Raw genomic sequence first — 72089 nt, forward strand, 5'->3', positions numbered from 1 at the left:
CAATCCATCTTGAGTATCAGAGTCCCACATACAGAGTGCAGGAAGGCAGGTTAAATAAGCTTCCCGTCTTTCAAAGTAAGTCAATCGCTCTAACATAAGACAACTCATTCCAGCTTCAAAGACACTAATTTCCTGTGATGATAAATTGCTTGCACTAGTATCTCAAGTAGGATTTTCAGCCTTGTAGACAGTCAACGTCTTTCATAAACTATCATTTATGCCAATAGCGTCATCCATATGGCTTCAGTCTGGACAAATAATATTTATGCAGAAGACCCCACTAAAAGGTGCTGAGAGCCATCAGACGCCCTGAAATTCTTTCAAACACAAGCAAAGCGATTAAATGAGAGTTTCACCTACCATGTAAATTGATCAAGGAAGTCGAAGGCTGGCGACTTTTTTTTTTTTGGGTCTCAGCAATGCAGGGAAATGGTTTCCGGCATCACTCCCTCTGCTGGTCATTCAGTATAATCTGCAGATGGAAAAGTCAACTGTTAGTTCATTAACAGAACTTGAACATTTCCAAACTAATGCAACACAACAAATATATTTGTATACTGTGCCAATAATCAGTGCTATGGCGCCTGTTACAATGCGAAAATCCACAGCTCACTTAAAAATTCAAACCTCAATTTTATTTTCAACCTAGCATACTTCTCTCAATCCAAAGCCTTATTTGCTATGACTCTCTACACCACGCTAGAACTAATGTTAGGATGTAAATAAAAAGATGTAAATGCTAGCCATGTGACAGGGGATCCTTCTCACTGCAATTATGTTAGGTTATGGTACAGCAATAACTATGGAGTGACCTGATACCTTTTTGTAGGAAGGCTTATGCTATAGTTAGTGGTAATATTAAAAACTATGAACAACAGATTCTAACATCTTTGTTGTTGCACATCCCTGTCAGTTAACCAATAGAGAACTCGAGAATATTACTATCACCTTCAACTACAAACAAATGGTATACAACGTTTAGCACGCATTTTTTACCACCCACTACCATTACAACGCAGGCATTACCACGCATACCATTACAACGCATTGCGTTGGGGGGCGCTCTAGGATAGGGAATAAGTTTAATTTTATATCCAACACCTTCCCTAGTGTCCACGGGGACTGGAGTTTGAATATAAAATTATACTTACCACTATCCAGCACCTCAAAGCGCTATGCGTTGTAACGGTATTCGTTGTAAATACTGCGTTGTAAAGGTATGCGTGGTAATAGTATGCGTGCTAACGTCATACATACCAAACAAATGTATAAGTCTCTAATATTGCCCTAGTTTCTTTCATTTTAACATCTTTGTCTTCAGCTGGAAGTCCTGTCTAGCAGGCTACCTATTTCAATTCCATGAAAAATGTATCCATTTGCTTGATCTCACGTCAGATGCCATCATGCTGTAGCTTTATGACATCAGAGGAACTCATGACCAATCACCCTGGTGACTACAACACAGGACAATGAGACATTAGCAATTCCGCCCTAGTTAACTATCTGCTATTATGACTGCAAGCCAAGGTGGAAGTGTATTGGGAAAGTACTCTGCACCATTGAAAGAACTGGGCTCCCCTTTTGAAAGTGGGTTAGAGTGACAAGAACACAGAGTATCCGAAAGAGCAATCCATCTTGAGTATCAGAGTCCCACATACAGAGTGCAGGAAGGCAGGTTAAATAAGCTTCCCGTCTTTCAAAGTAAGTCAATCGCTCTAACATAAGACAACTCATTCCAGCTTCAAAGACACTAATTTCCTGTGATGATAAATTGCTTGCACTAGTATCTCAAGTAGGATTTTCAGCCTTGTAGACAGTCAACGTCTTTCATAAACTATCATTTATGCCAATAGCGTCATCCATATGGCTTCAGTCTGGACAAATAATATTTATGCAGAAGACCCCACTAAAAGGTGCTGAGAGCCATCAGACGCCCTGAAATTCTTTCAAACACAAGCAAATCGATTAAATGAGAGTTTCACCCACCATGTAAATTGATCAAGGAAGTCGAAGGTTGGCGACTTTTTTTTTTTGGGGTCTCAGCAATGCAGGGAAATGGTTTCCGGCATCACTCCCTCTGCTGGTCATTCAGTATAATCTGCAGATGGAAAAGTCAACTGTTAGTTCATTAACAGAACTTGAACATTTCCAAACTAATGCAACACAACAAATATATTTGTATACTGTGCCAATAATCAGTGCTAAGGCGCCTGTTACAATGCGAAAATCCACAGCTCACTTAAAAATTCAAACCTCAATTTTATTTTCAACCTAGCATACTTCTCTCAATCCAAAGCCTTATTTGCTATGACTCTACACCACGCTAGAACTAATGTTAGGATGTAAATAAAAAGATGTAAATGCTAGCCATGTGACAGGGGATCCTTCTCACTGCAATTCTGTTAGGTTTTGGTACAGCAATAACTATGGAGTGACCTGATACCTTTTTGTAGGAAGGCTTATGCTATAGTTAGTGGTAATATTAAAAACTATGAACAACAGATTCTAACATCTTTGTTGTTGCACATCCCTATCAGTTAACCAATAGCGAACTCGAGAATATTACTATCACCTTCAACTACAAACAAATGGTATACAACGTTTAGCACGCATTTTTTACCACCCACTACCATTACAACGCAGGCATTACCACGCATACCATTACAACGCATTGCGCTGGGGGGCGCTCTAGGATAGGGAATAAGTTTAATTTTATATCCAACACCTTCCCTAGTGTCCACGGGGACTGGAGTTGGAATATAAAATTATACTTACCACTATCCAGCACCTCAAAGCGCTATGCGTTGTAACGGTATTCGTTGTAAATACTGCGTTGTAAAGGTATGCGTGGTAATAGTATGCGTGCTAATGTCATACATACCAAACAAATGTATAAGTCTCTAATATTGCCCTAGTTTCTTTCATTTTAACATCTTTGTCTTCAGCTGGAAGTCCTGTCTAGCAGGCTACCTATTTCAATTCCATGAAAAATGTATCCATTTGCTTGATCTCACGTCAGATGCCATCATGCTGTAGCTTTATGACATCAGAGGAACTCATGACCAATCACCCTGGTGACTACAACACAGGACAATGAGACATTAGCAATTCCGCCCTAGTTAACTATCTGCTATTATGACTGCAAGCCAAGGTGGAAGTGTATTGGGAAAGTACTCTGCACCATTGAAAGAACTGGGCTCCCCTTTTGAAAGTGGGTTAGAGTGACAAGAACACAGAGTATCCGAAAGAGCAATCCATCTTGAGTATCAGAGTCCCACATACAGAGTGCAGGAAGGCAGGTTAAATAAGCTTCCCGTCTTTCAAAGTAAGTCAATCGCTCTAACATAAGACAACTCATTCCAGCTTCAAAGACACTAATTTCCTGTGATGATAAATTGCTTGCACTAGTATCTCAAGTAGGATTTTCAGCCTTGTAGACAGTCAACGTCTTTCATAAACTATCATTTATGCCAATAGCGTCATCCATATGGCTTCAGTCTGGACAAATAATATTTATGCAGAAGACCCCACTAAAAGGTGCTGAGAGCCATCAGACGCCCTGAAATTCTTTCAAACACAAGCAAAGCGATTAAATGAGAGTTTCACCTACCATGTAAATTGATCAAGGAAGTCGAAGGCTGGCGACTTTTTTTTTTTTGGGTCTCAGCAATGCAGGGAAATGGTTTCCGGCATCACTCCCTCTGCTGGTCATTCAGTATAATCTGCAGATGGAAAAGTCAACTGTTAGTTCATTAACAGAACTTGAACATTTCCAAACTAATGCAACACAACAAATATATTTGTATACTGTGCCAATAATCAGTGCTATGGCGCCTGTTACAATGCGAAAATCCACAGCTCACTTAAAAATTCAAACCTCAATTTTATTTTCAACCTAGCATACTTCTCTCAATCCAAAGCCTTATTTGCTATGACTCTCTACACCACGCTAGAACTAATGTTAGGATGTAAATAAAAAGATGTAAATGCTAGCCATGTGACAGGGGATCCTTCTCACTGCAATTATGTTAGGTTATGGTACAGCAATAACTATGGAGTGACCTGATACCTTTTTGTAGGAAGGCTTATGCTATAGTTAGTGGTAATATTAAAAACTATGAACAACAGATTCTAACATCTTTGTTGTTGCACATCCCTGTCAGTTAACCAATAGAGAACTCGAGAATATTACTATCACCTTCAACTACAAACAAATGGTATACAACGTTTAGCACGCATTTTTTACCACGCACTACCATTACAACGCAGGCATTACCACGCATACCATTACAACGCATTGCGTTGGGGGGCGCTCTAGGATAGGGAATAAGTTTAATTTTATATCCAACACCTTCCCTAGTGTCCATGGGGACTGGAGTTGGAATATAAAATTACACTTACCACTATCCAGCACCTCAAAACGCTATGTGTTGTAACGGTATTCCTTGTAAATACCGTGTTGTAAAGGTGTGAGTGGTAATAGTATGCGTGCGAACGTCATACATCCCAAACAAATGTATAAGTCTCGAATATTGCCCTAGTTTCTTTAATTTTAACATCTTTGTCTTCACCTGGATGTCCTGTCTAGCCAGCTACCTATTTCAATTCCATGAAAAATGTATCCTTTTGCTTGCTCTCACGTCAGATGCCATCATGCTGTAGCTTTATGACATCAGAGGAACTCATGACCAATCACCCTGGTGACTACAACACAGGACAATGAGACATTAGCAATTCCGCCCTAGTTAACTATCTGCTATTATGACTGCAAGCCAAGGTGGAAGTGTATTGGGAAAGTACTCTGCACCATTGAAAGAACTGGGCTCCCCTTTTGAAAGTGGGTTAGAGTGACAAGAACACAGAGTATCCGAAAGAGCAATCCATCTTGAGTATCAGAGTCCCACATACAGAGTGCAGGAAGGCAGGTTAAATAAGCTTCCCGTCTTTCAAAGTAAGTCAATCGCTCTAACATAAGACAACTCATTCCAGCTTGAAAGACACTAATTTCCTGTGATGATAAATTGCTTGCACTAGTATCTCAAGTAGGATTTTCAGCCTTGTAGACAGTCAACGTCTTTCATAAACTATCATTTATGCCAATAGCGTCATCCATATGGCTTCAGTCTGGACAAATAATATTTATGCAGAAGACCCCACTAAAAGGTGCTGAGAGCCATCAGACGCCCTGAAATTCTTTCAAACACAAGCAAAGCGATTAAATGAGAGTTTCACCTACCATGTAAATTGATCAAGGAAGTCGAAGGCTGGCGACTTTTTTTTTTTTTGGGTCTCAGCAATGCAGGGAAATGGTTTCCGGCATCACTCCCTCTGCTGGTCATTCAGTATAATCTGCAGATGGAAAAGTCAACTGTTAGTTCATTAACAGAACTTGAACATTTCCAAACTAATGCAACACAACAAATATATTTGTATACTGTGCCAATAATCAGTGCTATGGCGCCTGTTACAATGCGAAAATCCACAGCTCACTTAAAAATTCAAACATCAATTTTATTTTCAACCTAGCATACTTCTCCCAATCCAAAGCCTTATTTGCTATGACTCTCTACACCACGCTAGAACTAATGTTAGGATGTAAAAAAAAAGATATAAATGCTAGCCATGTGACAGGGGATCCTTCTCACTGCAATTCTGTTAGGTTATGGTACAGCAATAACTATGGAGTGACCAGATACCTTTTTGTAGGAAGGCTTATGCTATAGTTAGTGGTAATATTAAAAACTATGAACAACAGATTCTAACATCTTTGTTGTTGCACATCCCTGTCAGTTAACCAATAGAGAACTCGAGAATATTACTATCACCTTCAACTACAAACAAATGGTATACAACGTTTAGCACGCATTTTTTACCACCCACTACCATTACAACGCAGGCATTACCACGCATACCATTACAACGCATTGCGCTGGGGGGGCGCTCTAGGATAGGGAATAAGTTTAATTTTATATCCAATACCTTCCCTAGTGTCCACGGGGACTGGAGTTGGAATATAAAATTATACTTACCACTATCCAGCACCTCAAAGCGCTATGCGTTGTAACGGTATTCGTTGTAAATACTGCGTTGTAAAGGTATGCGTGGTAATAGTATGCGTGCTAACGTCATACATACCAAACAAATGTATAAGTCTCTAATATTGCCCTAGTTTCTTTCATTTTAACATCTTTGTCTTCAGCTGGAAGTCCTGTCTAGCAGGCTACCTATTTCAATTCCATGAAAAATGTATCCATTTGCTTGATCTCACGTCAGATGCCATCATGCTGTAGCTTTATGACATCAGAGGAACTCATGACCAATCACCCTGGTGACTACAACACAGGACAATGAGACATTAGCAATTCCGCCCTAGTTAACTATCTGCTATTATGACTGCAAGCCAAGGTGGAAGTGTATTGGGAAAGTACTCTGCACCATTGAAAGAACTGGGCTCCCCTTTTGAAAGTGGGTTAGAGTGACAAGAACACAGAGTATCCGAAAGAGCAATCCATCTTGAGTATCAGAGTCCCACATACAGAGTGCAGGAAGGCAGGTTAAATAAGCTTCCCGTCTTTCAAAGTAAGTCAATCGCTCTAACATAAGACAACTCATTCCAGCTTGAAAGACACTAATTTCCTGTGATGATAAATTGCTTGCACTAGTATCTCAAGTAGGATTTTCAGCCTTGTAGACAGTCAACGTCTTTCATAAACTATCATTTATGCCAATAGCGTCATCCATATGGCTTCAGTCTGGACAAATAATATTTATGCAGAAGACCCCACTAAAAGGTGCTGAGAGCCATCAGACGCCCTGAAATTCTTTCAAACACAAGCAAAGCGATTAAATGAGAGTTTCACCTACCATGTAAATTGATCAAGGAAGTCGAAGGCTGGCGACTTTTTTTTTTTTTGGGTCTCAGCAATGCAGGGAAATGGTTTCCGGCATCACTCCCTCTGCTGGTCATTCAGTATAATCTGCAGATGGAAAAGTCAACTGTTAGTTCATTAACAGAACTTGAACATTTCCAAACTAATGCAACACAACAAATATATTTGTATACTGTGCCAATAATCAGTGCTATGGCGCCTGTTACAATGCGAAAATCCACAGCTCACTTAAAAATTCAAACATCAATTTTATTTTCAACCTAGCATACTTCTCCCAATCCAAAGCCTTATTTGCTATGACTCTCTACACCACGCTAGAACTAATGTTAGGATGTAAAAAAAAAGATATAAATGCTAGCCATGTGACAGGGGATCCTTCTCACTGCAATTCTGTTAGGTTATGGTACAGCAATAACTATGGAGTGACCAGATACCTTTTTGTAGGAAGGCTTATGCTATAGTTAGTGGTAATATTAAAAACTATGAACAACAGATTCTAACATCTTTGTTGTTGCACATCCCCGTCAGTTAACCAATAGAGAACTCGAGAATATTACTATCACCTTCAACTACAAACAAATGGTATACAACGTTTAGCACGCATTTTTTACCACCCACTACCATCACAACGCAGGCATTACCACGCATACCATTACAACGCATTGCGCTGGGGGGCGCTCTAGGATAGGGAATAAGTTTAATTTTATATCCAATACCTTCCCTAGTGTCCACGGGGACTGGAGTTGGAATATAAAATTATACTTACCACTATCCAGCACCTCAAAGCGCTATGCGTTGTAACGGTATTCGTTGTAAATACTGCGTTGTAAAGGTATGCGTGGTAATAGTATGCGTGCTAACGTCATACATACCAAACAAATGTATAAGTCTCTAATATTGCCCTAGTTTCTTTCATTTTAACATCTTTGTCTTCAGCTGGAAGTCCTGTCTAGCAGGCTACCTATTTCAATTCCATGAAAAATGTATCCATTTGCTTGATCTCACGTCAGATGCCATCATGCTGTAGCTTTATGACATCAGAGGAACTCATGACCAATCACCCTGGTGACTACAACACAGGACAATGAGACATTAGCAATTCCGCCCTAGTTAACTATCTGCTATTATGACTGCAAGCCAAGGTGGAAGTGTATTGGGAAAGTACTCTGCACCATTGAAAGAACTGGGCTCCCCTTTTGAAAGTGGGTTAGAGTGACAAGAACACAGAGTATCCGAAAGAGCAATCCATCTTGAGTATCAGAGTCCCACATACAGAGTGCAGGAAGGCAGGTTAAATAAGCTTCCCGTCTTTCAAAGTAAGTCAATCGCTCTAACATAAGACAACTCATTCCAGCTTCAAAGACACTAATTTCCTGTGATGATAAATTGCTTGCACTAGTATCTCAAGTAGGATTTTCAGCCTTGTAGACAGTCAACGTCTTTCATAAACTATCATTTATGCCAATAGCGTCATCCATATGGCTTCAGTCTGGACAAATAATATTTATGCAGAAGACCCCACTAAAAGGTGCTGAGAGCCATCAGACGCCCTGAAATTCTTTCAAACACAAGCAAAGCGATTAAATGAGAGTTTCACCTACCATGTAAATTGATCAAGGAAGTCGAAGGCTGGCGACTTTTTTTTTTTTGGGTCTCAGCAATGCAGGGAAATGGTTTCCGGCATCACTCCCTCTGCTGGTCATTCAGTATAATCTGCAGATGGAAAAGTCAACTGTTAGTTCATTAACAGAACTTGAACATTTCCAAACTAATGCAACACAACAAATATATTTGTATACTGTGCCAATAATCAGTGCTAAGGCGCCTGTTACAATGCGAAAATCCACAGCTCACTTAAAAATTCAAACCTCAATTTTATTTTCAACCTAGCATACTTCTCTCAATCCAAAGCCTTATTTGCTATGACTCTACACCACGCTAGAACTAATGTTAGGATGTAAATAAAAAGATGTAAATGCTAGCCATGTGACAGGGGATCCTTCTCACTGCAATTCTGTTAGGTTTTGGTACAGCAATAACTATGGAGTGACCTGATACCTTTTTGTAGGAAGGCTTATGCTATAGTTAGTGGTAATATTAAAAACTATGAACAACAGATTCTAACATCTTTGTTGTTGCACATCCCTGTCAGTTAACCAATAGAGAACTCGAGAATATTACTATCACCTTCAACTACAAACAAATGGTATACAACGTTTAGCACGCATTTTTTACCACCCACTACCATTACAACGCAGGCATTACCACGCATACCATTACAACGCATTGCGCTGGGGGGCGCTCTAGGATAGGGAATAAGTTTAATTTTATATCCAACACCTTCCCTAGTGTCCACGGGGACTGGAGTTTGAATATAAAATTATACTTACCACTATCCAGCACCTCAAAGCGCTATGCGTTGTAACGGTATTCGTTGTAAATACTGCGTTGTAAAGGTATGCGTGGTAATAGTATGCGTGCTAACGTCATACATACCAAACAAATGTATAAGTCTCTAATATTGCCCTAGTTTCTTTCATTTTAACATCTTTGTCTTCAGCTGGAAGTCCTGTCTAGCAGGCTACCTATTTCAATTCCATGAAAAATGTATCCATTTGCTTGATCTCACGTCAGATGCCATCATGCTGTAGCTTTATGACATCAGAGGAACTCATGACCAATCACCCTGGTGACTACAACACAGGACAATGAGACATTAGCAATTCCGCCCTAGTTAACTATCTGCTATTATGACTGCAAGCCAAGGTGGAAGTGTATTGGGAAAGTACTCTGCACCATTGAAAGAACTGGGCTCCCCTTTTGAAAGTGGGTTAGAGTGACAAGAACACAGAGTATCCGAAAGAGCAATCCATCTTGAGTATCAGAGTCCCACATACAGAGTGCAGGAAGGCAGGTTAAATAAGCTTCCCGTCTTTCAAAGTAAGTCAATCGCTCTAACATAAGACAACTCATTCCAGCTTCAAAGACACTAATTTCCTGTGATGATAAATTGCTTGCACTAGTATCTCAAGTAGGATTTTCAGCCTTGTAGACAGTCAACGTCTTTCATAAACTATCATTTATGCCAATAGCGTCATCCATATGGCTTCAGTCTGGACAAATAATATTTATGCAGAAGACCCCACTAAAAGGTGCTGAGAGCCATCAGACGCCCTGAAATTCTTTCAAACACAAGCAAAGCGATTAAATGAGAGTTTCACCTACCATGTAAATTGATCAAGGAAGTCGAAGGCTGGCGACTTTTTTTTTTTTTGGGTCTCAGCAATGCAGGGAAATGGTTTCCGGCATCACTCCCTCTGCTGGTCATTCAGTATAATCTGCAGATGGAAAAGTCAACTGTTAGTTCATTAACAGAACTTGAACATTTCCAAACTAATGCAACACAACAAATATATTTGTATACTGTGCCAATAATCAGTGCTATGGCGCCTGTTACAATGCGAAAATCCACAGCTCACTTAAAAATTCAAACCTCAATTTTATTTTCAACCTAGCATACTTCTCTCAATCCAAAGCCTTATTTGCTATGACTCTCTACACCACGCTAGAACTAATGTTAGGATGTAAATAAAAAGATGTAAATGCTAGCCATGTGACAGGGGATCCTTCTCACTGCAATTATGTTAGGTTATGGTACAGCAATAACTATGGAGTGACCTGATACCTTTTTGTAGGAAGGCTTATGCTATAGTTAGTGGTAATATTAAAAACTATGAACAACAGATTCTAACATCTTTGTTGTTGCACATCCCTATCAGTTAACCAATAGCGAACTCGAGAATATTACTATCACCTTCAACTACAAACAAATGGTATACAACGTTTAGCACGCATTTTTTACCACCCACTACCATTACAACGCAGGCATTACCACGCATACCATTACAACGCATTGCGCTGGGGGGCGCTCTAGGATAGGGAATAAGTTTAATTTTATATCCAACACCTTCCCTAGTGTCCACGGGGACTGGAGTTGGAATATAAAATTATACTTACCACTATCCAGCACCTCAAAGCGCTATGCGTTGTAACTGTATTCGTTGTAAATACTGCGTTGTAAAGGTATGCGTGGTAATAGTATGCGTGCTAATGTCATACATACCAAACAAATGTATAAGTCTCTAATATTGCCCTAGTTTCTTTCATTTTAACATCTTTGTCTTCAGCTGGAAGTCCTGTCTAGCAGGCTACCTATTTCAATTCCATGAAAAATGTATCCATTTGCTTGATCTCACGTCAGATGCCATCATGCTGTAGCTTTATGACATCAGAGGAACTCATGACCAATCACCCTGGTGACTACAACACAGGACAATGAGACATTAGCAATTCCGTTCTAGTTAACTATCTGCTATTATGACTGCAAGCCAAGGTGGAAGTGTATTGGGAAAGTACTCTGCACCATTGAAAGAACTGGGCTCCCCTTTTGAAAGTGGGTTAGAGTGACAAGAACACAGAGTATCCGAAAGAGCAATCCATCTTGAGTATCAGAGTCCCACATACAGAGTGCAGGAAGGCAGGTTAAATAAGCTTCCCGTCTTTCAAAGTAAGTCAATCGCTCTAACATAAGACAACTCATTCCAGCTTCAAAGACACTAATTTCCTGTGATGATAAATTGCTTGCACTAGTATCTCAAGTAGGATTTTCAGCCTTGTAGACAGTCAACGTCTTTCATAAACTATCATTTATGCCAATAGCGTCATCCATATGGCTTCAGTCTGGACAAATAATATTTATGCAGAAGACCCCACTAAAAGGTGCTGAGAGCCATCAGATGCCCTGAAATTCTTTCAAACACAAGCAAAGCGATTAAATGAGAGTTTCACCTACCATGTAAATTGATCAAGGAAGTCGAAGGCTGGCGACTTTTTTTTTTTTTGGGTCTCAGCAATGCAGGGAAATGGTTTCCGGCATCACTCCCTCTGCTGGTCATTCAGTATAATCTGCAGATGGAAAAGTCAACTGTTAGTTCATTAACAGAACTTGAACATTTCCAAACTAATGCAACACAACAAATATATTTGTATACTGTGCCAATAATCAGTGCTATGGCGCCTGTTACAATGCGAAAATCCACAGCTCACTTAAAAATTCAAACCTCAATTTTATTTTCAACCTAGCATACTTCTCTCAATCCAAAGCCTTATTTGCTATGACTCTCTACACCACGCTAGAACTAATGTTAGGATGTAAATAAAAAGATGTAAATGCTAGCCATGTGACAGGGGATCCTTCTCACTGCAATTATGTTAGGTTATGGTACAGCAATAACTATGGAGTGACCTGATACCTTTTTGTAGGAAGGCTTATGCTATAGTTAGTGGTAATATTAAAAACTATGAACAACAGATTCTAACATCTTTGTTGTTGCACATCCCTATCAGTTAACCAATAGCGAACTCGAGAATATTACTATCACCTTCAACTACAAACAAATGGTATACAACGTTTAGCACGCATTTTTTACCACCCACTACCATTACAACGCAGGCATTACCACGCATACCATTACAACGCATTGCGCTGGGGGGCGCTCTAGGATAGGGAATAAGTTTAATTTTATATCCAACACCTTCCCTAGTGTCCACGGGGACTGGAGTTGGAATATAAAATTATACTTACCACTATCCAGCACCTCAAAGCGCTATGCGTTGTAACGGTATTCGTTGTAAATACTGCGTTGTAAAGGTATGCGTGGTAATAGTGTGCGTGCTAACGTCATACATACCAAACAAATGTATAAGTCTCTAATATTGCCCTAGTTTCTTTCATTTTAACATCTTTGTCTTCAGCTGGAAGTCCTGTCTAGCAGGCTACCTATTTCAATTCCATGAAAAATGTATCCATTTGCTTGATCTCACGTCAGATGCCATCATGCTGTAGCTTTATGACATCAGAGGAACTCATGACCAATCACCCTGGTGACTACAACACAGGACAATGAGACATTAGCAATTCCGCCCTAGTTAACTATCTGCTATTATGACTGCAAGCCAAGGTGGAAGTGTATTGGGAAAGTACTCTGCACCATTGAAAGAACTGGGCTCCCCTTTTGAAAGTGGGTTAGAGTGACAAGAACACAGAGTATCCGAAAGAGCAATCCATCTTGAGTATCAGAGTCCCACATACAGAGTGCAGGAAGGCAGGTTAAATAAGCTTCCCGTCTTTCAAAGTAAGTCAATCGCTCTAACATAAGACAACTCATTCCAGCTTCAAAGACACTAATTTCCTGTGATGATAAATTGCTTGCACTAGTATCTCAAGTAGGATTTTCAGCCTTGTAGACAGTCAACGTCTTTCATAAACTATCATTTATGCCAATAGCGTCATCCATATGGCTTCAGTCTGGACAAATAATATTTATGCAGAAGACCCCACTAAAAGGTGCTGAGAGCCATCAGACGCCCTGAAATTCTTTCAAACACAAGCAAAGCGATTAAATGAGAGTTTCACCTACCATGTAAATTGATCAAGGAAGTCGAAGGCTGGCGACTTTTTTTTTTTTTGGGTCTCAGCAATGCAGGGAAATGGTTTCCGGCATCACTCCCTCTGCTGGTCATTCAGTATAATCTGCAGATGGAAAAGTCAACTGTTAGTTCATTAACAGAACTTGAACATTTCCAAACTAATGCAACACAACAAATATATTTGTATACTGTGCCAATAATCAGTGCTATGGCGCCTGTTACAATGCGAAAATCCACAGCTCACTTAAAAATTCAAACCTCAATTTTATTTTCAACCTAGCATACTTCTCTCAATCCAAAGCCTTATTTGCTATGACTCTCTACACCACGCTAGAACTAATGTTAGGATGTAAAAAAAAAGATATAAATGCTAGCCATGTGACAGGGGATCCTTCTCACTGCAATTCTGTTAGGTTATGGTACAGCAATAACTATGGAGTGACCTGATACCTTTTTGTAGGAAGGCTTATGCTATAGTTAGTGGTAATATTAAAAACTATGAACAACAGATTCTAACATCTTTGTTGTTGCACATCCCTGTCAGTTAACCAATAGAGAACTCGAGAATATTACTATCACCTTCAACTACAAACAAATGGTATACAACGTTTAGCACGCATTTTTTACCACCCACTACCATCACAACGCAGGCATTACCACGCATACCATTACAACGCATTGCGCTGGGGGGCGCTCTAGGATAGGGAATAAGTTTAATTTTATATCCAATACCTTCCCTAGTGTCCACGGGGACTGGAGTTGGAATATAAAATTATACTTACCACTATCCAGCACCTCAAAGCGCTATGCGTTGTAACGGTATTCGTTGTAAATACTGCGTTGTAAAGGTATGCGTGGTAATAGTATGCGTGCTAACGTCATACATACCAAACAAATGTATAAGTCTCTAATATTGCCCTAGTTTCTTTCATTTTAACATCTTTGTCTTCAGCTGGAAGTCCTGTCTAGCAGGCTACCTATTTCAATTCCATGAAAAATGTATCCATTTGCTTGATCTCACGTCAGATGCCATCATGCTGTAGCTTTATGACATCAGAGGAACTCATGACCAATCACCCTGGTGACTACAACACAGGACAATGAGACATTAGCAATTCCGCCCTAGTTAACTATCTGCTATTATGACTGCAAGCCAAGGTGGAAGTGTATTGGGAAAGTACTCTGCACCATTGAAAGAACTGGGCTCCCCTTTTGAAAGTGGGTTAGAGTGACAAGAACACAGAGTATCCGAAAGAGCAATCCATCTTGAGTATCAGAGTCCCACATACAGAGTGCAGGAAGGCAGGTTAAATAAGCTTCCCGTCTTTCAAAGTAAGTCAATCGCTCTAACATAAGACAACTCATTCCAGCTTCAAAGACACTAATTTCCTGTGATGATAAATTGCTTGCACTAGTATCTCAAGTAGGATTTTCAGCCTTGTAGACAGTCAACGTCTTTCATAAACTATCATTTATGCCAATAGCGTCATCCATATGGCTTCAGTCTGGACAAATAATATTTATGCAGAAGACCCCACTAAAAGGTGCTGAGAGCCATCAGACGCCCTGAAATTCTTTCAAACACAAGCAAAGCGATTAAATGAGAGTTTCACCTACCATGTAAATTGATCAAGGAAGTCGAAGGCTGGCGACTTTTTTTTTTTTGGGTCTCAGCAATGCAGGGAAATGGTTTCCGGCATCACTCCCTCTGCTGGTCATTCAGTATAATCTGCAGATGGAAAAGTCAACTGTTAGTTCATTAACAGAACTTGAACATTTCCAAACTAATGCAACACAACAAATATATTTGTATACTGTGCCAATAATCAGTGCTAAGGCGCCTGTTACAATGCGAAAATCCACAGCTCACTTAAAAATTCAAACCTCAATTTTATTTTCAACCTAGCATACTTCTCTCAATCCAAAGCCTTATTTGCTATGACTCTACACCACGCTAGAACTAATGTTAGGATGTAAATAAAAAGATGTAAATGCTAGCCATGTGACAGGGGATCCTTCTCACTGCAATTCTGTTAGGTTTTGGTACAGCAATAACTATGGAGTGACCTGATACCTTTTTGTAGGAAGGCTTATGCTATAGTTAGTGGTAATATTAAAAACTATGAACAACAGATTCTAACATCTTTGTTGTTGCACATCCCTGTCAGTTAACCAATAGAGAACTCGAGAATATTACTATCACCTTCAACTACAAACAAATGGTATACAACGTTTAGCACGCATTTTTTACCACCCACTACCATTACAACGCAGGCATTACCACGCATACCATTACAACGCATTGCGCTGGGGGGCGCTCTAGGATAGGGAATAAGTTTAATTTTATATCCAACACCTTCCCTAGTGTCCACGGGGACTGGAGTTTGAATATAAAATTATACTTACCACTATCCAGCACCTCAAAGCGCTATGCGTTGTAACGGTATTCGTTGTAAATACTGCGTTGTAAAGGTATGCGTGGTAATAGTATGCGTGCTAACGTCATACATACCAAACAAATGTATAAGTCTCTAATATTGCCCTAGTTTCTTTCATTTTAACATCTTTGTCTTCAGCTGGAAGTCCTGTCTAGCAGGCTACCTATTTCAATTCCATGAAAAATGTATCCATTTGCTTGATCTCACGTCAGATGCCATCATGCTGTAGCTTTATGACATCAGAGGAACTCATGACCAATCACCCTGGTGACTACAACACAGGACAATGAGACATTAGCAATTCCGCCCTAGTTAACTATCTGCTATTATGACTGCAAGCCAAGGTGGAAGTGTATTGGGAAAGTACTCTGCACCATTGAAAGAACTGGGCTCCCCTTTTGAAAGTGGGTTAGAGTGACAAGAACACAGAGTATCCGAAAGAGCAATCCATCTTGAGTATCAGAGTCCCACATACAGAGTGCAGGAAGGCAGGTTAAATAAGCTTCCCGTCTTTCAAAGTAAGTCAATCGCTCTAACATAAGACAACTCATTCCAGCTTCAAAGACACTAATTTCCTGTGATGATAAATTGCTTGCACTAGTATCTCAAGTAGGATTTTCAGCCTTGTAGACAGTCAACGTCTTTCATAAACTATCATTTATGCCAATAGCGTCATCCATATGGCTTCAGTCTGGACAAATAATATTTATGCAGAAGACCCCACTAAAAGGTGCTGAGAGCCATCAGACGCCCTGAAATTCTTTCAAACACAAGCAAAGCGATTAAATGAGAGTTTCACCTACCATGTAAATTGATCAAGGAAGTCGAAGGCTGGCGACTTTTTTTTTTTTTGGGTCTCAGCAATGCAGGGAAATGGTTTCCGGCATCACTCCCTCTGCTGGTCATTCAGTATAATCTGCAGATGGAAAAGTCAACTGTTAGTTCATTAACAGAACTTGAACATTTCCAAACTAATGCAACACAACAAATATATTTGTATACTGTGCCAATAATCAGTGCTATGGCGCCTGTTACAATGCGAAAATCCACAGCTCACTTAAAAATTCAAACCTCAATTTTATTTTCAACCTAGCATACTTCTCTCAATCCAAAGCCTTATTTGCTATGACTCTCTACACCACGCTAGAACTAATGTTAGGATGTAAATAAAAAGATGTAAATGCTAGCCATGTGACAGGGGATCCTTCTCACTGCAATTATGTTAGGTTATGGTACAGCAATAACTATGGAGTGACCTGATACCTTTTTGTAGGAAGGCTTATGCTATAGTTAGTGGTAATATTAAAAACTATGAACAACAGATTCTAACATCTTTGTTGTTGCACATCCCTATCAGTTAACCAATAGCGAACTCGAGAATATTACTATCACCTTCAACTACAAACAAATGGTATACAACGTTTAGCACGCATTTTTTACCACCCACTACCATTACAACGCAGGCATTACCACGCATACCATTACAACGCATTGCGCTGGGGGGCGCTCTAGGATAGGGAATAAGTTTAATTTTATATCCAACACCTTCCCTAGTGTCCACGGGGACTGGAGTTGGAATATAAAATTATACTTACCACTATCCAGCACCTCAAAGCGCTATGCGTTGTAACTGTATTCGTTGTAAATACTGCGTTGTAAAGGTATGCGTGGTAATAGTATGCGTGCTAATGTCATACATACCAAACAAATGTATAAGTCTCTAATATTGCCCTAGTTTCTTTCATTTTAACATCTTTGTCTTCAGCTGGAAGTCCTGTCTAGCAGGCTACCTATTTCAATTCCATGAAAAATGTATCCATTTGCTTGATCTCACGTCAGATGCCATCATGCTGTAGCTTTATGACATCAGAGGAACTCATGACCAATCACCCTGGTGACTACAACACAGGACAATGAGACATTAGCAATTCCGTTCTAGTTAACTATCTGCTATTATGACTGCAAGCCAAGGTGGAAGTGTATTGGGAAAGTACTCTGCACCATTGAAAGAACTGGGCTCCCCTTTTGAAAGTGGGTTAGAGTGACAAGAACACAGAGTATCCGAAAGAGCAATCCATCTTGAGTATCAGAGTCCCACATACAGAGTGCAGGAAGGCAGGTTAAATAAGCTTCCCGTCTTTCAAAGTAAGTCAATCGCTCTAACATAAGACAACTCATTCCAGCTTCAAAGACACTAATTTCCTGTGATGATAAATTGCTTGCACTAGTATCTCAAGTAGGATTTTCAGCCTTGTAGACAGTCAACGTCTTTCATAAACTATCATTTATGCCAATAGCGTCATCCATATGGCTTCAGTCTGGACAAATAATATTTATGCAGAAGACCCCACTAAAAGGTGCTGAGAGCCATCAGATGCCCTGAAATTCTTTCAAACACAAGCAAAGCGATTAAATGAGAGTTTCACCTACCATGTAAATTGATCAAGGAAGTCGAAGGCTGGCGACTTTTTTTTTTTTTGGGTCTCAGCAATGCAGGGAAATGGTTTCCGGCATCACTCCCTCTGCTGGTCATTCAGTATAATCTGCAGATGGAAAAGTCAACTGTTAGTTCATTAACAGAACTTGAACATTTCCAAACTAATGCAACACAACAAATATATTTGTATACTGTGCCAATAATCAGTGCTATGGCGCCTGTTACAATGCGAAAATCCACAGCTCACTTAAAAATTCAAACCTCAATTTTATTTTCAACCTAGCATACTTCTCTCAATCCAAAGCCTTATTTGCTATGACTCTCTACACCACGCTAGAACTAATGTTAGGATGTAAATAAAAAGATGTAAATGCTAGCCATGTGACAGGGGATCCTTCTCACTGCAATTATGTTAGGTTATGGTACAGCAATAACTATGGAGTGACCTGATACCTTTTTGTAGGAAGGCTTATGCTATAGTTAGTGGTAATATTAAAAACTATGAACAACAGATTCTAACATCTTTGTTGTTGCACATCCCTATCAGTTAACCAATAGCGAACTCGAGAATATTACTATCACCTTCAACTACAAACAAATGGTATACAACGTTTAGCACGCATTTTTTACCACCCACTACCATTACAACGCAGGCATTACCACGCATACCATTACAACGCATTGCGCTGGGGGGCGCTCTAGGATAGGGAATAAGTTTAATTTTATATCCAACACCTTCCCTAGTGTCCACGGGGACTGGAGTTGGAATATAAAATTATACTTACCACTATCCAGCACCTCAAAGCGCTATGCGTTGTAACGGTATTCGTTGTAAATACTGCGTTGTAAAGGTATGCGTGGTAATAGTGTGCGTGCTAACGTCATACATACCAAACAAATGTATAAGTCTCTAATATTGCCCTAGTTTCTTTCATTTTAACATCTTTGTCTTCAGCTGGAAGTCCTGTCTAGCAGGCTACCTATTTCAATTCCATGAAAAATGTATCCATTTGCTTGATCTCACGTCAGATGCCATCATGCTGTAGCTTTATGACATCAGAGGAACTCATGACCAATCACCCTGGTGACTACAACACAGGACAATGAGACATTAGCAATTCCGCCCTAGTTAACTATCTGCTATTATGACGGCAAGCCAAGGTGGAAGTGTATTGGGAAAGTACTCTGCACCATTGAAAGAACTGGGCTCCCCTTTTGAAAGTGGGTTAGAGTGACAAGAACACAGAGTATCCGAAAGAGCAATCCATCTTGAGTATCAGAGTCCCACATACAGAGTGCAGGAAGGCAGGTTAAATAAGCTTCCCGTCTTTCAAAGTAAGTCAATCGCTCTAACATAAGACAACTCATTCCAGCTTCAAAGACACTAATTTCCTGTGATGATAAATTGCTTGCACTAGTATCTCAAGTAGGATTTTCAGCCTTGTAGACAGTCAACGTCTTTCATAAACTATCATTTATGCCAATAGCGTCATCCATATGGCTTCAGTCTGGACAAATAATATTTATGCAGAAGACCCCACTAAAAGGTGCTGAGAGCCATCAGACGCCCTGAAATTCTTTCAAACACAAGCAAAGCGATTAAATGAGAGTTTCACCTACCATGTAAATTGATCAAGGAAGTCGAAGGCTGGCGACTTTTTTTTTTTTTGGGTCTCAGCAATGCAGGGAAATGGTTTCCGGCATCACTCCCTCTGCTGGTCATTCAGTATAATCTGCAGATGGAAAAGTCAACTGTTAGTTCATTAACAGAACTTGAACATTTCCAAACTAATGCAACACAACAAATATATTTGTATACTGTGCCAATAATCAGTGCTATGGCGCCTGTTACAATGCGAAAATCCACAGCTCACTTAAAAATTCAAACCTCAATTTTATTTTCAACCTAGCATACTTCTCTCAATCCAAAGCCTTATTTGCTATGACTCTCTACACCACGCTAGAACTAATGTTAGGATGTAAAAAAAAAGATATAAATGCTAGCCATGTGACAGGGGATCCTTCTCACTGCAATTCTGTTAGGTTATGGTACAGCAATAACTATGGAGTGACCTGATACCTTTTTGTAGGAAGGCTTATGCTATAGTTAGTGGTAATATTAAAAACTATGAACAACAGATTCTAACATCTTTGTTGTTGCACATCCCTGTCAGTTAACCAATAGAGAACTCGAGAATATTACTATCACCTTCAACTACAAACAAATGGTATACAACGTTTAGCACGCATTTTTTACCACCCACTACCATCACAACGCAGGCATTACCACGCATACCATTACAACGCATTGCGCTGGGGGGCGCTCTAGGATAGGGAATAAGTTTAATTTTATATCCAATACCTTCCCTAGTGTCCACGGGGACTGGAGTTGGAATATAAAATTATACTTACCACTATCCAGCACCTCAAAGCGCTATGCGTTGTAACGGTATTCGTTGTAAATACTGCGTTGTAAAGGTATGCGTGGTAATAGTATGCGTGCTAACGTCATACATACCAAACAAATGTATAAGTCTCTAATATTGCCCTAGTTTCTTTCATTTTAACATCTTTGTCTTCAGCTGGAAGTCCTGTCTAGCAGGCTACCTATTTCAATTCCATGAAAAATGTATCCATTTGCTTGATCTCACGTCAGATGCCATCATGCTGTAGCTTTATGACATCAGAGGAACTCATGACCAATCACCCTGGTGACTACAACACAGGACAATGAGACATTAGCAATTCCGCCCTAGTTAACTATCTGCTATTATGACTGCAAGCCAAGGTGGAAGTGTATTGGGAAAGTACTCTGCACCATTGAAAGAACTGGGCTCCCCTTTTGAAAGTGGGTTAGAGTGACAAGAACACAGAGTATCCGAAAGAGCAATCCATCTTGAGTATCAGAGTCCCACATACAGAGTGCAGGAAGGCAGGTTAAATAAGCTTCCCGTCTTTCAAAGTAAGTCAATCGCTCTAACATAAGACAACTCATTCCAGCTTCAAAGACACTAATTTCCTGTGATGATAAATTGCTTGCACTAGTATCTCAAGTAGGATTTTCAGCCTTGTAGACAGTCAACGTCTTTCATAAACTATCATTTATGCCAATAGCGTCATCCATATGGCTTCAGTCTGGACAAATAATATTTATGCAGAAGACCCCACTAAAAGGTGCTGAGAGCCATCAGACGCCCTGAAATTCTTTCAAACACAAGCAAAGCGATTAAATGAGAGTTTCACCTACCATGTAAATTGATCAAGGAAGTCGAAGGCTGGCGACTTTTTTTTTTTTGGGTCTCAGCAATGCAGGGAAATGGTTTCCGGCATCACTCCCTCTGCTGGTCATTCAGTATAATCTGCAGATGGAAAAGTCAACTGTTAGTTCATTAACAGAACTTGAACATTTCCAAACTAATGCAACACAACAAATATATTTGTATACTGTGCCAATAATCAGTGCTAAGGCGCCTGTTACAATGCGAAAATCCACAGCTCACTTAAAAATTCAAACCTCAATTTTATTTTCAACCTAGCATACTTCTCTCAATCCAAAGCCTTATTTGCTATGACTCTACACCACGCTAGAACTAATGTTAGGATGTAAATAAAAAGATGTAAATGCTAGCCATGTGACAGGGGATCCTTCTCACTGCAATTCTGTTAGGTTTTGGTACAGCAATAACTATGGAGTGACCTGATACCTTTTTGTAGGAAGGCTTATGCTATAGTTAGTGGTAATATTAAAAACTATGAACAACAGATTCTAACATCTTTGTTGTTGCACATCCCTATCAGTTAACCAATAGCGAACTCGAGAATATTACTATCACCTTCAACTACAAACAAATGGTATACAACGTTTAGCACGCATTTTTTACCACCCACTACCATTACAACGCAGGCATTACCACGCATACCATTACAACGCATTGCGCTGGGGGGCGCTCTAGGATAGGGAATAAGTTTAATTTTATATCCAACACCTTCCCTAGTGTCCACGGGGACTGGAGTTGGAATATAAAATTATACTTACCACTATCCAGCACCTCAAAGCGCTATGCGTTGTAACGGTATTCGTTGTAAATACTGCGTTGTAAAGGTATGCGTGGTAATAGTATGCGTGCTAATGTCATACATACCAAACAAATGTATAAGTCTCTAATATTGCCCTAGTTTCTTTCATTTTAACATCTTTGTCTTCAGCTGGAAGTCCTGTCTAGCAGGCTACCTATTTCAATTCCATGAAAAATGTATCCATTTGCTTGATCTCACGTCAGATGCCATCATGCTGTAGCTTTATGACATCAGAGGAACTCATGACCAATCACCCTGGTGACTACAACACAGGACAATGAGACATTAGCAATTCCGTTCTAGTTAACTATCTGCTATTATGACTGCAAGCCAAGGTGGAAGTGTATTGGGAAAGTACTCTGCACCATTGAAAGAACTGGGCTCCCCTTTTGAAAGTGGGTTAGAGTGACAAGAACACAGAGTATCCGAAAGAGCAATCCATCTTGAGTATCAGAGTCCCACATACAGAGTGCAGGAAGGCAGGTTAAATAAGCTTCCCGTCTTTCAAAGTAAGTCAATCGCTCTAACATAAGACAACTCATTCCAGCTTCAAAGACACTAATTTCCTGTGATGATAAATTGCTTGCACTAGTATCTCAAGTAGGATTTTCAGCCTTGTAGACAGTCAACGTCTTTCATAAACTATCATTTATGCCAATAGCGTCATCCATATGGCTTCAGTCTGGACAAATAATATTTATGCAGAAGACCCCACTAAAAGGTGCTGAGAGCCATCAGACGCCCTGAAATTCTTTCAAACACAAGCAAAGCGATTAAATGAGAGTTTCACCTACCATGTAAATTGATCAAGGAAGTCGAAGGCTGGCGACTTTTTTTTTTTTTGGGTCTCAGCAATGCAGGGAAATGGTTTCCGGCATCACTCCCTCTGCTGGTCATTCAGTATAATCTGCAGATGGAAAAGTCAACTGTTAGTTCATTAACAGAACTTGAACATTTCCAAACTAATGCAACACAACAAATATATTTGTATACTGTGCCAATAATCAGTGCTATGGCGCCTGTTACAATGCGAAAATCCACAGCTCACTTAAAAATTCAAACCTCAATTTTATTTTCAACCTAGCATACTTCTCTCAATCCAAAGCCTTATTTGCTATGACTCTCTACACCACGCTAGAACTAATGTTAGGATGTAAAAAAAAAGATATAAATGCTAGCCATGTGACAGGGGATCCTTCTCACTGCAATTCTGTTAGGTTATGGTACAGCAATAACTATGGAGTGACCTGATACCTTTTTGTAGGAAGGCTTATGCTATAGTTAGTGGTAATATTAAAAACTATGAACAACAGATTCTAACATCTTTGTTGTTGCACATCCCTGTCAGTTAACCAATAGAGAACTCGAGAATATTACTATCACCTTCAACTACAAACAAATGGTATACAACGTTTAGCACGCATTTTTTACCACCCACTACCATCACAACGCAGGCATTACCACGCATACCATTACAACGCATTGCGCTGGGGGGCGCTCTAGGATAGGGAATAAGTTTAATTTTATATCCAATACCTTCCCTAGTGTCCACGGGGACTGGAGTTGGAATATAAAATTATACTTACCACTATCCAGCACCTCAAAGCGCTATGCGTTGTAACGGTATTCGTTGTAAATACTGCGTTGTAAAGGTATGCGTGGTAATAGTATGCGTGCTAACGTCATACATACCAAACAAATGTATAAGTCTCTAATATTGCCCTAGTTTCTTTCATTTTAACATCTTTGTCTTCAGCTGGAAGTCCTGTCTAGCAGGCTACCTATTTCAATTCCATGAAAAATGTATCCATTTGCTTGATCTCACGTCAGATGCCATCATGCTGTAGCTTTATGACATCAGAGGAACTCATGACCAATCACCCTGGTGACTACAACACAGGACAATGAGACATTAGCAATTCCGCCCTAGTTAACTATCTGCTATTATGACTGCAAGCCAAGGTGGAAGTGTATTGGGAAAGTACTCTGCACCATTGAAAGAACTGGGCTCCCCTTTTGAAAGTGGGTTAGAGTGACAAGAACACAGAGTATCCGAAAGAGCAATCCATCTTGAGTATCAGAGTCCCACATACAGAGTGCAGGAAGGCAGGTTAAATAAGCTTCCCGTCTTTCAAAGTAAGTCAATCGCTCTAACATAAGACAACTCATTCCAGCTTCAAAGACACTAATTTCCTGTGATGATAAATTGCTTGCACTAGTATCTCAAGTAGGATTTTCAGCCTTGTAGACAGTCAACGTCTTTCATAAACTATCATTTATGCCAATAGCGTCATCCATATGGCTTCAGTCTGGACAAATAATATTTATGCAGAAGACCCCACTAAAAGGTGCTGAGAGCCATCAGACGCCCTGAAATTCTTTCAAACACAAGCAAAGCGATTAAATGAGAGTTTCACCTACCATGTAAATTGATCAAGGAAGTCGAAGGTTGGCGACTTTTTTTTTTTTGGGTCTCAGCAATGCAGGGAAATGGTTTCCGGCATCACTCCCTCTGCTGGTCATTCAGTATAATCTGCAGATGGAAAAGTCAACTGTTAGTTCATTAACAGAACTTGAACATTTCCAAACTAATGCAACACAACAAATATATTTGTATACTGTGCCAATAATCAGTGCTAAGGCGCCTGTTACAATGCGAAAATCCACAGCTCACTTAAAAATTCAAACCTCAATTTTATTTTCAACCTAGCATACTTCTCTCAATCCAAAGCCTTATTTGCTATGACTCTACACCACGCTAGAACTAATGTTAGGATGTAAATAAAAAGATGTAAATGCTAGCCATGTGACAGGGGGTCACTATGGAGTGACCTGATACCTTTTTGTAGGAAGGCTTATGCTATAGTTAGTGGTAATATTAAAAACTATGAACAACAGATTCTAACATCTTTGTTGTTGCACATCCCTATCAGTTAACCAATAGCGAACTCGAGAATATTACTATCACCTTCAACTACAAACAAATGGTATACAACGTTTAGCACGCATTTTTTACCACCCACTACCATTACAACGCAGGCATTACCACGCATACCATTACAACGCATTGCGCTGGGGGGCGCTCTAGGATAGGGAATAAGTTTAATTTTATATCCAACACCTTCCCTAGTGTCCACGGGGACTGGAGTTGGAATATAAAATTATACTTACCACTATCCAGCACCTCAAAGCGCTATGCGTTGTAACGGTATTCGTTGTAAATACTGCGTTGTAAAGGTATGCGTGGTAATAGTATGCGTGCTAATGTCATACATACCAAACAAATGTATAAGTCTCTAATATTGCCCTAGTTTCTTTCATTTTAACATCTTTGTCTTCAGCTGGAAGTCCTGTCTAGCAGGCTACCTATTTCAATTCCATGAAAAATGTATCCATTTGCTTGATCTCACGTCAGATGCCATCATGCTGTAGCTTTATGACATCAGAGGAACTCATGACCAATCACCCTGGTGACTACAACACAGGACAATGAGACATTAGCAATTCCGTTCTAGTTAACTATCTGCTATTATGACTGCAAGCCAAGGTGGAAGTGTATTGGGAAAGTACTCTGCACCATTGAAAGAACTGGGCTCCCCTTTTGAAAGTGGGTTAGAGTGACAAGAACACAGAGTATCCGAAAGAGCAATCCATCTTGAGTATCAGAGTCCCACATACAGAGTGCAGGAAGGCAGGTTAAATAAGCTTCCCGTCTTTCAAAGTAAGTCAATCGCTCTAACATAAGACAACTCATTCCAGCTTCAAAGACACTAATTTCCTGTGATGATAAATTGCTTGCACTAGTATCTCAAGTAGGATTTTCAGCCTTGTAGACAGTCAACGTCTTTCATAAACTATCATTTATGCCAATAGCGTCATCCATATGGCTTCAGTCTGGACAAATAATATTTATGCAGAAGACCCCACTAAAAGGTGCTGAGAGCCATCAGACGCCCTGAAATTCTTTCAAACACAAGCAAAGCGATTAAATGAGAGTTTCACCTACCATGTAAATTGATCAAGGAAGTCGAAGGTTGGCGACTTTTTTTTTTTTGGGTCTCAGCAATGCAGGGAAATGGTTTCCGGCATCACTCCCTCTGCTGGTCATTCAGTATAATCTGCAGATGGAAAAGTCAACTGTTAGTTCATTAACAGAACTTGAACATTTCCAAACTAATGCAACACAACAAATATATTTGTATACTGTGCCAATAATCAGTGCTATGGCGCCTGTTACAATGCGAAAATCCACAGCTCACTTAAAAATTCAAACCTCAATTTTATTTTCAACCTAGCATACTTCTCTCAATCCAAAGCCTTATTTGCTATGACTCTCTACACCACGCTAGAACTAATGTTAGGATGTAAATAAAAAGATGTAAATGCTAGCCATGTGACAGGGGATCCTTCTCACTGCAATTATGTTAGGTTATGGTACAGCAATAACTATGGAGTGACCTGATACCTTTTTGTAGGAAGGCTTATGCTATAGTTAGTGGTAATATTAAAAACTATGAACAACAGATTCTAACATCTTTGTTGTTGCACATCCCTGTCAGTTAACCAATAGAGAACTCGAGAATATTACTATCACCTTCAACTACAAACAAATGGTATACAACGTTTAGCACGCATTTTTTACCACCCACTACCATCACAACGCAGGCATTACCACGCATACCATTACAACGCATTGCGCTGGGGGGCGCTCTAGGATAGGGAATAAGTTTAATTTTATATCCAATACCTTCCCTAGTGTCCACGGGGACTGGAGTTGGAATATAAAATTATACTTACCACTATCCAGCACCTCAAAGCGCTATGCGTTGTAACGGTATTCGTTGTAAATACTGCGTTGTAAAGGTATGCGTGGTAATAGTATGCGTGCTAACGTCATACATACCAAACAAATGTATAAGTCTCTAATATTGCCCTAGTTTCTTTCATTTTAACATCTTTGTCTTCAGCTGGAAGTCCTGTCTAGCAGGCTACCTATTTCAATTCCATGAAAAATGTATCCATTTGCTTGATCTCACGTCAGATGCCATCATGCTGTAGCTTTATGACATCAGAGGAACTCATGACCAATCACCCTGGTGACTACAACACAGGACAATGAGACATTAGCAATTCCGCCCTAGTTAACTATCTGCTATTATGACTGCAAGCCAAGGTGGAAGTGTATTGGGAAAGTACTCTGCACCATTGAAAGAACTGGGCTCCCCTTTTGAAAGTGGGTTAGAGTGACAAGAACACAGAGTATCCGAAAGAGCAATCCATCTTGAGTATCAGAGTCCCACATACAGAGTGCAGGAAGGCAGGTTAAATAAGCTTCCCGTCTTTCAAAGTAAGTCAATCGCTCTAACATAAGACAACTCATTCCAGCTTCAAAGACACTAATTTCCTGTGATGATAAATTGCTTGCACTAGTATCTCAAGTAGGATTTTCAGCCTTGTAGACAGTCAACGTCTTTCATAAACTATCATTTATGCCAATAGCGTCATCCATATGGCTTCAGTCTGGACAAATAATATTTATGCAGAAGACCCCACTAAAAGGTGCTGAGAGCCATCAGACGCCCTGAAATTCTTTCAAACACAAGCAAAGCGATTAAATGAGAGTTTCACCTACCATGTAAATTGATCAAGGAAGTCGAAGGTTGGCGACTTTTTTTTTTTTGGGTCTCAGCAATGCAGGGAAATGGTTTCCGGCATCACTCCCTCTGCTGGTCATTCAGTATAATCTGCAGATGGAAAAGTCAACTGTTAGTTCATTAACAGAACTTGAACATTTCCAAACTAATGCAACACAACAAATATATTTGTATACTGTGCCAATAATCAGTGCTATGGCGCCTGTTACAATGCGAAAATCCACAGCTCACTTAAAAATTCAAACCTCAATTTTATTTTCAACCTAGCATACTTCTCTCAATCCAAAGCCTTATTTGCTATGACTCTCTACACCACGCTAGAACTAATGTTAGGATGTAAATAAAAAGATGTAAATGCTAGCCATGTGACAGGGGATCCTTCTCACTGCAATTATGTTAGGTTATGGTACAGCAATAACTATGGAGTGACCTGATACCTTTTTGTAGGAAGGCTTATGCTATAGTTAGTGGTAATATTAAAAACTATGAACAACAGATTCTAACATCTTTGTTGTTGCACATCCCTGTCAGTTAACCAATAGAGAACTCGAGAATATTACTATCACCTTCAACTACAAACAAATGGTATACAACGTTTAGCACGCATTTTTTACCACCCACTACCATTACAACGCAGGCATTACCACGCATACCATTACAACGCATTGCGTTGGGGGGCGCTCTAGGATAGGGAATAAGTTTAATTTTATATCCAACACCTTCCCTAGTGTCCACGGGGACTGGAGTTGGAATATAAAATTATACTTACCACTATCCAGCACCTCAAAGCGCTATGCGTTGTAACGGTATTCGTTGTAAATACTGCGTTGTAAAGGTATGCGTGGTAATAGTATGCGTGCTAATGTCATACATACCAAACAAATGTATAAGTCTCTAATATTGCCCTAGTTTCTTTCATTTTAACATCTTTGTCTTCAGCTGGAAGTCCTGTCTAGCAGGCTACCTATTTCAATTCCATGAAAAATGTATCCATTTGCTTGATCTCACGTCAGATGCCATCATGCTGTAGCTTTATGACATCAGAGGAACTCATGACCAATCACCCTGGTGACTACAACACAGGACAATGAGACATTAGCAATTCCGCCCTAGTTAACTATCTGCTATTATGACTGCAAGCCAAGGTGGAAGTGTATTGGGAAAGTACTCTGCACCATTGAAAGAACTGGGCTCCCCTTTTGAAAGTGGGTTAGAGTGACAAGAACACAGAGTATCCGAAAGAGCAATCCATCTTGAGTATCAGAGTCCCACATACAGAGTGCAGGAAGGCAGGTTAAATAAGCTTCCCGTCTTTCAAAGTAAGTCAATCGCTCTAACATAAGACAACTCATTCCAGCTTCAAAGACACTAATTTCCTGTGATGATAAATTGCTTGCACTAGTATCTCAAGTAGGATTTTCAGCCTTGTAGACAGTCAACGTCTTTCATAAACTATCATTTATGCCAATAGCGTCATCCATATGGCTTCAGTCTGGACAAATAATATTTATGCAGAAGACCCCACTAAAAGGTGCTGAGAGCCATCAGACGCCCTGAAATTCTTTCAAACACAAGCAAAGCGATTAAATGAGAGTTTCACCTACCATGTAAATTGATCAAGGAAGTCGAAGGTTGGCGACTTTTTTTTTTTTGGGTCTCAGCAATGCAGGGAAATGGTTTCCGGCATCACTCCCTCTGCTGGTCATTCAGTATAATCTGCAGATGGAAAAGTCAACTGTTAGTTCATTAACAGAACTTGAACATTTCCAAACTAATGCAACACAACAAATATATTTGTATACTGTGCCAATAATCAGTGCTATGGCGCCTGTTACAATGCGAAAATCCACAGCTCACTTAAAAATTCAAACCTCAATTTTATTTTCAACCTAGCATACTTCTCTCAATCCAAAGCCTTATTTGCCATGACTCTCTACACCACGCTAGAACTAATGTTAGGATGTAAAAAAAAAGATATAAATGCTAGCCATGTGACAGGGGATCCTTCTCACTGCAATTCTGTTAGGTTATGGTACAGCAATAACTATGGAGTGACCGGATACCTTTTTGTAGGAAGGCTTATGCTATAGTTAGTGGTAATATTAAAAACTATGAACAACAGATTCTAACATCTTTGTTGTTGCACATCCCCGTCAGTTAACCAATAGAGAACTCGAGAATATTACTATCACCTTCAACTACAAACAAATGGTATACAACGTTTAGCACGCATTTTTTACCACCCACTACCATCACAACGCAGGCATTACCACGCATACCATTACAACGCATTGCGCTGGGGGGCGCTCTAGGATAGGGAATAAGTTTAATTTTATATCCAATACCTTCCCTAGTGTCCACGGGGACTGGAGTTGGAATATAAAATTATACTTACCACTATCCAGCACCTCAAAGCGCTATGCGTTGTAACGGTATTCGTTGTAAATACTGCGTTGTAAAGGTATGCGTGGTAATAGTATGCGTGCTAACGTCATACATACCAAACAAATGTATAAGTCTCTAATATTGCCCTAGTTTCTTTCATTTTAACATCTTTGTCTTCAGCTGGAAGTCCTGTCTAGCAGGCTACCTATTTCAATTCCATGAAAAATGTATCCATTTGCTTGATCTCACGTCAGATGCCATCATGCTGTAGCTTTATGACATCAGAGGAACTCATGACCAATCACCCTGGTGACTACAACACAGGACAATGAGACATTAGCAATTCCGCCCTAGTTAACTATCTGCTATTATGACTGCAAGCCAAGGTGGAAGTGTATTGGGAAAGTACTCTGCACCATTGAAAGAACTGGGCTCCCCTTTTGAAAGTGGGTTAGAGTGACAAGAACACAGAGTATCCGAAAGAGCAATCCATCTTGAGTATCAGAGTCCCACATACAGAGTGCAGGAAGGCAGGTTAAATAAGCTTCCCGTCTTCAAAGTAAGTCAATCGCTCTAACATAAGACAACTCATTCCAGCTTCAAAGACACTAATTTCCTGTGATGATAAATTGCTTGCACTAGTATCTCAAGTAGGATTTTCAGCCTTGTAGACAGTCAACGTCTTTCATAAACTATCATTTATGCCAACAGCGTCATCCATATGGCTTCAGTCTGGACAAATAATATTTATGCAGAAGACCCCACTAAAAGGTGCTGAGAGCCATCAGACGCCCTGAAATTCTTTCAAACACAAGCAAATCGATTAAATGAGAGTTTCACCTACCATGTAAATTGATCAAGGAAGTCGAAGGTTGGCGACTTTTTTTTTTTTGGGTCTCAGCAATGCAGGGAAATGGTTTCCGGCATCACTCCCTCTGCTGGTCATTCAGTATAATCTGCAGATGGGAAAGTCAACTGTTAGTTCATTAACAGAACTTGAACATTTCCAAACTAATGCAACACAACAAATATATTTGTATACTGTGCCAATAATCAGTGCTATGGCGCCTGTTACAATGAGAAAATCCACAGCTCACTTAAAAATTCAAACCTCAATTTTATTTTCAACCTAGCATACTTCTCTCAATCCAAAGCCTTATTTGCTATGACTCTCTACACCACGCTAGAACTAATGTTAGGATGTAAATAAAAAGATGTAAATGCTAGCCATGTGACAGGGGATCCTTCTCACTGCAATTATGTTAGGTTATGGTACAGCAATAACTATGGAGTGACCTTATACCTTTTTGTAGGAAGGCTTATGCTATAGTTAGTGGTAATATTAAAAACTATGAACAACAGATTCTAACATCTTTGTTGTTGCACATCCCTGTCAGTTAACCAATAGAGAACTCGAGAATATTACTATCACCTTCAACTACAAACAAATGGTATACAACGTTTAGCACGCATTTTTTACCACCCACTACCATTACAACGCAGGCATTACCACGCATACCATTACAACGCATTGCGCTGGGGGGCGCTCTAGGATAGGGAATAAGTTTAATTTTATATCCAATACCTTCCCTAGTGTCCACGGGGACTGGAGTTGGAATATAAAATTATACTTACCACTATCCAGCACCTCAAAGCGCTATGCGTTGTAACGGTATTCGTTGTAAATACTGCGTTGTAAAGGTATGCGTGGTAATAGTATGCGTGCTAACGTCATACATACCAAACAAATGTATAAGTCTCTAATATTGCCCTAGTTTCTTTCATTTTAACATCTTTGTCTTCAGCTGGAAGTCCTGTCTAGCAGGCTACCTATTTCAATTCCATGAAAAATGTATCCATTTGCTTGATCTCACGTCAGATGCCATCATGCTGTAGCTTTATGACATCAGAGGAACTCATGACCAATCACCCTGGTGACTACAACACAGGACAATGAGACATTAGCAATTCCGCCCTAGTTAACTATCTGCTATTATGACTGCAAGCCAAGGTGGAAGTGTATTGGGAAAGTACTCTGCACCATTGAAAGAACTGGGCTCCCCTTTTGAAAGTGGGTTAGAGTGACAAGAACACAGAGTATCCGAAAGAGCAATCCATCTTGAGTATCAGAGTCCCACATACAGAGTGCAGGAAGGCAGGTTAAATAAGCTTCCCGTCTTTCAAAGTAAGTCAATCGCTCTAACATAAGACAACTCATTCCAGCTTCAAAGACACTAATTTCCTGTGATGATAAATTGCTTGCACTAGTATCTCAAGTAGGATTTTCAGCCTTGTAGACAGTCAACGTCTTTCATAAACTATCATTTATGCCAATAGCGTCATCCATATGGCTTCAGTCTGGACAAATAATATTTATGCAGAAGACCCCACTAAAAGGTGCTGAGAGCCATCAGACGCCCTGAAATTCTTTCAAACACAAGCAAAGCGATTAAATGAGAGTTTCACCTACCATGTAAATTGATCAAGGAAGTCGAAGGTTGGCGACTTTTTTTTTTTTGGGTCTCAGCAATGCAGGGAAATGGTTTCCGGCATCACTCCCTCTGCTGGTCATTCAGTATAATCTGCAGATGGAAAAGTCAACTGTTAGTTCATTAACAGAACTTGAACATTTCCAAACTAATGCAACACAACAAATATATTTGTATACTGTGCCAATAATCAGTGCTATGGCGCCTGTTACAATGCGAAAATCCACAGCTCACTTAAAAATTCAAACCTCAATTTTATTTTCAACCTAGCATACTTCTCTCAATCCAAAGCCTTATTTGCCATGACTCTCTACACCACGCTAGAACTAATGTTAGGATGTAAAAAAAAAGATATAAATGCTAGCCATGTGACAGGGGATCCTTCTCACTGCAATTCTGTTAGGTTATGGTACAGCAATAACTATGGAGTGACCGGATACCTTTTTGTAGGAAGGCTTATGCTATAGTTAGTGGTAATATTAAAAACTATGAACAACAGATTCTAACATCTTTGTTGTTGCACATCCCCGTCAGTTAACCAATAGAGAACTCGAGAATATTACTATCACCTTCAACTACAAACAAATGGTATACAACGTTTAGCACGCATTTTTTACCACCCACTACCATCACAACGCAGGCATTACCACGCATACCATTACAACGCATTGCGCTGGGGGGCGCTCTAGGATAGGGAATAAGTTTAATTTTATATCCAATACCTTCCCTAGTGTCCACGGGGACTGGAGTTGGAATATAAAATTATACTTACCACTATCCAGCACCTCAAAGCGCTATGCGTTGTAACGGTATTCGTTGTAAATACTGCGTTGTAAAGGTATGCGTGGTAATAGTATGCGTGCTAACGTCATACATACCAAACAAATGTATAAGTCTCTAATATTGCCCTAGTTTCTTTCATTTTAACATCTTTGTCTTCAGCTGGAAGTCCTGTCTAGCAGGCTACCTATTTCAATTCCATGAAAAATGTATCCATTTGCTTGATCTCACGTCAGATGCCATCATGCTGTAGCTTTATGACATCAGAGGAACTCATGACCAATCACCCTGGTGACTACAACACAGGACAATGAGACATTAGCAATTCCGCCCTAGTTAACTATCTGCTATTATGACTGCAAGCCAAGGTGGAAGTGTATTGGGAAAGTACTCTGCACCATTGAAAGAACTGGGCTCCCCTTTTGAAAGTGGGTTAGAGTGACAAGAACACAGAGTATCCGAAAGAGCAATCCATCTTGAGTATCAGAGTCCCACATACAGAGTGCAGGAAGGCAGGTTAAATAAGCTTCCCGTCTTCAAAGTAAGTCAATCGCTCTAACATAAGACAACTCATTCCAGCTTCAAAGACACTAATTTCCTGTGATGATAAATTGCTTGCACTAGTATCTCAAGTAGGATTTTCAGCCTTGTAGACAGTCAACGTCTTTCATAAACTATCATTTATGCCAACAGCGTCATCCATATGGCTTCAGTCTGGACAAATAATATTTATGCAGAAGACCCCACTAAAAGGTGCTGAGAGCCATCAGACGCCCTGAAATTCTTTCAAACACAAGCAAATCGATTAAATGAGAGTTTCACCTACCATGTAAATTGATCAAGGAAGTCGAAGGTTGGCGACTTTTTTTTTTTTGGGTCTCAGCAATGCAGGGAAATGGTTTCCGGCATCACTCCCTCTGCTGGTCATTCAGTATAATCTGCAGATGGGAAAGTCAACTGTTAGTTCATTAACAGAACTTGAACATTTCCAAACTAATGCAACACAACAAATATATTTGTATACTGTGCCAATAATCAGTGCTATGGCGCCTGTTACAATGAGAAAATCCACAGCTCACTTAAAAATTCAAACCTCAATTTTATTTTCAACCTAGCATACTTCTCTCAATCCAAAGCCTTATTTGCTATGACTCTCTACACCACGCTAGAACTAATGTTAGGATGTAAATAAAAAGATGTAAATGCTAGCCATGTGACAGGGGATCCTTCTCACTGCAATTATGTTAGGTTATGGTACAGCAATAACTATGGAGTGACCTTATACCTTTTTGTAGGAAGGCTTATGCTATAGTTAGTGGTAATATTAAAAACTATGAACAACAGATTCTAACATCTTTGTTGTTGCACATCCCTGTCAGTTAACCAATAGAGAACTCGAGAATATTACTATCACCTTCAACTACAAACAAATGGTATACAACGTTTAGCACGCATTTTTTACCACCCACTACCATTACAACGCAGGCATTACCACGCATACCATTACAACGCATTGCGCTGGGGGGCGCTCTAGGATAGGGAATAAGTTTAATTTTATATCCAATACCTTCCCTAGTGTCCACGGGGACTGGAGTTGGAATATAAAATTATACTTACCACTATCCAGCACCTCAAAGCGCTATGCGTTGTAACGGTATTCGTTGTAAATACTGCGTTGTAAAGGTATGCGTGGTAATAGTATGCGTGCTAACGTCATACATACCAAACAAATGTATAAGTCTCTAATATTGCCCTAGTTTCTTTCATTTTAACATCTTTGTCTTCAGCTGGAAGTCCTGTCTAGCAGGCTACCTATTTCAATTCCATGAAAAATGTATCCATTTGCTTGATCTCACGTCAGATGCCATCATGCTGTAGCTTTATGACATCAGAGGAACTCATGACCAATCACCCTGGTGACTACAACACAGGACAATGAGACATTAGCAATTCCGCCCTAGTTAACTATCTGCTATTATGACTGCAAGCCAAGGTGGAAGTGTATTGGGAAAGTACTCTGCACCATTGAAAGAACTGGGCTCCCCTTTTGAAAGTGGGTTAGAGTGACAAGAACACAGAGTATCCGAAAGAGCAATCCATCTTGAGTATCAGAGTCCCACATACAGAGTGCAGGAAGGCAGGTTAAATAAGCTTCCCGTCTTTCAAAGTAAGTCAATCGCTCTAACATAAGACAACTCATTCCAGCTTCAAAGACACTAATTTCCTGTGATGATAAATTGCTTGCACTAGTATCTCAAGTAGGATTTTCAGCCTTGTAGACAGTCAACGTCTTTCATAAACTATCATTTATGCCAATAGCGTCATCCATATGGCTTCAGTCTGGACAAATAATATTCAGACGCCCTGAAATTCTTTCAAACACAAGCAAAGCGATAAAATGAGAGTTTCACCTACCATGTAAATTGATCAAGGAAGTCGAAGGCTGGCGACTTTTTTTTTTTGGGTCTCAGCAATGCAGGGAAATGGTTTCCGGCATCACTCCCTCTGCTGGTCATTCAGTATAATCTGCAGATGGAAAAGTCAACTGTTAGTTCATTAACAGAACTTGAACATTTCCAAACTAATGCAACACAACAAATATATTTGTATACTGTGCCAATAATCAGTGCTATGGCGCCTGTTACAATGCGAAAATCCACAGCTCACTTAAAAATTCAAACCTCAATTTTATTTTCAACCTAGCATACTTCTCTCAATCCAAAGCCTTATTTGCTATGACTCTCTACACCACGCTAGAACTAATGTTAGGATGTAAATAAAAAGATGTAAATGCTAGCCATGTGACAGGGGATCCTTCTCACTGCAATTATGTTAGGTTATGGTACAGCAATAACTATGGAGTGACCTGATACCTTTTTGTAGGAAGGCTTATGCTATAGTTAGTGGTAATATTAAAAACTATGAACAACAGATTCTAACATCTTTGTTGTTGCACATCCCTATCAGTTAACCAATAGCGAACTCGAGAATATTACTATCACCTTCAACTACAAACAAATGGTATACAACGTTTAGCACGCATTTTTTACCACCCACTACCATTACAACGCAGGCATTACCACGCATACCATTACAACGCATTGCGCTGGGGGGCGCTCTAGGATAGGGAATAAGTTTAATTTTATATCCAACACCTTCCCTAGTGTCCACGGGGACTGGAGTTGGAATATAAAATTATACTTACCACTATCCAGCACCTCAAAGCGCTATGCGTTGTAACGGTATTCGTTGTAAATACTGCGTTGTAAAGGTATGCGTGGTAATAGTATGCGTGCTAACGTCATACATACCAAACAAATGTATAAGTCTCTAATATTGCCCTAGTTTCTTTCATTTTAACATCTTTGTCTTCAGCTGGAAGTCCTGTCTAGCAGGCTACCTATTTCAATTCCATGAAAAATGTATCCATTTGCTTGATCTCACGTCAGATGCCATCATGCTGTAGCTTTATGACATCAGAGGAACTCATGACCAATCACCCTGGTGACTACAACACAGGACAATGAGACATTAGCAATTCCGCCCTAGTTAACTATCTGCTATTATGACTGCAAGCCAAGGTGGAAGTGTATTGGGAAAGTACTCTGCACCATTGAAAGAACTGGGCTCCCCTTTTGAAAGTGGGTTAGAGTGACAAGAACACAGAGTATCCGAAAGAGCAATCCATCTTGAGTATCAGAGTCCCACATACAGAGTGCAGGAAGGCAGGTTAAATAAGCTTCCCGTCTTTCAAAGTAAGTCAATCGCTCTAACATAAGACAACTCATTCCAGCTTCAAAGACACTAATTTCCTGTGATGATAAATTGCTTGCACTAGTATCTCAAGTAGGATTTTCAGCCTTGTAGACAGTCAACGTCTTTCATAAACTATCATTTATGCCAATAGCGTCATCCATATGGCTTCAGTCTGGACAAATAATATTTATGCAGAAGACCCCACTAAAAGGTGCTGAGAGCCATCAGACGCCCTGAAATTCTTTCAAACACAAGCAAAGCGATTAAATGAGAGTTTCACCTACCATGTAAATTGATCAAGGAAGTCGAAGGCTGGCAACTTTTTTTTTTTTGGGTCTCAGCAATGCAGGGAAATGGTTTCCGGCATCACTCCCTCTGCTGGTCATTCAGTATAATCTGCAGATGGAAAAGTCAACTGTTAGTTCATTAACAGAACTTGAACATTTCCAAACTAATGCAACACAACAAATATATTTGTATACTGTGCCAATAATCAGTGCTATGGCGCCTGTTACAATGCGAAAATCCACAGCTCACTTAAAAATTCAAACCTCAATTTTATTTTCAACCTAGCATACTTCTCTCAATCCAAAGCCTTATTTGCTATGACTCTCTACACCACGCTAGAACTAATGTTAGGATGTAAATAAAAAGATGTAAATGCTAGCCATGTGACAGGGGATCCTTCTCACTGCAATTATGTTAGGTTATGGTACAGCAATAACTATGGAGTGACCTGATACCTTTTTGTAGGAAGGCTTATGCTATAGTTAGTGGTAATATTAAAAACTATGAACAACAGATTCTAACATCTTTGTTGTTGCACATCCCTGTCAGTTAACCAATAGAGAACTCGAGAATATTACTATCACCTTCAACTACAAACAAATGGTATACAACGTTTAGCACGCATTTTTTACCACGCACTACCATTACAACGCAGGCATTACCACGCATACCATTACAACGCATTGCGTTGGGGGGCGCTCTAGGATAGGGAATAAGTTTAATTTTATATCCAACACCTTCCCTAGTGTCCATGGGGACTGGAGTTGGAATATAAAATTACACTTACCACTATCCAGCACCTCAAAACGCTATGTGTTGTAACGGTATTCCTTGTAAATACCGTGTTGTAAAGGTGTGAGTGGTAATAGTATGCGTGCGAACGTCATACATCCCAAACAAATGTATAAGTCTCGAATATTGCCCTAGTTTCTTTAATTTTAACATCTTTGTCTTCACCTGGATGTCCTGTCTAGCCAGCTACCTATTTCAATTCCATGAAAAATGTATCCTTTTGCTTGCTCTCACGTCAGATGCCATCATGCTGTAGCTTTATGACATCAGAGGAACTCATGACCAATCACCCTGGTGACTACAACACAGGACAATGAGACATTAGCAATTCCGCCCTAGTTAACTATCTGCTATTATGACTGCAAGCCAAGGTGGAAGTGTATTGGGAAAGTACTCTGCACCATTGAAAGAACTGGGCTCCCCTTTTGAAAGTGGGTTAGAGTGACAAGAACACAGAGTATCCGAAAGAGCAATCCATCTTGAGTATCAGAGTCCCACATACAGAGTGCAGGAAGGCAGGTTAAATAAGCTTCCCGTCTTTCAAAGTAAGTCAATCGCTCTAACATAAGACAACTCATTCCAGCTTGAAAGACACTAATTTCCTGTGATGATAAATTGCTTGCACTAGTATCTCAAGTAGGATTTTCAGCCTTGTAGACAGTCAACGTCTTTCATAAACTATCATTTATGCCAATAGCGTCATCCATATGGCTTCAGTCTGGACAAATAATATTTATGCAGAAGACCCCACTAAAAGGTGCTGAGAGCCATCAGACGCCCTGAAATTCTTTCAAACACAAGCAAAGCGATTAAATGAGAGTTTCACCTACCATGTAAATTGATCAAGGAAGTCGAAGGTTGGCGACTTTTTTTTTTTTGGGTCTCAGCAATGCAGGGAAATGGTTTCCGGCATCACTCCCTCTGCTGGTCATTCAGTATAATCTGCAGATGGGAAAGTCAACTGTTAGTTCATTAACAGAACTTGAACATTTCCAAACTAATGCAACACAACAAATATATTTGTATACTGTGCCAATAATCAGTGCTATGGCGCCTGTTACAATGAGAAAATCCACAGCTCACTTAAAAATTCAAACCTCAATTTTATTTTCAACCTAGCATACTTCTCTCAATCCAAAGCCTTATTTGCTATGACTCTCTACACCACGCTAGAACTAATGTTAGGATGTAAATAAAAAGATGTAAATGCTAGCCATGTGACAGGGGATCCTTCTCACTGCAATTATGTTAGGTTATGGTACAGCAATAACTATGGAGTGACCTGATACCTTTTTGTAGGAAGGCTTATGCTATAGTTAGTGGTAATATTAAAAACTATGAACAACAGATTCTAACATCTTTGTTGTTGCACATCCCTGTCAGTTAACCAATAGAGAACTCGAGAATATTACTATCACCTTCAACTACAAACAAATGGTATACAACGTTTAGCACGCATTTTTTACCACCCACTACCATTACAACGCAGGCATTACCACGCATACCATTACAACGCATTGCGCTGGGGGGCGCTCTAGGATAGGGAATAAGTTTAATTTTATATCCAACACCTTCCCTAGTGTCCACGGGGACTGGAGTTTGAATATAAAATTATACTTACCACTATCCAGCACCTCAAAGCGCTATGCGTTGTAACGGTATTCGTTGTAAATACTGCGTTGTAAAGGTATGCGTGGTAATAGTATGCGTGCTAACGTCATACATACCAAACAAATGTATAAGTCTCTAATATTGCCCTAGTTTCTTTCATTTTAACATCTTTGTCTTCAGCTGGAAGTCCTGTCTAGCAGGCTACCTATTTCAATTCCATGAAAAATGTATCCATTTGCTTGATCTCACGTCAGATGCCATCATGCTGTAGCTTTATGACATCAGAGGAACTCATGACCAATCACCCTGGTGACTACAACACAGGACAATGAGACATTAGCAATTCCGCCCTAGTTAACTATCTGCTATTATGACTGCAAGCCAAGGTGGAAGTGTATTGGGAAAGTACTCTGCACCATTGAAAGAACTGGGCTCCCCTTTTGAAAGTGGGTTAGAGTGACAAGAACACAGAGTATCCGAAAGAGCAATCCATCTTGAGTATCAGAGTCCCACATACAGAGTGCAGGAAGGCAGGTTAAATAAGCTTCCCGTCTTTCAAAGTAAGTCAATCGCTCTAACATAAGACAACTCATTCCAGCTTCAAAGACACTAATTTCCTGTGATGATAAATTGCTTGCACTAGTATCTCAAGTAGGATTTTCAGCCTTGTAGACAGTCAACGTCTTTCATAAACTATCATTTATGCCAATAGCGTCATCCATATGGCTTCAGTCTGGACAAATAATATTTATGCAGAAGACCCCACTAAAAGGTGCTGAGAGCCATCAGACGCCCTGAAATTCTTTCAAACACAAGCAAATCGATTAAATGAGAGTTTCACCTACCATGTAAATTGATCAAGGAAGTCGAAGGCTGGCGACTTTTTTTTTTTTTGGGTCTCAGCAATGCAGGGAAATGGTTTCCGGCATCACTCCCTCTGCTGGTCATTCAGTATAATCTGCAGATGGAAAAGTCAACTGTTAGTTCATTAACAGAACTTGAACATTTCCAAACTAATGCAACACAACAAATATATTTGTATACTGTGCCAATAATCAGTGCTATGGCGCCTGTTACAATGCGAAAATCCACAGCTCACTTAAAAATTCAAACCTCAATTTTATTTTCAACCTAGCATACTTCTCTCAATCCAAAGCCTTATTTGCCATGACACTCTACACCACGCTAGAACTAATGTTAGGATGTAAAAAAAAAGATATAAATGCTAGCCATGTGACAGGGGATCCTTCTCACTGCAATTCTGTTAGGTTATGGTACAGCAATAACTATGGAGTGACCTGATACCTTTTTGTAGGAAGGCTTATGCTATAGTTAGTGGTAATATTAAAAACTATGAACAACAGATTCTAACATCTTTGTTGTTGCACATCTCTGTCAGTTAACCAATAGAGAACTCGAGAATATTACTATCACCTTCAACTACAAACAAATGGTATACAACGTTTAGCACGCATTTTTTACCACCCACTACCATCACAACGCAGGCATTACCACGCATACCATTACAACGCATTGCGCTGGGGGGCGCTCTAGGATAGGGAATAAGTTTAATTTTATATCCAATACCTTCCCTAGTGTCCACGGGGACTGGAGTTGGAATATAAAATTATACTTACCACTATCCAGCACCTCAAAGCGCTATGCGTTGTAACGGTATTCGTTGTAAATACTGCGTTGTAAAGGTATGCGTGGTAATAGTATGCGTGCTAACGTCATACATACCAAACAAATGTATAAGTCTCTAATATTGCCCTAGTTTCTTTCATTTTAACATCTTTGTCTTCAGCTGGAAGTCCTGTCTAGCAGGCTACCTATTTCAATTCCATGAAAAATGTATCCATTTGCTTGATCTCACGTCAGATGCCATCATGCTGTAGCTTTATGACATCAGAGGAACTCATGACCAATCACCCTGGTGACTACAACACAGGACAATGAGACATTAGCAATTCCGCCCTAGTTAACTATCTGCTATTATGACTGCAAGCCAAGGTGGAAGTGTATTGGGAAAGTACTCTGCACCATTGAAAGAACTGGGCTCCCCTTTTGAAAGTGGGTTAGAGTGACAAGAACACAGAGTATCCGAAAGAGCAATCCATCTTGAGTATCAGAGTCCCACATACAGAGTGCAGGAAGGCAGGTTAAATAAGCTTCCCGTCTTTCAAAGTAAGTCAATCGCTCTAACATAAGACAACTCATTCCAGCTTCAAAGACACTAATTTCCTGTGATGATAAATTGCTTGCACTAGTATCTCAAGTAGGATTTTCAGCCTTGTAGACAGTCAACGTCTTTCATAAACTATCATTTATGCCAATAGCGTCATCCATATGGCTTCAGTCTGGACAAATAATATTCAGACGCCCTGAAATTCTTTCAAACACAAGCAAAGCGATAAAATGAGAGTTTCACCTACCATGTAAATTGATCAAGGAAGTCGAAGGCTGGCGACTTTTTTTTTTTTGGGTCTCAGCAATGCAGGGAAATGGTTTCCGGCATCACTCCCTCTGCTGGTCATTCAGTATAATCTGCAGATGGAAAAGTCAACTGTTAGTTCATTAACAGAACTTGAACATTTCCAAACTAATGCAACACAACAAATATATTTGTATACTGTGCCAATAATCAGTGCTATGGCGCCTGTTACAATGCGAAAATCCACAGCTCACTTAAAAATTCAAACCTCAATTTTATTTTCAACCTAGCATACTTCTCTCAATCCAAAGCCTTATTTGCTATGACTCTCTACACCACGCTAGAACTAATGTTAGGATGTAAATAAAAAGATGTAAATGCTAGCCATGTGACAGGGGATCCTTCTCACTGCCATTATGTTAGGTTATGGTACAGCAATAACTATGGAGTGACCTGATACCTTTTTGTAGGAAGGCTTATGCTATAGTTAGTGGTAATATTAAAAACTATGAACAACAGATTCTAACATCTTTGTTGTTGCACATCCCTATCAGTTAACCAATAGCGAACTCGAGAATATTACTATCACCTTCAACTACAAACAAATGGTATACAACGTTTAGCACGCATTTTTTACCACCCACTACCATTACAACGCAGGCATTACCACGCATACCATTACAACGCATTGCGCTGGGGGGCGCTCTAGGATAGGGAATAAGTTTAATTTTATATCCAACACCTTCCCTAGTGTCCACGGGGACTGGAGTTGGAATATAAAATTATACTTACCACTATCCAGCACCTCAAAGCGCTATGCGTTGTAACGGTATTCGTTGTAAATACTGCGTTGTAAAGGTATGCGTGGTAATAGTATGCGTGCTAACGTCATACATACCAAACAAATGTATAAGTCTCTAATATTGCCCTAGTTTCTTTCATTTTAACATCTTTGTCTTCAGCTGGAAGTCCTGTCTAGCAGGCTACCTATTTCAATTCCATGAAAAATGTATCCATTTGCTTGATCTCACGTCAGATGCCATCATGCTGTAGCTTTATGACATCAGAGGAACTCATGACCAATCACCCTGGTGACTACAACACAGGACAATGAGACATTAGCAATTCCGCCCTAGTTAACTATCTGCTATTATGACTGCAAGCCAAGGTGGAAGTGTATTGGGAAAGTACTCTGCACCATTGAAAGAACTGGGCTCCCCTTTTGAAAGTGGGTTAGAGTGACAAGAACACAGAGTATCCGAAAGAGCAATCCATCTTGAGTATCAGAGTCCCACATACAGAGTGCAGGAAGGCAGGTTAAATAAGCTTCCCGTCTTTCAAAGTAAGTCAATCGCTCTAACATAAGACAACTCATTCCAGCTTCAAAGACACTAATTTCCTGTGATGATAAATTGCTTGCACTAGTATCTCAAGTAGGATTTTCAGCCTTGTAGACAGTCAACGTCTTTCATAAACTATCATTTATGCCAATAGCGTCATCCATATGGCTTCAGTCTGGACAAATAATATTTATGCAGAAGACCCCACTAAAAGGTGCTGAGAGCCATCAGACGCCCTGAAATTCTTTCAAACACAAGCAAAGCGATTAAATGAGAGTTTCACCTACCATGTAAATTGATCAAGGAAGTCGAAGGCTGGCGACTTTTTTTTTTTTGGGTCTCAGCAATGCAGGGAAATGGTTTCCGGCATCACTCCCTCTGCTGGTCATTCAGTATAATCTGCAGATGGAAAAGTCAACTGTTAGTTCATTAACAGAACTTGAACATTTCCAAACTAATGCAACACAACAAATATATTTGTATACTGTGCCAATAATCAGTGCTATGGCGCCTGTTACAATGCGAAAATCCACAGCTCACTTAAAAATTCAAACCTCAATTTTATTTTCAACCTAGCATACTTCTCTCAATCCAAAGCCTTATTTGCTATGACTCTCTACACCACGCTAGAACTAATGTTAGGATGTAAATAAAAAGATGTAAATGCTAGCCATGTGACAGGGGATCCTTCTCACTGCAATTATGTTAGGTTATGGTACAGCAATAACTATGGAGTGACCTGATACCTTTTTGTAGGAAGGCTTATGCTATAGTTAGTGGTAATATTAAAAACTATGAACAACAGATTCTAACATCTTTGTTGTTGCACATCCCTGTCAGTTAACCAATAGAGAACTCGAGAATATTACTATCACCTTCAACTACAAACAAATGGTATACAACGTTTAGCACGCATTTTTTACCACGCACTACCATTACAACGCAGGCATTACCACGCATACCATTACAACGCATTGCGTTGGGGGGCGCTCTAGGATAGGGAATAAGTTTAATTTTATATCCAACACCTTCCCTAGTGTCCATGGGGACTGGAGTTGGAATATAAAATTACACTTACCACTATCCAGCACCTCAAAACGCTATGTGTTGTAACGGTATTCCTTGTAAATACCGTGTTGTAAAGGTGTGAGTGGTAATAGTATGCGTGCGAACGTCATACATCCCAAACAAATGTATAAGTCTCGAATATTGCCCTAGTTTCTTTAATTTTAACATCTTTGTCTTCACCTGGATGTCCTGTCTAGCCAGCTACCTATTTCAATTCCATGAAAAATGTATCCTTTTGCTTGCTCTCACGTCAGATGCCATCATGCTGTAGCTTTATGACATCAGAGGAACTCATGACCAATCACCCTGGTGACTACAACACAGGACAATGAGACATTAGCAATTCCGCCCTAGTTAACTATCTGCTATTATGACTGCAAGCCAAGGTGGAAGTGTATTGGGAAAGTACTCTGCACCATTGAAAGAACTGGGCTCCCCTTTTGAAAGTGGGTTAGAGTGACAAGAACACAGAGTATCCGAAAGAGCAATCCATCTTGAGTATCAGAGTCCCACATACAGAGTGCAGGAAGGCAGGTTAAATAAGCTTCCCGTCTTTCAAAGTAAGTCAATCGCTCTAACATAAGACAACTCATTCCAGCTTGAAAGACACTAATTTCCTGTGATGATAAATTGCTTGCACTAGTATCTCAAGTAGGATTTTCAGCCTTGTAGACAGTCAACGTCTTTCATAAACTATCATTTATGCCAATAGCGTCATCCATATGGCTTCAGTCTGGACAAATAATATTTATGCAGAAGACCCCACTAAAAGGTGCTGAGAGCCATCAGACGCCCTGAAATTCTTTCAAACACAAGCAAAGCGATTAAATGAGAGTTTCACCTACCATGTAAATTGATCAAGGAAGTCGAAGGTTGGCGACTTTTTTTTTTTTGGGTCTCAGCAATGCAGGGAAATGGTTTCCGGCATCACTCCCTCTGCTGGTCATTCAGTATAATCTGCAGATGGGAAAGTCAACTGTTAGTTCATTAACAGAACTTGAACATTTCCAAACTAATGCAACACAACAAATATATTTGTATACTGTGCCAATAATCAGTGCTATGGCGCCTGTTACAATGAGAAAATCCACAGCTCACTTAAAAATTCAAACCTCAATTTTATTTTCAACCTAGCATACTTCTCTCAATCCAAAGCCTTATTTGCTATGACTCTCTACACCACGCTAGAACTAATGTTAGGATGTAAATAAAAAGATGTAAATGCTAGCCATGTGACAGGGGATCCTTCTCACTGCAATTATGTTAGGTTATGGTACAGCAATAACTATGGAGTGACCTGATACCTTTTTGTAGGAAGGCTTATGCTATAGTTAGTGGTAATATTAAAAACTATGAACAACAGATTCTAACATCTTTGTTGTTGCACATCCCTGTCAGTTAACCAATAGAGAACTCGAGAATATTACTATCACCTTCAACTACAAACAAATGGTATACAACGTTTAGCACGCATTTTTTACCACCCACTACCATTACAACGCAGGCATTACCACGCATACCATTACAACGCATTGCGCTGGGGGGCGCTCTAGGATAGGGAATAAGTTTAATTTTATATCCAACACCTTCCCTAGTGTCCACGGGGACTGGAGTTTGAATATAAAATTATACTTACCACTATCCAGCACCTCAAAGCGCTATGCGTTGTAACGGTATTCGTTGTAAATACTGCGGTGTAAAGGTATGCGTGGTAATAGTATGCGTGCTAACGTCATACATACCAAACAAATGTATAAGTCTCTAATATTGCCCTAGTTTCTTTCATTTTAACATCTTTGTCTTCAGCTGGAAGTCCTGTCTAGCAGGCTACCTATTTCAATTCCATGAAAAATGTATCCATTTGCTTGATCTCACGTCAGATGCCATCATGCTGTAGCTTTATGACATCAGAGGAACTCATGACCAATCACCCTGGTGACTACAACACAGGACAATGAGACATTAGCAATTCCGCCCTAGTTAACTATCTGCTATTATGACTGCAAGCCAAGGTGGAAGTGTATTGGGAAAGTACTCTGCACCATTGAAAGAACTGGGCTCCCCTTTTGAAAGTGGGTTAGAGTGACAAGAACACAGAGTATCCGAAAGAGCAATCCATCTTGAGTATCAGAGTCCCACATACAGAGTGCAGGAAGGCAGGTTAAATAAGCTTCCCGTCTTTCAAAGTAAGTCAATCGCTCTAACATAAGACAACTCATTCCAGCTTCAAAGACACTAATTTCCTGTGATGATAAATTGCTTGCACTAGTATCTCAAGTAGGATTTTCAGCCTTGTAGACAGTCAACGTCTTTCATAAACTATCATTTATGCCAATAGCGTCATCCATATGGCTTCAGTCTGGACAAATAATATTTATGCAGAAGACCCCACTAAAAGGTGCTGAGAGCCATCAGACGCCCTGAAATTCTTTCAAACACAAGCAAATCGATTAAATGAGAGTTTCACCTACCATGTAAATTGATCAAGGAAGTCGAAGGCTGGCGACTTTTTTTTTTTTTGGGTCTCAGCAATGCAGGGAAATGGTTTCCGGCATCACTCCCTCTGCTGGTCATTCAGTATAATCTGCAGATGGAAAAGTCAACTGTTAGTTCATTAACAGAACTTGAACATTTCCAAACTAATGCAACACAACAAATATATTTGTATACTGTGCCAATAATCAGTGCTATGGCGCCTGTTACAATGCGAAAATCCACAGCTCACTTAAAAATTCAAACCTCAATTTTATTTTCAACCTAGCATACTTCTCTCAATCCAAAGCCTTATTTGCCATGACACTCTACACCACGCTAGAACTAATGTTAGGATGTAAAAAAAAAGATATAAATGCTAGCCATGTGACAGGGGATCCTTCTCACTGCAATTCTGTTAGGTTATGGTACAGCAATAACTATGGAGTGACCTGATACCTTTTTGTAGGAAGGCTTATGCTATAGTTAGTGGTAATATTAAAAACTATGAACAACAGATTCTAACATCTTTGTTGTTGCACATCCCTGTCAGTTAACCAATAGAGAACTCGAGAATATTACTATCACCTTCAACTACAAACAAATGGTATACAACGTTTAGCACGCATTTTTTACCACCCACTACCATCACAACGCAGGCATTACCACGCATACCATTACAACGCATTGCGCTGGGGGGCGCTCTAGGATAGGGAATAAGTTTAATTTTATATCCAATACCTTCCCTAGTGTCCACGGGGACTGGAGTTGGAATATAAAATTATACTTACCACTATCCAGCACCTCAAAGCGCTATGCGTTGTAACGGTATTCGTTGTAAATACTGCGTTGTAAAGGTATGCGTGGTAATAGTATGCGTGCTAACGTCATACATACCAAACAAATGTATAAGTCTCTAATATTGCCCTAGTTTCTTTCATTTTAACATCTTTGTCTTCAGCTGGAAGTCCTGTCTAGCAGGCTACCTATTTCAATTCCATGAAAAATGTATCCATTTGCTTGATCTCACGTCAGATGCCATCATGCTGTAGCTTTATGACATCAGAGGAACTCATGACCAATCACCCTGGTGACTACAACACAGGACAATGAGACATTAGCAATTCCGCCCTAGTTAACTATCTGCTATTATGACTGCAAGCCAAGGTGGAAGTGTATTGGGAAAGTACTCTGCACCATTGAAAGAACTGGGCTCCCCTTTTGAAAGTGGGTTAGAGTGACAAGAACACAGAGTATCCGAAAGAGCAATCCATCTTGAGTATCAGAGTCCCACATACAGAGTGCAGGAAGGCAGGTTAAATAAGCTTCCCGTCTTTCAAAGTAAGTCAATCGCTCTAACATAAGACAACTCATTCCAGCTTCAAAGACACTAATTTCCTGTGATGATAAATTGCTTGCACTAGTATCTCAAGTAGGATTTTCAGCCTTGTAGACAGTCAACGTCTTTCATAAACTATCATTTATGCCAATAGCGTCATCCATATGGCTTCAGTCTGGACAAATAATATTTATGCAGAAGACCCCACTAAAAGGTGCTGAGAGCCATCAGACGCCCTGAAATTCTTTCAAACACAAGCAAAGCGATGAAATGAGAGTTTCACCTACCATGTAAATTGATCAAGGAAGTCGAAGGCTGGCGACTTTTTTTTTTTGGGTCTCAGCAATGCAGGGAAATGGTTTCCGGCATCACTCCCTCTGCTGGTCATTCAGTATAATCTGCAGATGGAAAAGTCAACTGTTAGTTCATTAACAGAACTTGAACATTTCCAAACTAATGCAACACAACAAATATATTTGTATACTGTGCCAATAATCAGTGCTATGGCGCCTGTTACAATGCGAAAATCCACAGCTCACTTAAAAATTCAAACCTCAATTTTATTTTCAACCTAGCATACTTCTCTCAATCCAAAGCCTTATTTGCTATGACTCTCTACACCACGCTAGAACTAATGTTAGGATGTAAAAAAAAAGATATAAATGCTAGCCATGTGACAGGGGATCCTTCTCACTGCAATTCTGTTAGGTTATGGTACAGCAATAACTATGGAGTGACCTGATACCTTTTTGTAGGAAGGCTTATGCTATAGTTAGTGGTAATATTAAAAACTATGAACAACAGATTCTAACATCTTTGTTGTTGCACATCCCTGTCAGTTAACCAATAGAGAACTCGAGAATATTACTATCACCTTCAACTACAAACAAATGGTATACAACGTTTAGCACGCATTTTTTACCACCCACTACCATTACAACGCAGGCATTACCACGCATACCATTACAACGCATTGCGTTGGGGGGCGCTCTAGGATAGGGAATAAGTTTAATTTTATATCCAACACCTTCCCTAGTGTCCACGGGGACTGGAGTTTGAATATAAAATTATACTTACCACTATCCAGCACCTCAAAGCGCTATGCGTTGTAACGGTATTCGTTGTAAATACTGCGTTGTAAAGGTATGCATGGTAATAGTATGCGTGCTAACGTCATACATACCAAACAAATGTATAAGTCTCTAATATTGCCCTAGTTTCTTTCATTTTAACATCTTTGTCTTCAGCTGGAAGTCCTGTCTAGCAGGCTACCTATTTCAATTCCATGAAAAATGTATCCATTTGCTTGATCTCACGTCAGATGCCATCATGCTGTAGCTTTATGACATCAGAGGAACTCATGACCAATCACCCTGGTGACTACAACACAGGACAATGAGACATTAGCAATTCCGCCCTCGTTAACTATCTGCTATTATGACTGCAAGCCAAGGTGGAAGTGTATTGGGAAAGTACTCTGCACCATTGAAAGAACTGGGCTCCCCTTTTGAAAGTGGGTTAGAGTGACAAGAACACAGAGTATCCGAAAGAGCAATCCATCTTGAGTATCAGAGTCCCACATACAGAGTGCAGGAAGGCAGGTTAAATAAGCTTCCCGTCTTTCAAAGTAAGTCAATCGCTCTAACATAAGACAACTCATTCCAGCTTCAAAGACACTAATTTCCTGTGATGATAAATTGCTTGCACTAGTATCTCAAGTAGGATTTTCAGCCTTGTAGACAGTCAACGTCTTTCATAAACTATCATTTATGCCAATAGCGTCATCCATATGGCTTCAGTCTGGACAAATAATATTTATGCAGAAGACCCCACTAAAAGGTGCTGAGAGCCATCAGACGCCCTGAAATTCTTTCAAACACAAGCAAAGCGATTAAATGAGAGTTTCACCTACCATGTAAATTGATCAAGGAAGTCGAAGGTTGGCGACTTTTTTTTTTTTGGGTCTCAGCAATGCAGGGAAATGGTTTCCGGCATCACTCCCTCTGCTGGTCATTCAGTATAATCTGCAGATGGAAAAGTCAACTGTTAGTTCATTAACAGAACTTGAACATTTCCAAACTAATGCAACACAACAAATATATTTGTATACTGTGCCAATAATCAGTGCTATGGCGCCTGTTACAATGCGAAAATCCACAGCTCACTTAAAAATTCAAACCTCAATTTTATTTTCAACCTAGCATACTTCTCTCAATCCAAAGCCTTATTTGCCATGACACTCTACACCACGCTAGAACTAATGTTAGGATGTAAAAAAAAAGATATAAATGCTAGCCATGTGACAGGGGATCCTTCTCACTGCAATTCTGTTAGGTTATGGTACAGCAATAACTATGGAGTGACCTGATACCTTTTTGTAGGAAGGCTTATGCTATAGTTAGTGGTAATATTAAAAACTATGAACAACAGATTCTAACATCTTTGTTGTTGCACATCCCCGTCAGTTAACCAATAGAGAACTCGAGAATATTACTATCACCTTCAACTACAAACAAATGGTATACAACGTTTAGCACGCATTTTTTACCACCCACTACCATCACAACGCAGGCATTACCACGCATACCATTACAACGCATTGCGCTGGGGGGCGCTCTAGGATAGGGAATAAGTTTAATTTTATATCCAATACCTTCCCTAGTGTCCACGGGGACTGGAGTTGGAATATAAAATTATACTTACCACTATCCAGCACCTCAAAGCGCTATGCGTTGTAACGGTATTCGTTGTAAATACTGCGTTGTAAAGGTATGCGTGGTAATAGTATGCGTGCTAACGTCATACATACCAAACAAATGTATAAGTCTCTAATATTGCCCTAGTTTCTTTCATTTTAACATCTTTGTCTTCAGCTGGAAGTCCTGTCTAGCAGGCTACCTATTTCAATTCCATGAAAAATGTATCCATTTGCTTGATCTCACGTCAGATGCCATCATGCTGTAGCTTTATGACATCAGAGGAACTCATGACCAATCACCCTGGTGACTACAACACAGGACAATGAGACATTAGCAATTCCGCCCTAGTTAACTATCTGCTATTATGACTGCAAGCCAAGGTGGAAGTGTATTGGGAAAGTACTCTGCACCATTGAAAGAACTGGGCTCCCCTTTTGAAAGTGGGTTAGAGTGACAAGAACACAGAGTATCCGAAAGAGCAATCCATCTTGAGTATCAGAGTCCCACATACAGAGTGCAGGAAGGCAGGTTAAATAAGCTTCCCGTCTTTCAAAGTAAGTCAATCGCTCTAACATAAGACAACTCATTCCAGCTTCAAAGACACTAATTTCCTGTGATGATAAATTGCTTGCACTAGTATCTCAAGTAGGATTTTCAGCCTTGTAGACAGTCAACGTCTTTCATAAACTATCATTTATGCCAATAGCGTCATCCATATGGCTTCAGTCTGGACAAATAATATTCAGACGCCCTGAAATTCTTTCAAACACAAGCAAAGCGATAAAATGAGAGTTTCACCTACCATGTAAATTGATCAAGGAAGTCGAAGGCTGGCGACTTTTTTTTTTTTGGGTCTCAGCAATGCAGGGAAATGGTTTCCGGCATCACTCCCTCTGCTGGTCATTCAGTATAATCTGCAGATGGAAAAGTCAACTGTTAGTTCATTAACAGAACTTGAACATTTCCAAACTAATGCAACACAACAAATATATTTGTATACTGTGCCAATAATCAGTGCTATGGCGCCTGTTACAATGCGAAAATCCACAGCTCACTTAAAAATTCAAACCTCAATTTTATTTTCAACCTAGCATACTTCTCTCAATCCAAAGCCTTATTTGCTATGACTCTCTACACCACGCTAGAACTAATGTTAGGATGTAAATAAAAAGATGTAAATGCTAGCCATGTGACAGGGGATCCTTCTCACTGCCATTATGTTAGGTTATGGTACAGCAATAACTATGGAGTGACCTGATACCTTTTTGTAGGAAGGCTTATGCTATAGTTAGTGGTAATATTAAAAACTATGAACAACAGATTCTAACATCTTTGTTGTTGCACATCCCTATCAGTTAACCAATAGCGAACTCGAGAATATTACTATCACCTTCAACTACAAACAAATGGTATACAACGTTTAGCACGCATTTTTTACCACCCACTACCATTACAACGCAGGCATTACCACGCATACCATTACAACGCATTGCGCTGGGGGGCGCTCTAGGATAGGGAATAAGTTTAATTTTATATCCAACACCTTCCCTAGTGTCCACGGGGACTGGAGTTGGAATATAAAATTATACTTACCACTATCCAGCACCTCAAAGCGCTATGCGTTGTAACGGTATTCGTTGTAAATACTGCGTTGTAAAGGTATGCGTGGTAATAGTATGCGTGCTAACGTCATACATACCAAACAAATGTATAAGTCTCTAATATTGCCCTAGTTTCTTTCATTTTAACATCTTTGTCTTCAGCTGGAAGTCCTGTCTAGCAGGCTACCTATTTCAATTCCATGAAAAATGTATCCATTTGCTTGATCTCACGTCAGATGCCATCATGCTGTAGCTTTATGACATCAGAGGAACTCATGACCAATCACCCTGGTGACTACAACACAGGACAATGAGACATTAGCAATTCCGCCCTAGTTAACTATCTGCTATTATGACTGCAAGCCAAGGTGGAAGTGTATTGGGAAAGTACTCTGCACCATTGAAAGAACTGGGCTCCCCTTTTGAAAGTGGGTTAGAGTGACAAGAACACAGAGTATCCGAAAGAGCAATCCATCTTGAGTATCAGAGTCCCACATACAGAGTGCAGGAAGGCAGGTTAAATAAGCTTCCCGTCTTTCAAAGTAAGTCAATCGCTCTAACATAAGACAACTCATTCCAGCTTCAAAGACACTAATTTCCTGTGATGATAAATTGCTTGCACTAGTATCTCAAGTAGGATTTTCAGCCTTGTAGACAGTCAACGTCTTTCATAAACTATCATTTATGCCAATAGCGTCATCCATATGGCTTCAGTCTGGACAAATAATATTTATGCAGAAGACCCCACTAAAAGGTGCTGAGAGCCATCAGACGCCCTGAAATTCTTTCAAACACAAGCAAAGCGATTAAATGAGAGTTTCACCTACCATGTAAATTGATCAAGGAAGTCGAAGGCTGGCGACTTTTTTTTTTTTGGGTCTCAGCAATGCAGGGAAATGGTTTCCGGCATCACTCCCTCTGCTGGTCATTCAGTATAATCTGCAGATGGAAAAGTCAACTGTTAGTTCATTAACAGAACTTGAACATTTCCAAACTAATGCAACACAACAAATATATTTGTATACTGTGCCAATAATCAGTGCTATGGCGCCTGTTACAATGCGAAAATCCACAGCTCACTTAAAAATTCAAACCTCAATTTTATTTTCAACCTAGCATACTTCTCTCAATCCAAAGCCTTATTTGCTATGACTCTCTACACCACGCTAGAACTAATGTTAGGATGTAAATAAAAAGATGTAAATGCTAGCCATGTGACAGGGGATCCTTCTCACTGCAATTATGTTAGGTTATGGTACAGCAATAACTATGGAGTGACCTGATACCTTTTTGTAGGAAGGCTTATGCTATAGTTAGTGGTAATATTAAAAACTATGAACAACAGATTCTAACATCTTTGTTGTTGCACATCCCTGTCAGTTAACCAATAGAGAACTCGAGAATATTACTATCACCTTCAACTACAAACAAATGGTATACAACGTTTAGCACGCATTTTTTACCACGCACTACCATTACAACGCAGGCATTACCACGCATACCATTACAACGCATTGCGTTGGGGGGCGCTCTAGGATAGGGAATAAGTTTAATTTTATATCCAACACCTTCCCTAGTGTCCATGGGGACTGGAGTTGGAATATAAAATTACACTTACCACTATCCAGCACCTCAAAACGCTATGTGTTGTAACGGTATTCCTTGTAAATACCGTGTTGTAAAGGTGTGAGTGGTAATAGTATGCGTGCGAACGTCATACATCCCAAACAAATGTATAAGTCTCGAATATTGCCCTAGTTTCTTTAATTTTAACATCTTTGTCTTCACCTGGATGTCCTGTCTAGCCAGCTACCTATTTCAATTCCATGAAAAATGTATCCTTTTGCTTGCTCTCACGTCAGATGCCATCATGCTGTAGCTTTATGACATCAGAGGAACTCATGACCAATCACCCTGGTGACTACAACACAGGACAATGAGACATTAGCAATTCCGCCCTAGTTAACTATCTGCTATTATGACTGCAAGCCAAGGTGGAAGTGTATTGGGAAAGTACTCTGCACCATTGAAAGAACTGGGCTCCCCTTTTGAAAGTGGGTTAGAGTGACAAGAACACAGAGTATCCGAAAGAGCAATCCATCTTGAGTATCAGAGTCCCACATACAGAGTGCAGGAAGGCAGGTTAAATAAGCTTCCCGTCTTTCAAAGTAAGTCAATCGCTCTAACATAAGACAACTCATTCCAGCTTGAAAGACACTAATTTCCTGTGATGATAAATTGCTTGCACTAGTATCTCAAGTAGGATTTTCAGCCTTGTAGACAGTCAACGTCTTTCATAAACTATCATTTATGCCAATAGCGTCATCCATATGGCTTCAGTCTGGACAAATAATATTTATGCAGAAGACCCCACTAAAAGGTGCTGAGAGCCATCAGACGCCCTGAAATTCTTTCAAACACAAGCAAAGCGATTAAATGAGAGTTTCACCTACCATGTAAATTGATCAAGGAAGTCGAAGGCTGGCGACTTTTTTTTTTTTTGGGTCTCAGCAATGCAGGGAAATGGTTTCCGGCATCACTCCCTCTGCTGGTCATTCAGTATAATCTGCAGATGGAAAAGTCAACTGTTAGTTCATTAACAGAACTTGAACATTTCCAAACTAATGCAACACAACAAATATATTTGTATACTGTGCCAATAATCAGTGCTATGGCGCCTGTTACAATGCGAAAATCCACAGCTCACTTAAAAATTCAAACCTCAATTTTATTTTCAACCTAGCATACTTCTCCCAATCCAAAGCCTTATTTGCTATGACTCTCTACACCACGCTAGAACTAATGTTAGGATGTAAAAAAAAAGATATAAATGCTAGCCATGTGACAGGGGATCCTTCTCACTGCAATTCTGTTAGGTTATGGTACAGCAATAACTATGGAGTGACCAGATACCTTTTTGTAGGAAGGCTTATGCTATAGTTAGTGGTAATATTAAAAACTATGAACAACAGATTCTAACATCTTTGTTGTTGCACATCCCTGTCAGTTAACCAATAGAGAACTCGAGAATATTACTATCACCTTCAACTACAAACAAATGGTATACAACGTTTAGCACGCATTTTTTACCACCCACTACCATTACAACGCAGGCATTACCACGCATACCATTACAACGCATTGCGCTGGGGGGGCGCTCTAGGATAGGGAATAAGTTTAATTTTATATCCAATACCTTCCCTAGTGTCCACGGGGACTGGAGTTGGAATATAAAATTATACTTACCACTATCCAGCACCTCAAAGCGCTATGCGTTGTAACGGTATTCGTTGTAAATACTGCGTTGTAAAGGTATGCGTGGTAATAGTATGCGTGCTAACGTCATACATACCAAACAAATGTATAAGTCTCTAATATTGCCCTAGTTTCTTTCATTTTAACATCTTTGTCTTCAGCTGGAAGTCCTGTCTAGCAGGCTACCTATTTCAATTCCATGAAAAATGTATCCATTTGCTTGATCTCACGTCAGATGCCATCATGCTGTAGCTTTATGACATCAGAGGAACTCATGACCAATCACCCTGGTGACTACAACACAGGACAATGAGACATTAGCAATTCCGCCCTAGTTAACTATCTGCTATTATGACTGCAAGCCAAGGTGGAAGTGTATTGGGAAAGTACTCTGCACCATTGAAAGAACTGGGCTCCCCTTTTGAAAGTGGGTTAGAGTGACAAGAACACAGAGTATCCGAAAGAGCAATCCATCTTGAGTATCAGAGTCCCACATACAGAGTGCAGGAAGGCAGGTTAAATAAGCTTCCCGTCTTCAAAGTAAGTCAATCGCTCTAACATAAGACAACTCATTCCAGCTTCAAAGACACTAATTTCCTGTGATGATAAATTGCTTGCACTAGTATCTCAAGTAGGATTTTCAGCCTTGTAGACAGTCAACGTCTTTCATAAACTATCATTTATGCCAACAGCGTCATCCATATGGCTTCAGTCTGGACAAATAATATTTATGCAGAAGACCCCACTAAAAGGTGCTGAGAGCCATCAGACGCCCTGAAATTCTTTCAAACACAAGCAAATCGATTAAATGAGAGTTTCACCTACCATGTAAATTGATCAAGGAAGTCGAAGGTTGGCGACTTTTTTTTTTTTGGGTCTCAGCAATGCAGGGAAATGGTTTCCGGCATCACTCCCTCTGCTGGTCATTCAGTATAATCTGCAGATGGGAAAGTCAACTGTTAGTTCATTAACAGAACTTGAACATTTCCAAACTAATGCAACACAACAAATATATTTGTATACTGTGCCAATAATCAGTGCTATGGCGCCTGTTACAATGAGAAAATCCACAGCTCACTTAAAAATTCAAACCTCAATTTTATTTTCAACCTAGCATACTTCTCTCAATCCAAAGCCTTATTTGCTATGACTCTCTACACCACGCTAGAACTAATGTTAGGATGTAAATAAAAAGATGTAAATGCTAGCCATGTGACAGGGGATCCTTCTCACTGCAATTATGTTAGGTTATGGTACAGCAATAACTATGGAGTGACCTGATACCTTTTTGTAGGAAGGCTTATGCTATAGTTAGTGGTAATATTAAAAACTATGAACAACAGATTCTAACATCTTTGTTGTTGCACATCCCTGTCAGTTAACCAATAGAGAACTCGAGAATATTACTATCACCTTCAACTACAAACAAATGGTATACAACGTTTAGCACGCATTTTTTACCACCCACTACCATTACAACGCAGGCATTACCACGCATACCATTACAACGCATTGCGCTGGGGGGCGCTCTAGGATAGGGAATAAGTTTAATTTTATATCCAACACCTTCCCTAGTGTCCACGGGGACTGGAGTTTGAATATAAAATTATACTTACCACTATCCAGCACCTCAAAGCGCTATGCGTTGTAACGGTATTCGTTGTAAATACTGCGTTGTAAAGGTATGCGTGGTAATAGTATGCGTGCTAACGTCATACATACCAAACAAATGTATAAGTCTCTAATATTGCCCTAGTTTCTTTCATTTTAACATCTTTGTCTTCAGCTGGAAGTCCTGTCTAGCAGGCTACCTATTTCAATTCCATGAAAAATGTATCCATTTGCTTGATCTCACGTCAGATGCCATCATGCTGTAGCTTTATGACATCAGAGGAACTCATGACCAATCACCCTGGTGACTACAACACAGGACAATGAGACATTAGCAATTCCGCCCTAGTTAACTATCTGCTATTATGACTGCAAGCCAAGGTGGAAGTGTATTGGGAAAGTACTCTGCACCATTGAAAGAACTGGGCTCCCCTTTTGAAAGTGGGTTAGAGTGACAAGAACACAGAGTATCCGAAAGAGCAATCCATCTTGAGTATCAGAGTCCCACATACAGAGTGCAGGAAGGCAGGTTAAATAAGCTTCCCGTCTTTCAAAGTAAGTCAATCGCTCTAACATAAGACAACTCATTCCAGCTTCAAAGACACTAATTTCCTGTGATGATAAATTGCTTGCACTAGTATCTCAAGTAGGATTTTCAGCCTTGTAGACAGTCAACGTCTTTCATAAACTATCATTTATGCCAATAGCGTCATCCATATGGCTTCAGTCTGGACAAATAATATTTATGCAGAAGACCCCACTAAAAGGTGCTGAGAGCCATCAGACGCCCTGAAATTCTTTCAAACACAAGCAAAGCGATTAAATGAGAGTTTCACCTACCATGTAAATTGATCAAGGAAGTCGAAGGCTGGCGACTTTTTTTTTTTTGGGTCTCAGCAATGCAGGGAAATGGTTTCCGGCATCACTCCCTCTGCTGGTCATTCAGTATAATCTGCAGATGGAAAAGTCAACTGTTAGTTCATTAACAGAACTTGAACATTTCCAAACTAATGCAACACAACAAATATATTTGTATACTGTGCCAATAATCAGTGCTATGGCGCCTGTTACAATGCGAAAATCCACAGCTCACTTAAAAATTCAAACCTCAATTTTATTTTCAACCTAGTATACTTCTCTCAATCCAAAGCCTTATTTGATATGACTCTACACCACGCTAGAACTAATGTTAGGATGTAAATAAAAAGATGTAAATGCTAGCCATGTGACAGGGGATCCTTCTCACTGCAATTATGTTAGGTTATGGTACGGCAATAACTATGGAGTGACCTGATACCTTTTTGTAGGAAGGCTTATGCTATAGTTCGTGGTAATATTAAAAACTATGAACAACAGATTCTAACATCTTTGTTGTTGCACATCCCTGTCAGTTAACCAATAGAGAACTCGAGAATATTACTATCACCTTCAACTACAAACAAATGGTATACAACGTTTAGCACGCATTTTTTACCACCCACTACCATTACAACGCAGGCATTACCACGCATACCATTACAACGCATTGCGCTGGGGGGCGCTCTAGGATAGGGAATAAGTTTAATTTTATATCCAACACCTTCCCTAGTGTCCACGGGGACTGGAGTTGGAATATAAAATTATACTTACCACTATCCAGCACCTCAAAGCGCTATGCGTTGTAACGGTATTCGTTGTAAATACTGCGTTGTAAAGGTATGCGTGGTAATAGTATGCGTGCTAATGTCATACATACCAAACAAATGTATAAGTCTCTAATATTGCCCTAGTTTCTTTCATTTTAACATCTTTGTCTTCAGCTGGAAGTCCTGTCTAGCAGGCTACCTATTTCAATTCCATGAAAAATGTATCCATTTGCTTGATCTCACGTCAGATGCCATCATGCTGTAGCTTTATGACATCAGAGGAACTCATGACCAATCACCCTGGTGACTACAACACAGGACAATGAGACATTAGCAATTCCGCCCTAGTTAACTATCTGCTATTATGACTGCAAGCCAAGGTGGAAGTGTATTGGGAAAGTACTCTGCACCATTGAAAGAACTGGGCTCCCCTTTTGAAAGTGGGTTAGAGTGACAAGAACACAGAGTATCCGAAAGAGCAATCCATCTTGAGTATCAGAGTCCCACATACAGAGTGCAGGAAGGCAGGTTAAATAAGCTTCCCGTCTTCAAAGTAAGTCAATCGCTCTAACATAAGACAACTCATTCCAGCTTCAAAGACACTAATTTCCTGTGATGATAAATTGCTTGCACTAGTATCTCAAGTAGGATTTTCAGCCTTGTAGACAGTCAACTTCTTTCATAAACTATCATTTATGCCAACAGCGTCATCCATATGGCTTCAGTCTGGACAAATAATATTTATGCAGAAGACCCCACTAAAAGGTGCTGAGAGCCATCAGACGCCCTGAAATTCTTTCAAACACAAGCAAATCGATTAAATGAGAGTTTCACCTACCATGTAAATTGATCAAGGAAGTCGAAGGTTGGCGACTTTTTTTTTTTTGGGTCTCAGCAATGCAGGGAAATGGTTTCCGGCATCACTCCCTCTGCTGGTCATTCAGTATAATCTGCAGATGGAAAAGTCAACTGTTAGTTCATTAACAGAACTTGAACATTTCCAAACTAATGCAACACAACAAATATATTTGTATACTGTGCCAATAATCAGTGCTATGGCGCCTGTTACAATGCGAAAATCCACAGCTCACTTAAAAATTCAAACCTCAATTTTATTTTCAACCTAGTATACTTCTCTCAATCCAAAGCCTTATTTGCTATGACTCTACACCACGCTAGAACTAATGTTAGGATGTAAATAAAAAGATGTAAATGCTAGCCATGTGACAGGGGATCCTTCTCACTGCAATTATGTTAGGTTATGGTACGGCAATAACTATGGAGTGACCTGATACCTTTTTGTAGGAAGGCTTATGCTATAGTTCGTGGTAATATTAAAAACTATGAACAACAGATTCTAACATCTTTGTTGTTGCACATCCCTGTCAGTTAACCAATAGAGAACTCGAGAATATTACTATCACCTTCAACTACAAACAAATGGTATACAACGTTTAGCACGCATTTTTTACCACCCACTACCATTACAACGCAGGCATTACCACGCATACCATTACAACGCATTGCGCTGGGGGGCGCTCTAGGATAGGGAATAAGTTTAATTTTATATCCAACACCTTCCCTAGTGTCCACGGGGACTGGAGTTTGAATATAAAATTATACTTACCACTATCCAGCACCTCAAAGCGCTATGCGTTGTAACGGTATTCGTTGTAAATACTGCGTTGTAAAGGTATGCGTGGTAATAGTATGCGTGCTAACGTCATACATACCAAACAAATGTATAAGTCTCTAATATTGCCCTAGTTTCTTTCATTTTAACATCTTTGTCTTCAGCTGGAAGTCCTGTCTAGCAGGGTACCTATTTCAATTCCATGAAAAATGTATCCATTTGCTTGATCTCACGTCAGATGCCATCATGCTGTAGCTTTATGACATCAGAGGAACTCATGACCAATCACCCTGGTGACTACAACACAGGACAATGAGACATTAGCAATTCCGCCCTAGTTAACTATCTGCTATTATGACTGCAAGCCAAGGTGGAAGTGTATTGGGAAAGTACTCTGCACCATTGAAAGAACTGGGCTCCCCTATTGAAAGTGGGTTAGAGTGACAAGAACACAGAGTATCCGAAAGAGCAATCCATCTTGAGTATCAGAGTCCCACATACAGAGTGCAGGAAGGCAGGTTAAATAAGCTTCCCGTCTTTCAAAGTAAGTCAATCGCTCTAACATAAGACAACTCATTCCAGCTTCAAAGACACTAATTTCCTGTGATGATAAATTGCTTGCACTAGTATCTCAAGTAGGATTTTCAGCCTTGTAGACAGTCAACGTCTTTCATAAACTATCATTTATGCCAATAGCGTCATCCATATGGCTTCAGTCTGGACAAATAATATTTATGCAGAAGACCCCACTAAAAGGTGCTGAGAGCCATCAGACGCCCTGAAATTCTTTCAAACACAAGCAAATCGATTAAATGAGAGTTTCACCTACCATGTAAATTGATCAAGGAAGTCGAAGGCTGGCGACTTTTTTTTTTTTGGGTCTCAGCAATGCAGGGAAATGGTTTCCGGCATCACTCCCTCTGCTGGTCATTCAGTATAATCTGCAGATGGAAAAGTCAACTGTTAGTTCATTAACAGAACTTGAACATTTCCAAACTAATGCAACACAACAAATATATTTGTATACTGTGCCAATAATCAGTGCTAAGGTGCCTGTTACAATGCGAAAATCCACAGCTCACTTAAAAATTCAAACCTCAATTTTATTTTCAACCTAGCATACTTCTCTCAATCCAAAGCCTTATTTGCTATGACTCTACACCACACTAGAACTAATGTTAGGATGTAAATAAAAAGATGTAAATGCTAGCCATGTGACAGGGGATCCTTCTCACTGCAATTCTGTTAGGTTTTGGTACAGCAATAACTATGGAGTGACCTGATACCTTTTTGTAGGAAGGCTTATGCTATAGTTAGTGGTAATATTAAAAACTATGAACAACAGATTCTAACATCTTTGTTGTTGCACATCCCTATCAGTTAACCAATAGCGAACTCGAGAATATTACTATCACCTTCAACTACAAACAAATGGTATACAACGTTTAGCACGCATTTTTTACCACCCACTACCATTACAACGCAGGCATTACCACGCATACCATTACAACGCATTGCGCTGGGGGGCGCTCTAGGATAGGGAATAAGTTTAATTTTATATCCAACACCTTCCCTAGTGTCCACGGGGACTGGAGTTGGAATATAAAATTATACTTACCACTATCCAGCACCTCAAAGCGCTATGCGTTGTAACGGTATTCGTTGTAAATACTGCGTTGTAAAGGTATGCGTGGTAATAGTATGCGTGCTAATGTCATACATACCAAACAAATGTATAAGTCTCTAATATTGCCCTAGTTTCTTTCATTTTAACATCTTTGTCTTCAGCTGGAAGTCCTGTCTAGCAGGCTACCTATTTCAATTCCATGAAAAATGTATCCATTTGCTTGATCTCACGTCAGATGCCATCATGCTGTAGCTTTATGACATCAGAGGAACTCATGACCAATCACCCTGGTGACTACAACACAGGACAATGAGACATTAGCAATTCCGCCCTAGTTAACTATCTGCTATTATGACTGCAAGCCAAGGTGGAAGTGTATTGGGAAAGTACTCTGCACCATTGAAAGAACTGGGCTCCCCTTTTGAAAGTGGGTTAGAGTGACAAGAACACAGAGTATCCGAAAGAGCAATCCATCTTGAGTATCAGAGTCCCACATACAGAGTGCAGGAAGGCAGGTTAAATAAGCTTCCCGTCTTCAAAGTAAGTCAATCGCTCTAACATAAGACAACTCATTCCAGCTTCAAAGACACTAATTTCCTGTGATGATAAATTGCTTGCACTAGTATCTCAAGTAGGATTTTCAGCCTTGTAGACAGTCAACTTCTTTCATAAACTATCATTTATGCCAACAGCGTCATCCATATGGCTTCAGTCTGGACAAATAATATTTATGCAGAAGACCCCACTAAAAGGTGCTGAGAGCCATCAGACGCCCTGAAATTCTTTCAAACACAAGCAAATCGATTAAATGAGAGTTTCACCTACCATGTAAATTGATCAAGGAAGTCGAAGGTTGGCGACTTTTTTTTTTTTGGGTCTCAGCAATGCAGGGAAATGGTTTCCGGCATCACTCCCTCTGCTGGTCATTCAGTATAATCTGCAGATGGAAAAGTCAACTGTTAGTTCATTAACAGAACTTGAACATTTCCAAACTAATGCAACACAACAAATATATTTGTATACTGTGCCAATAATCAGTGCTATGGCGCCTGTTACAATGCGAAAATCCACAGCTCACTTAAAAATTCAAACCTCAATTTTATTTTCAACCTAGCATACTTCTCTCAATCCAAAGCCTTATTTGCTATGACTCTCTACACCACGCTAGAACTAATGTTAGGATGTAAATAAAAAGATGTAAATGCTAGCCATGTGACAGGGGATCCTTCTCACTGCAATTATGTTAGGTTATGGTACAGCAATAACTATGGAGTGACCTGATACCTTTTTGTAGGAAGGCTTATGCTATAGTTAGTGGTAATATTAAAAACTATGAACAACAGATTCTAACATCTTTGTTGTTGCACATCCCTGTCAGTTAACCAATAGAGAACTCGAGAATATTACTATCACCTTCAACTACAAACAAATGGTATACAACGTTTAGCACGCATTTTTTACCACCCACTACCATTACAACGCAGGCATTACCACGCATACCATTACAACGCATTGCGCTGGGGGGCGCTCTAGGATAGGGAATAAGTTTAATTTTATATCCAACACCTTCCCTAGTGTCCACGGGGACTGGAGTTGGAATATAAAATTATACTTACCACTATCCAGCACCTCAAAGCGCTATGCGTTGTAACGGTATTCGTTGTAAATACTGCGTTGTAAAGGTATGCGTGGTAATAGTATGCGTGCTAATGTCATACATACCAAACAAATGTATAAGTCTCTAATATTGCCCTAGTTTCTTTCATTTTAACATCTTTGTCTTCAGCTGGAAGTCCTGTCTAGCAGGCTACCTATTTCAATTCCATGAAAAATGTATCCATTTGCTTGATCTCACGTCAGATGCCATCATGCTGTAGCTTTATGACATCAGAGGAACTCATGACCAATCACCCTGGTGACTACAACACAGGACAATGAGACATTAGCAATTCCGCCCTAGTTAACTATCTGCTATTATGACTGCAAGCCAAGGTGGAAGTGTATTGGGAAAGTACTCTGCACCATTGAAAGAACTGGGCTCCCCTTTTGAAAGTGGGTTAGAGTGACAAGAACACAGAGTATCCGAAAGAGCAATCCATCTTGAGTATCAGAGTCCCACATACAGAGTGCAGGAAGGCAGGTTAAATAAGCTTCCCGTCTTTCAAAGTAAGTCAATCGCTCTAACATAAGACAACTCATTCCAGCTTCAAAGACACTAATTTCCTGTGATGATAAATTGCTTGCACTATTATGCCAAGTAGGATTTTCAGCCTTGTAGACAGTCAACGTCTTTCATAAACTATCATTTATGCCAATAGCGTCATCCATATGGCTTCAGTCTGGACAAATAATATTTATGCAGAAGACCCCACTAAAAGGTGCTGAGAGCCATCAGACGCCCTGAAATTCTTTCAAACACAAGCAAAGCGATTAAATGAGAGTTTCACCTACCATGTAAATTGATCAAGGAAGTCGAAGGCTGGCGACTTTTTTTTTTTTGGGTCTCAGCAATGCAGGGAAATGGTTTCCGGCATCACTCCCTCTGCTGGTCATTCAGTATAATCTGCAGATGGAAAAGTCAACTGTTAGTTCATTAACAGAACTTGAACATTTCCAAACTAATGCAACACAACAAATATATTTGTATACTGTGCCAATAATCAGTGCTATGGCGCCTGTTACAATGCGAAAATCCACAGCTCACTTAAAAATTCAAACCTCAATTTTATTTTCAACCTAGCATACTTCTCTCAATCCAAAGCCTTATTTGCTATGACTCTCTACACCACGCTAGAACTAATGTTAGGATGTAAATAAAAAGATGTAAATGCTAGCCATGTGACAGGGGATCCTTCTCACTGCAATTATGTTAGGTTATGGTACAGCAATAACTATGGAGTGACCTGATACCTTTTTGTAGGAAGGCTTATGCTATAGTTAGTGGTAATATTAAAAACTATGAACAACAGATTCTAACATCTTTGTTGTTGCACATCCCTGTCAGTTAACCAATAGAGAACTCGAGAATATTACTATCACCTTCAACTACAAACAAATGGTATACAACGTTTAGCACGCATTTTTTACCACCCACTACCATTACAACGCAGGCATTACCACGCATACCATTACAACGCATTGCGCTGGGGGGCGCTCTAGGATAGGGAATAAGTTTAATTTTATATCCAACACCTTCCCTAGTGTCCACGGGGACTGGAGTTGGAATATAAAATTATACTTACCACTATCCAGCACCTCAAAGCGCTATGCGTTGTAACGGTATTCGTTGTAAATACTGCGTTGTAAAGGTATGCGTGGTAATAGTATGCGTGCTAATGTCATACATACCAAACAAATGTATAAGTCTCTAATATTGCCCTAGTTTCTTTCATTTTAACATCTTTGTCTTCAGCTGGAAGTCCTGTCTAGCAGGCTACCTATTTCAATTCCATGAAAAATGTATCCATTTGCTTGATCTCACGTCAGATGCCATCATGCTGTAGCTTTATGACATCAGAGGAACTCATGACCAATCACCCTGGTGACTACAACACAGGACAATGAGACATTAGCAATTCCGCCCTAGTTAACTATCTGCTATTATGACTGCAAGCCAAGGTGGAAGTGTATTGGGAAAGTACTCTGCACCATTGAAAGAACTGGGCTCCCCTTTTGAAAGTGGGTTAGAGTGACAAGAACACAGAGTATCCGAAAGAGCAATCCATCTTGAGTATCAGAGTCCCACATACAGAGTGCAGGAAGGCAGGTTAAATAAGCTTCCCGTCTTTCAAAGTAAGTCAATCGCTCTAACATAAGACAACTCATTCCAGCTTCAAAGACACTAATTTCCTGTGATGATAAATTGCTTGCACTAGTATCTCAAGTAGGATTTTCAGCCTTGTAGACAGTCAACGTCTTTCATAAACTATCATTTATGCCAATAGCGTCATCCATATGGCTTCAGTCTGGACAAATAATATTTATGCAGAAGACCCCACTAAAAGGTGCTGAGAGCCATCAGACGCCCTGAAATTCTTTCAAACACAAGCAAAGCGATTAAATGAGAGTTTCACCTACCATGTAAATTGATCAAGGAAGTCGAAGGCTGGCGACTTTTTTTTTTTTGGGTCTCAGCAATGCAGGGAAATGGTTTCCGGCATCACTCCCTCTGCTGGTCATTCAGTATAATCTGCAGATGGAAAAGTCAACTGTTAGTTCATTAACAGAACTTGAACATTTCCAAACTAATGCAACACAACAAATATATTTGTATACTGTGCCAATAATCAGTGCTATGGCGCCTGTTACAATGCGAAAATCCACAGCTCACTTAAAAATTCAAACCTCAATTTTATTTTCAACCTAGCATACTTCTCTCAATCCAAAGCCTTATTTGCTATGACTCTCTACACCACGCTAGAACTAATGTTAGGATGTAAAAAAAAAGATATAAATGCTAGCCATGTGACAGGGGATCCTTCTCACTGCAATTCTGTTAGGTTATGGTACAGCAATAACTATGGAGTGACCTGATACCTTTTTGTAGGAAGGCTTATGCTATAGTTAGTGGTAATATTAAAAACTATGAACAACAGATTCTAACATCTTTGTTGTTGCACATCCCTGTCAGTTAACCAATAGAGAACTCGAGAATATTACTATCACCTTCAACTACAAACAAATGGTATACAACGTTTAGCACGCATTTTTTACCACCCACTACCATCACAACGCAGGCATTACCACGCATACCATTACAACGCATTGCGCTGGGGGGCGCTCTAGGATAGGGAATAAGTTTAATTTTATATCCAATACCTTCCCTAGTGTCCACGGGGACTGGAGTTGGAATATAAAATTATACTTACCACTATCCAGCACCTCAAAGCGCTATGCGTTGTAACGGTATTCGTTGTAAATACTGCGTTGTAAAGGTATGCGTGGTAATAGTATGCGTGCTAACGTCATACATACCAAACAAATGTATAAGTCTCTAATATTGCCCTAGTTTCTTTCATTTTAACATCTTTGTCTTCAGCTGGAAGTCCTGTCTAGCAGGCTACCTATTTCAATTCCATGAAAAATGTATCCATTTGCTTGATCTCACGTCAGATGCCATCATGCTGTAGCTTTATGACATCAGAGGAACTCATGACCAATCACCCTGGTGACTACAACACAGGACAATGAGACATTAGCAATTCCGCCCTAGTTAACTATCTGCTATTATGACTGCAAGCCAAGGTGGAAGTGTATTGGAAAAGTACTCTGCACCATAGAAAGAACTGGGCTCCCCTTTTGAAATTGGGTTAGAGTGACAAGAACACAGAGTATCCGAAAGAGCAATCCATCTTGAGTATCAGAGTCCCACATACAGAGTGCAGGAAGGCAGGTTAAATAAGCTTCCCGTCTTCAAAGTAAGTCAATCGCTCTAACATAAGACAACTCATTCCAGCTTCAAAGACACTAATTTCCTGTGATGATAAATTGCTTGCACTAGTATCTCAAGTAGGATTTTCAGCCTTGTAGACAGTCAACGTCTTTCATAAACTATCATTTATGCCAACAGCGTCATCCATATGGCTTCAGTCTGGACAAATAATATTTATGCAGAAGACCCCACTAAAAGGTGCTGAGAGCCATCAGACGCCCTGAAATTCTTTCAAACACAAGCAAATCGATTAAATGAGAGTTTCACCTACCATGTAAATTGATCAAGGAAGTCGAAGGTTGGCGACTTTTTTTTTTTTGGGTCTCAGCAATGCAGGGAAATGGTTTCCGGCATCACTCCCTCTGCTGGTCATTCAGTATAATCTGCAGATGGAAAAGTCAACTGTTAGTTCATTAACAGAACTTGAACATTTCCAAACTAATGCAACACAACAAATGTATTTGTATACTGTGCCAATAATCAGTGCTAAGGCGCCTGTTACAATGCGAAAATCCACAGCTCACTTAAAAATTCAAACCTCAATTTTATTTTCAACCTAGTATACTTCTCTCAATCCAAAGCCTTATTTGCTATGACTCTACACCACGCTAGAACTAATGTTAGGATGTAAATAAAAAGATGTAAATGCTAGCCATGTGACAGGGGATCCTTCTCACTGCAATTATGTTAGGTTATGGTACGGCAATAACTATGGAGTGACCTGATACCTTTTTGTAGGAAGGCTTATGCTATAGTTCGTGGTAATATTAAAAACTATGAACAACAGATTCTAACATCTTTGTTGTTGCACATCCCTGTCAGTTAACCAATAGAGAACTCGAGAATATTACTATCACCTTCAACTACAAACAAATGGTATACAACGTTTAGCACGCATTTTTTACCACCCACTACCATTACAACGCAGGCATTACCACGCATACCATTACAACGCATTGCGCTGGGGGGCGCTCTAGGATAGGGAATAAGTTTAATTTTATATCCAACACCTTCCCTAGTGTCCACGGGGACTGGAGTTTGAATATAAAATTATACTTACCACTATCCAGCACCTCAAAGCGCTATGCGTTGTAACGGTATTCGTTGTAAATACTGCGTTGTAAAGGTATGCGTGGTAATAGTATGCGTGCTAACGTCATACATACCAAACAAATGTATAAGTCTCTAATATTGCCCTAGTTTCTTTCATTTTAACATCTTTGTCTTCAGCTGGAAGTCCTGTCTAGCAGGGTACCTATTTCAATTCCATGAAAAATGTATCCATTTGCTTGATCTCACGTCAGATGCCATCATGCTGTAGCTTTATGACATCAGAGGAACTCATGACCAATCACCCTGGTGACTACAACACAGGACAATGAGACATTAGCAATTCCGCCCTAGTTAACTATCTGCTATTATGACTGCAAGCCAAGGTGGAAGTGTATTGGGAAAGTACTCTGCACCATTGAAAGAACTGGGCTCCCCTATTGAAAGTGGGTTAGAGTGACAAGAACACAGAGTATCCGAAAGAGCAATCCATCTTGAGTATCAGAGTCCCACATACAGAGTGCAGGAAGGCAGGTTAAATAAGCTTCCCGTCTTTCAAAGTAAGTCAATCGCTCTAACATAAGACAACTCATTCCAGCTTCAAAGACACTAATTTCCTGTGATGATAAATTGCTTGCACTAGTATCTCAAGTAGGATTTTCAGCCTTGTAGACAGTCAACGTCTTTCATAAACTATCATTTATGCCAATAGCGTCATCCATATGGCTTCAGTCTGGACAAATAATATTTATGCAGAAGACCCCACTAAAAGGTGCTGAGAGCCATCAGACGCCCTGAAATTCTTTCAAACACAAGCAAATCGATTAAATGAGAGTTTCACCTACCATGTAAATTGATCAAGGAAGTCGAAGGCTGGCGACTTTTTTTTTTTTGGGTCTCAGCAATGCAGGGAAATGGTTTCCGGCATCACTCCCTCTGCTGGTCATTCAGTATAATCTGCAGATGGAAAAGTCAACTGTTAGTTCATTAACAGAACTTGAACATTTCCAAACTAATGCAACACAACAAATATATTTGTATACTGTGCCAATAATCAGTGCTAAGGTGCCTGTTACAATGCGAAAATCCACAGCTCACTTAAAAATTCAAACCTCAATTTTATTTTCAACCTAGCATACTTCTCTCAATCCAAAGCCTTATTTGCTATGACTCTACACCACACTAGAACTAATGTTAGGATGTAAATAAAAAGATGTAAATGCTAGCCATGTGACAGGGGATCCTTCTCACTGCAATTCTGTTAGGTTTTGGTACAGCAATAACTATGGAGTGACCTGATACCTTTTTGTAGGAAGGCTTATGCTATAGTTAGTGGTAATATTAAAAACTATGAACAACAGATTCTAACATCTTTGTTGTTGCACATCCCTATCAGTTAACCAATAGCGAACTCGAGAATATTACTATCACCTTCAACTACAAACAAATGGTATACAACGTTTAGCACGCATTTTTTACCACCCACTACCATTACAACGCAGGCATTACCACGCATACCATTACAACGCATTGCGCTGGGGGGCGCTCTAGGATAGGGAATAAGTTTAATTTTATATCCAACACCTTCCCTAGTGTCCACGGGGACTGGAGTTGGAATATAAAATTATACTTACCACTATCCAGCACCTCAAAGCGCTATGCGTTGTAACGGTATTCGTTGTAAATACTGCGTTGTAAAGGTATGCGTGGTAATAGTATGCGTGCTAATGTCATACATACCAAACAAATGTATAAGTCTCTAATATTGCCCTAGTTTCTTTCATTTTAACATCTTTGTCTTCAGCTGGAAGTCCTGTCTAGCAGGCTACCTATTTCAATTCCATGAAAAATGTATCCATTTGCTTGATCTCACGTCAGATGCCATCATGCTGTAGCTTTATGACATCAGAGGAACTCATGACCAATCACCCTGGTGACTACAACACAGGACAATGAGACATTAGCAATTCCGCCCTAGTTAACTATCTGCTATTATGACTGCAAGCCAAGGTGGAAGTGTATTGGGAAAGTACTCTGCACCATTGAAAGAACTGGGCTCCCCTTTTGAAAGTGGGTTAGAGTGACAAGAACACAGAGTATCCGAAAGAGCAATCCATCTTGAGTATCAGAGTCCCACATACAGAGTGCAGGAAGGCAGGTTAAATAAGCTTCCCGTCTTCAAAGTAAGTCAATCGCTCTAACATAAGACAACTCATTCCAGCTTCAAAGACACTAATTTCCTGTGATGATAAATTGCTTGCACTAGTATCTCAAGTAGGATTTTCAGCCTTGTAGACAGTCAACTTCTTTCATAAACTATCATTTATGCCAACAGCGTCATCCATATGGCTTCAGTCTGGACAAATAATATTTATGCAGAAGACCCCACTAAAAGGTGCTGAGAGCCATCAGACGCCCTGAAATTCTTTCAAACACAAGCAAATCGATTAAATGAGAGTTTCACCTACCATGTAAATTGATCAAGGAAGTCGAAGGTTGGCGACTTTTTTTTTTTTGGGTCTCAGCAATGCAGGGAAATGGTTTCCGGCATCACTCCCTCTGCTGGTCATTCAGTATAATCTGCAGATGGAAAAGTCAACTGTTAGTTCATTAACAGAACTTGAACATTTCCAAACTAATGCAACACAACAAATATATTTGTATACTGTGCCAATAATCAGTGCTATGGCGCCTGTTACAATGCGAAAATCCACAGCTCACTTAAAAATTCAAACCTCAATTTTATTTTCAACCTAGCATACTTCTCTCAATCCAAAGCCTTATTTGCTATGACTCTCTACACCACGCTAGAACTAAT

The 72089-nt window shown here is 39.8% G+C and overlaps 1 long non-coding RNA gene across 1 annotated transcript; it reads right to left on the reverse strand.

Annotated features, from left to right (window-relative positions):
* Window positions 1–2034: 2034 nt before the first annotated feature.
* LOC147666293 (uncharacterized) lies at window positions 2035–23230 on the reverse strand. Its single transcript, XR_015304849.1, has 14 exons — window positions 23126–23230; window positions 21502–21613; window positions 19875–19987; window positions 18248–18360; window positions 16621–16733; window positions 14997–15108; window positions 13370–13482; window positions 11743–11855; window positions 10116–10228; window positions 8492–8603; window positions 6865–6977; window positions 5237–5349; window positions 3611–3722; window positions 2035–2098 (listed from the first exon to the last, which is right to left on the reverse strand). It is a non-coding gene; the product is annotated as an uncharacterized LOC147666293 (long non-coding RNA).
* Between the last annotated feature and the right edge of the window lie 48859 nt (window positions 23231–72089).

Source organism: Lissotriton vulgaris, unplaced genomic scaffold, assembly GCF_964263255.1.
Source record: "Lissotriton vulgaris unplaced genomic scaffold, aLisVul1.2 SCAFFOLD_343, whole genome shotgun sequence".
NCBI lineage: Eukaryota > Metazoa > Chordata > Amphibia > Caudata > Salamandridae > Lissotriton > Lissotriton vulgaris.